Genomic DNA, 68,939 nt, shown 5'->3' with positions numbered 1-68,939 from the left:
AGAAAAGTGACAAAATATAATTTAATGAGGTTTTCTTTTCACATTAAGTCTAAAGACTTAAGAATTTAAGCATCATAAGAATTCATGTTTCAACCCCATGGCATAAAACCTGAGACAAGCAGTACTGAACAAGGGGAAATTGCCCTTATTGGTTGATAGCTGTACTTGATAGCTGTAATTTAAATTGTTGCTTTCAAATGAAACATTGAATTTGTAGTTGCCTCTCAATGCAGTGTACATGAATGGGCCAGAACACAGGCACAATTTTTAATGTGACAAGGTACATATAGGAAGGAGTTTCATAATTCAATATTTTCCCTGCTGTACTGGGCTACCTAGCTTAAAAAACTGAGACTCACTGGTTCAGAGGGTTGTGTGCTCTTGCCCTGTTTCATGACATGTGTTTAGATGGCATTATCAGGCAACACATGAAATGAATAAACTCTATTTGATCCAATGTGAAATAAATTTGTGATAGACATATTAAGCAAATTACTCAATAGGAAAAAGCTCATATCTATGAGTTGAAACACCAGAGGCAGTAAAAATAATCAAGGGCCAACCAGCCTGCTGATGGACAGATGATGGAAAGACAGCAGTGAGAGAAGATTAGGCAGGCACTGTTCATTTTGTATTGTTACAGCAGGTGCATTGTGAACATTTGCAATCTTGTCCTGAGGATTTGACACTGGACAGTTCCCCACCACTGAGATCATCCCAGCCCAACCCTTTTCTACTGTTGGTCAGACTAGAACTTGTAGATTTTTTAATCCTTTTGCACAGAGATAAGTAGGGCTCTCTCCTGGCTGGTTATTATCCAAAGAAGACTCCAACTGAAGCAAAGACCAATTTTGATTGTGAATAAAAGTCTGGATGCTGAAAAAGCCTCTATGAAGCCCTAGCATTATGTTCACTTTAAGTGCAGCCCTCTGGACCAAGGATGTCCTGCTCAGTGGTAGCTATGACTGACACACAGCCCATTTTATGATCCTACAAATAGCAATTTGTACTTACAAAAACCCAAACCACAAATTTGTGATCAACTCCCTTTTATAGCAAATATTCCTGTAGTTGAAATTCTGACCTTTAACTCTGTTGTAAATAGGAGCTAACTCTGACTCCAGTGTTATTATGTTTGCAGTCTCATTACTGGGAGAAATCAGGATGAAGGAAGATAGCTGGATGCCTGGAAATCTTGATAGATACCTCATAGCCTTATGGCTGTCTTGCTAAGCTGGGCACTATAAAAATCCTTTTTAATGGCAAATTCTTCACTGATAATGCAATAAAGGATGGGAGTTGCATTCTTATGTCATTAGTTCTATGGCAAATCTTTTTAATTCAAAAGGAGAAAAAGTGTCTAAAGCACTGATAAGATTAGGACAAAAGCTTCCATTGGCCCTTAGAATTACATGTCTGGATGAGATATCAAAGCTCCCACACAATGGGGCTGTGAGCAGAAATCCTTAATGAGTGGTGACACCATTTGCCTTTAAATATCATTTTCAGAAAATCTTGTCATATTTTCAGCACTGAACCAAAGAGACATTACAAAGGCATGCAGTCCCTAGAACTACTTTTTAAGCACTTGCAGCAAAACTGTGTGTATACTCTGTGTCCTTGATATTTATTTGGCATCTACTTTTCATAAGTCTAATATTTAGTTCATAGGACAGATTGTAAGTTTTGTAAGTTTGATACTGAGTTCTCATAGGTTTTTATTCCTCCCTAAAGTGTGTTGTCCTAATGCCAGATGAAGACAGTTCAATTCCAGAGGACTGAGGTCTCTGGTCAGCTCTTTGTGTCATATCATCCAACCATCCTGGAGAATGTTTATCTTTGGGAGAGCAGTTCCAAAGAGCAGTCTGACTTGCCCATTGCACTCATGCTCCTCTCACACAAAGCACAAGCAGCTTTTGCACTTAATATTCAGGCCTGATCTTGTCTGTGTCTCACATGGGTGTTCCATACAGCCTGGCTCATGAGAGATTCCTGTTGTGCAGTACATCTTCAGCAACTAGAGTCACAGCTTTCTCTCCACTTCTGTGCCCTGGAACCCCATTATTCTGATGGATTAGGTGCTTGAAGCTGGGGAGATTCCACCCCCTGCCTTTTTGCACAGCTGGGCTTCCTGTGCCTTCTTTGCCTCACCTCTCTTATGGGGCTGATTTGTGTCTGATAAACCCCACAGCAAAGCTCAAATGGGGTAGGAGTCTCTTCTTGTCTGTGTTTCATATCAGAGAGAGTTTTCTTAATATGAGTAGTGGAAAAATCATATTCTTTCTTTAGCACTGAAAATGTGGAAATTACACAGTCTCTCTCCAATCCTTCTACAAAATTGTAACAACATACGTTTTCTTATGTTTGTGGTGTTGATGTTTTTGCAGTGAAGTGATGCTCAGGCATCAGCAAGAGAGGAGTTCTGAGCTCATGTCCTGAAAAATGAAGGCCTCCTAGGTACTTCAAAAGGACACAAGGAATGGAGCAGAGATCATGGACACCTGGCACATTCTCCTTCGCCTTGGGAACTGGTACCAATCCTGTTCCATATGCCTGTTCTAGTGCATACTATCTATCTCTGGAAAATTTAGCATCATCAGAAGCAAAACCACATAGTCTGGGGAAGCTTGTCAGGCCTATTTTTCCATTGCATACTTGCCTAAGTGAGAAGTTGTGCTGGAAAGGATTCTGTATTTTATTCAGTTGCTCCTGCCCCTTCTGACAATTACTGGCAGGCCTGACAGGATATCCTAGGTTTCTGTCCTTTGCTCCCCATCTCCAAAATACTAAAGAAATCACCTGACTTACCTCAGAGGTAGAGAATTACTTGCTTGGATACCTGATCAGCACTCTGATTCATAATAACCAAGCACCTTTTTGCTGCAGCAAGACCACTTTCACTCTGTGAACTTGATCTTCATGTTAATTTAAAATATATATTCAGGGCAGTGTAGCTTTCTGCTACAGATTCTTTGTGGCTTTCAGTCATGCAGTTACATTACCACAAAAACTAATAGCAACCCCAATCTAGTTTTGTGGGATGCTTACTATGCTGTTTCTCAGTGCTCTGATGGCTGATTTACATGCCACACTTTCAAACTTTTAAAAAACACCTTTGAAAATGGAGTTTACACTGCTTAGAAACTCTACTGCCTACACAGGCACACACATAAACCTGCAGGCCTAGGTGGTACCTCTTAGTATGCTTATAATTTCTCAAATACTCAATGAAACATGGATGTGGCTGTGCAGAAGCTTCTTTTAACTAACAGTCAAACTAGTGATGGTATCAGTGGGAAATCTTACCTGTGCCTGTGTTCTTCATATGTACTTCTAACAAGAGAGTGGCTGTGAGGCAGCATGCCAGGGGGACAGGGAATGTCAAAGCCTCCAAAATGAGACTGTAACAGGTTTGTCTCTTCCTCTTACTGTATCTAGTCATCTATGTGATCATTCTTCTGGTTGCAAGAAGAGAGCTTGAGGATGCAAAATGAACAAAACAAAGAGGTTTTTATCCAGTGCAGACATATTATGGCTTTGGTGAAAATTCCCAATACTGGTTGCAACTTCACGTGGCTCAGTGATACAGGACAAAATAAAGTGGAAATTAACCTATCCACAGCATCTGCTTGATTCCAAAGGATAGTTTGATTTATTTATGTCCCAGAAGCAAGAACAACCATAGAATTTCTCTGTAGAAAAAGCATCCTTACAATCTCTTCCTTCTGGAGGAGCACATTCACTGGCAGATTTGAGGCCTCCCAGACAGTGAAGGAAATACTAAATACTAACAAAATGAAGGTTTTCCTACTTTGGACCCATGTAATTCCAGCACTGAAACTGTGCAGTGCTCTTTCTCATCTATGGCTAGAAGGGGCCAGCTAGAAGTAGTTGCCACTTGTCATGGTGTTGACAAAAGAACAAGGAGGCAAAAAGAAGAAAGAAAGGCTGGTGCATGACTTTCTGCTCCAGCCATTGGCTCTCCTGGTTTTGACCCATTTTCTGAGAAAAGTGTCTCTGTGTGGAATACCTCTGTAAACTGGAACCCAAGGATCCCAGTGCCACAGAATGCCAGGACAGCTAATGACCCACACAGTGCAGGTAAAGAAAGACCTGTTTTTTCCCAGCTCTTCAACCCTGTCATCTTTCTGGGACACAGTCTTCTCTTTCAGGGGAATGTGGCCTACAAGAAAACAGACTTTACAGGCAAATTTCTAAAGCAAGCTTGTTGTACTTCACAGCATAGGGCACATGGACTAAATGGGAACACTCATGCGTTACTCTTCCTCAGTTTCCTTGCTGCTCTTCAGCAGTGTTTGGGATTTGGTTTGATGGTCATGGTTATAAGTTTCTTTTTGAGATACTTCTATGGGACTTTTCCTCTGAATCCTGGAGGCTCATGACAAATCTAGAAATCTTAAATCCCCCCTAATTTGAGAAATGCAATGAGTCTTGCTCTCTGTCCTGTTATTCACCTAGGGCTGTGTCACTCTCACTCCATTTCCCTTCCTGAAATGGCAGGCCTAGCCCTTTATTTTTATTTTGCTCTTACTTAAAGGCTTAGAATTGGCTTGAATTTGAATTTATACAGACACCTTCCTGTGTTTAGCAATCTTTCTGTTTCAAAATCACACAATTGCTTTTGCCAAGACTCCTAGAGTCTGGGTCTACACTCACATACCTGTGTATAAAATCTTATAGCAATGCTGGACTGTACCTGTGCTTTCATTCTCTGGGTGCTCCTTGGGGAAGGAAGGAACATGCATGAGTGTCTTCTGTGGGAAGAAAGATTCAGTGAATAGTGCAGTGCATATATGAATTGTACACTTATGAAGTCTTGTCCCCTGATTAATTTTGGCCAGGCCTTAATGGGGACTCAGCACTAGCAGAAAGGCAAACGCTGCAAAATATTAACCACTAATCTAAGATATGTCACTGCTACAGGTTTTCAAATGAAAGATAATCCACACTTTCTGGTATGAGTAAAATGTTACTGAATTACTGATCTAAATGAAAAAGCAAAGGAAAAGAAAATAAAGTGTCAGGCTGAGCTAGTTATTTACCATTGATAATTCCAGCCCAAACTCATAATTTTGATAATATTATAAACTGTAGAAAACAGACTTTTATAATGCAAACTGTTGCACACTTGAGATCTGACTGTATCAGTCCTATCTACAAGCACCCACTCATGATTCTGCACAGGACATGCATAAAGCCTACTTGTGAAAAATACATGGTACAGTTTCACCAGACTAAAAGGCTTTTCCTCCCACTCATGTGTCAGGGTGTTCTTTTCTGGATTAAAGATTTTTAGCCTCTCCTTTTTATCTAATCCCTTTCCAAAGTGGCACATTTCACTTCGCAGACGGTTCTGAAGCCACTGCTCTGACTTCCATTAGTCATACTGCACAAAAGAAAAGGATCCTTGGATTAAGATGCCACACTCTTTGTAACATAACCTAAGTTCAGCCTTGCTCCAGATTTCAGACTTCCTGTTTTCTATTGAGCAGGTAATTGCATTTAGTTTTCTAACTATAACCCTATGCGTATTAGAAGTGCTGTTGTGTGAGTAAACATGCTGAAGATTAAGAGGTGCTGACTTGGCCAGGTATTGCTAACTTAGGGCTGATAGAATGGCAGCCTCTGGAGAGCTCACATGCTGAAAAAAAGGGGGTGGATTTTTCATAATCCTCTGATGGACAGATATACTGAGTAAAACATAAAGAACCTGTGGCCACAGATTTGCTGCCTTGCAAATAAGCATGTGTGGAAGGGGAAGACATGAAACTTACTGATCTCTGTTTTGGTAATGGAAAGTTAGAAGTAATGGCTTGTTTTCTCACAAGAAGCTCCACCTACCTCTTGCTCACTTTGTGCCATCAGTGTGAACATAACACACCAAGCAGATGATTGGAAAAATATAGCACAGAAAGTCATATGTTAAATGCACATTATTAAAGGTTTGCAAATGAAGCAGTTGGAAGAAGCAAATGAAGAAGTAACAGAAGGCCTAAACACTGCATAACATATATGCATTATTTTACAGTCAGTAATTAGTCACAATGGGGCAGTGTACACAGACCACAGGGAAAGACTCTGCAGAAAGGATTGAGGGACTTTGTTATTTTGCACATCTGTGGCTGGGCCTTTGCTGGAATAACCTACAGCTGAGGCAAACTGGGTCTGTAGGAGAAAAGCAGTGCAGAGAAAACAGCTTTGTTAGAAGTTCTGGTGATAGCTTAACAGGGTTGCTATTCACCTGCTTGGCACAGATACCATGCTGGAACTTGGAGTAGTGTCTTCTGCTGGTCTGAAGTGTGCTCACTTTCCTCCTCCAAGAGAGTTCAAAAATGGATTATCTGCAGATGGCTAAAGCTCCAGTCTGTCTGTGATCCTGCGGTGTTCAGGGTGTGATGCTGAGCCTCGCTGTTCTTGAGAGAAGTGAAACCTGTGGCTGGGTTTGTAGAAAGGAGCTGTTAAAAGAGATTCTCTTGCTTTCTCTTCTCTCCTGCTCTGGCTGGATACTCCCATCTGCAGTGGTGATATTCCTGCCTCAATCTCAGCCTGACTGGCACTATCAGAGAAGGACCAGTGCAACTTCTCTGGGGCACCTAGGAAATTCTGACCCAAAATGGTGAAGGCTCCTGGCTGTAGCAAGTTGCTTGGACTCAAAGTTGAATGAAATGTTCATTACAAGTACACATGTTAATGAGGTGTGTCCTGACAAGTGTGTGTAAATCCCAACTGATTCCAATCAGTTGAGTGCCTTCCACTGTGCTAGGTTTGTTTTCCTGTGGAAATGCACTCACCAGACCTTTCTACAACATGTTTCTTTTATTTCTGCCAAAAAGGGTGAGGTAAAGCCCTGGTCTGAAGAAGAAAGGAAAGCAAAAATCGAATTAAACTCACAGATTCTAGAGTTACATGGCAATTTCATTTGTCTTAAGTCTCAGGCAGTACTGTTCTTCAGAGCAACATTAGGAATGACTTTTACAGAGACTGTAATTCACCCAGGACTGCATTCACCAGCATAACGCCAAGTGCTACATTAGTACAATGTTTTGCTGCTACATGAGTTGACATACAGAAGATGCAAGCATCTGGGTGCATGTGGGGAGAGAAATGCTCTTCATCTCCAACCTTTTATCTGCTTCAAATGTGGATTGAAAATATGATTTCTCTTAAATTTGCATGTGAATACATTTCTTGATATGCCTCCAAATATTTTTTTATCAGCTTATTCATATCTTGGTGCATGGGACTGCATAGAGTTGTCAGTGCTCTTTCTGATGTGTTTATTACTTGTAAAACCAAGGCAACAGCTCTAAAATATGCTATCTATTCTTTAATCTCTATCTTATGTGTCAGGCAAGTAATAACACTTACCTTTTAGGGCAGATGGAGAGTTTTAACTGAGCCAAAACAGCACTTGATTCATTGTGGGGATTTTGTTGTGCATTTTTTTATTGTTGGTAGACTTCAGGAAAGACTCAAAGGTCTTTCCAAATGTTGAATCAGAATGTTTGATTCTAAGGTATATTTGGTTGAAGAAAATTGAGACATTCAGAAATTCAACATCTATCATAAATATATTCCCAGCTCTGCCTTTGGTTCAGGATTCTGTCTGGCTGAAGGCTTGCCTCTCACTGGCCCTTGTCCTACTGATCATCACCCCTTTGCCCCCTCCCCAGGACCAGCTGCTCAGGCAGTTGTACATCAATGTCACGGTGCACTTTTCTCACCCTTACTTTTCCAGCTGGTCTACAAGAAGTTTGTAGGAGACCATGCCAAATGTCTGTAGGTCAAGATACACAACATTCCTTGCTCTCCCTGCTGCACACAGCAGGTCCAGTCACTACCTTGGTTACATGGTCACTGCTGATGCCAGTGTTATCACTGGTGACAGTGCTGCAGTGACAGCATGAAACACCAAAACAGGCTCACAGAAGTCAACTCCATTAAATTTCTGCACAATTGCCCTCACTTAAAATGTGCTCCTTGTCTTCCCCAGAAAACATTTCTGTTCTTCTGGATGATGTCCAAATCTGTTATGCCTTGTTGAAGGCATGTGACTTGGTCTGCGTCTCACAGGGCAGAGGCCCCAAGCAGACAGTGGGATGTGCAGTCTGCTCCAAAAACAACCTTCTGTCCTCGACTTGACACGTCAGTAAAAACCACAGTTTGATGCACATTGCTCTGAGCAATTTCAGTTGTGAGATTTTCATAATAGGAATTTTTCCCTAATTTTACTTGGGGGGGGGATGGGAGGGACAGGAATTCCTTTCATGAGTGCCTGACAACAAAGAAAATATCAGTTTCCATCAGGCCAAAAAGTCACATGAAAGCAACTGGCATGTGTGGATATGTAGTTGAAAACCTCTAGATTTGGGGGTTCTTGTTTTCCTAACAAAACCAGAATATTTTTCTAAGCTGTTCCCTGCTACCTGTTCCCCGCTACCTGTTCCCCAAAAATCAAACCCCTCTAACATTCACTTCTTTTTCCCTATTTCTGTCTAAGAGTTGACCAAGAAAGGTCATTCTGATACTTTCTCTGCTCTGAGTTTGCTGTGTGACCTCGTGACAAGGAAATCTGAAGAGAAACCCTCTGCCTCTGGCCCTGTCCTTCTGGAAGACTCCCAGTTCTTGGAGAACACAGGTTAATATTATTATATTGTAGCTCCTGCAGTGAATCTCCTTGCTTTATTTTTCCATCCAGCTGCTCATTAGCACCCTGTTCCTGCTGCAAGTGTCCAACAGCAGTGGCTACAGCAAAGCTAAGAAGCAATTGGTGTGCATTGCCATGACCTCCAGCTCTGACAGCTCCTTGCTCCCAAAGAGATCAATCCACTGGGCCATGGATGCATAGCAAGGGGCATGACTCTTGCCAACAACTCTGAATTTGTTAGAACTTTTTTCTTTTAGTTGACATTAGGGGGTTTTGGTTTGATTGGGTTTTTCTGGTTTTTTGAGGAAGACAAGTTTACTACTGGTATATGTAAGAAGAAGAAAGAGAAGTACCACAAAAAAAAAGGCTTTTAAATTTTTCTCCTGTTGTGGTTTAACATTGGCCAGCAACTAAGCAACCCCTAGCATCCTGGTTAGTCACTACCTCCCTGGTGGGATGGAGCAGAGAACTTGAAGGGTAAAAATGAGAAAACTTGTGGGTTGAGATAAAGACAGTTTAATAGTAAAACACAGTTGCAGATGTAAAAAAGCAAACCAAGGAATTCATTCACTGCTCTCTATCAGCAGGCAGGTGTTCAGCCATCTCCAGGAAAGCAGGCATCCATCAGACATAACAGTGGCTTGGGAAGACAAATGCCCTAATGCCAAATGTCTCCCAGGGTGTCCTGCATGCTGATTAACAGCTGAACAGCAGTCATGGCTGTGAACTCAACCCAGCACATTCCAACCAAATTTGTCATCATCATGTACTGAACACACCAGCAAGAAGCCCAGTGTCCAGTGAGAGAGAGACACTGTTAGGTGCTCTGGTTGTTTCCCAGGAGCCTGTGCTGAAACTCTGAATCCAGAATGCTTTAGGCTGCTGTGTCCTGCCTCCTGCAGAAGGATTTGGGATGGCTTTGAGAGTAAATTGAATGAGGAGTAGGGGCAAGGCTGGTTCCAGAACCCTGTGGACTCTGATACATCAATCTGATCTGTTTTATCTCTGATGGAGGAAAGAAAGACCCTGACCCATTTGAGTGGAAACTGCCACAAAAATGGGAGATATTTTTCCTTCTGGCTGGAGACCTGACCAATCTGGAGAGAAGGTAAAGAAACAGAGTAAGTGGAGCTCACAAAGAACATGTCCTGAATACTGCAGACACCAGTGGCTGTGGCTAACCTAGGTCACATCTCTGCTGGTATCTCTGAAGCTGTGACTTGCCCTGAAGCCCATGAGGAGAGGGAAGGAAGATGATCCTCTCTGTGCAGTCCCTTTGTGTGTAACACACCGAGTGAGAGCCAAGCAGGGCTGCAGCTTTGCGGAAGATCTGACCCCAGAGTGAGACTGCGAGTGGGAAAGCTCTGAGCATGGAGGTTTGCAGGGCCAGGTGCTCAGAGCTGCTCAGCTGCTGCAGAGAGGAGATGGAGCTGAGCACAGCTTGCAGGCATGCAGCTGAGGTGAGCTGTGGAAACTCAGGTACCAGGACAGCTGCAAGTATCAGCTAAAGTTCATGTGGTTTTCTGCATGCTGGTCTTTGGGTACTTAGGCTAGCATAAAGAATTAGCAGTATTTTTATTTTTGGTACTTCAGAATTGTTTATTCTTCTAGCTCTTACCTCAGAGTGCATTCACACTGTGTGTCAACTCTGCAGAGTGCAGCCTTTGCTGTGACCAAATGGCTGATGTGACAACAGATGGACAGAATGGAGCTGGGTCTGTAAATGTGAAAGGAGCAGACCATGGGGCTGTGCCAGCAGAATCCCTGTCTGCATCCTGCTGCTGTCCTGCAGAAACCTCCCCAGGCAGGGACTTACACTGGTTTATTGGCTGCAGCAGGAAAGAGTGAGGGGCAGCAAGGCAGTGGTAGCAAAGCTGCCCAGGAGAGGGATTGCAGTGACATGGCATTTCCTCTGAGGTATAAAGCTGGATAACTACTGCATATGTTAGGGTGCTGAGACTGAAGAAGAATTTTTTAATTACTGATGTTTAGATGAGGGTTTTGGCCCTGACTCCTTCAGTAACTGATTCAGATGTGAAATGAGGCTCACAAAGAGTCAGACCTGTGTAACAGCAGTGAATGAACAACAAAGATCTAGGTCATGTTCCAGCTTGGACTTCTCTGGTCTCGACCTTCTCTTCCTCCCTGCACTTGTAATGCAAAGTCTCAGCCTTAGAAAGGTATTCTACCATGGTTCAGAGCCTTAGCAATGGCAGTAGGTCATCAAAAGAATAATTAAAATCAAGGGTTCCCTTGTGATAGGACCACTAACATGAGTTTTAAAAAATTAACATTAGAGAGCTGTGTTCTGTGGGCTGCAGTTCTCTGGATTATGCAAAGAGATAAATTAGTGTGAGCCTTAGATCTCAGGATTCTAATAATTTCTGTGCTTCATGTAGCAATGACTGCTCAAGCTCAAAAATTTTCACTCCTTTTTTTTGCTTTTGTAGCTGTTGGTGAAACATTTCAAAATTCTTACAGCAAAAATGAGAGTTGCTCAAATTTCTCTTCAATCCTGTGTGATCATTCTGGGAAGATTCCTGCTCATTAATACACATGAACATTTTTTCTTCATTTATTTTATCCTAGAAGACATACTACTTAAATACTAAGATACAATGTATTTGAAATAGAATGACATTGTTTTATACAGCATGAATTAATTTCCAATTTCATATATGTTAGATTTGGCCTTATAAAAAAAGATCAATACTTGTATGCATGGTAAGAGCACCTGTAGTTGCACTAGAGAGAGGATGGAAGATAGAGCTGACAGGGTTGGGGAGGATCCAGCTTGCATGCTGCATTCCTGCACAGTTGCACTGGCTGCACTGTTGGCTTCCTTCTTCTGAAAGCTCTGGTGCTGCTGGGTTCTTGCTGCAGGCCACATCACTGACACACAGCAGGACTTCCTTTCATCTCTGCTCAAGCCACTTCTGCAGGTGGAAGCTGCCTTGGTTTGTACCAGTTTCATATTCTTCTAGCAAACAAGGCACCAACACTGTAAGTGTGAGGACGAGGCTGTTGTGGGAATGCAATTTTGCTTTCCAGGAGTGTAAAACCAGAATTCCTCACTTTTACTTGGTGGAGAAACACAATACCATAAGGCTTTATGTTTGTAATCTTGCAAGAGCATGACCAGTGATGGCCAAAGTCCAGCCAGCACCCAAAGGAGAGCTGCCAAGAGCCCTGGCACAGTGTGGAGCTCAAGTGGGACTCAAATACTGTAGTAATTAGTTCTGCCTCTGTGGTGTTTGCAGAGGAAATCTGGACAGCAATTGTACCTTGTGGTCAGACAGAGTAATCGGCCAAGCTGCCAGAAATCCCCAGCAGTTACAACCACAGCAGACCTGTTCTGCTTTCATGCAATACTTCCTGCCTTTCTACACCAACCTTGCCTTCCCTGGCTTTCTTTCGGTAGGACAAAATGCACCAAAAGGTCTGGCTCTGAGCTCAGGCAGGTATTTTGCTCCTTCTTTAATCTTAATAGCCTGCCAATCTTTGTTCAGATCCCTCCATCAGGTGGGTGGCCATGTTGGTCTCCTTTGTCACACTACTGCTACTTGCTATGAACCTGCTGAGTACAGTCACTGTCCCGTTGTCATGCCCTTCTTCCTCTGCAGTGGAGCTGCTCTCTGGGACCCACGAGAGCTGAGCTGGAGGCTTCCCCACTGCTGCCTCACACACAGGGCTCCCCTGCTCATCACAGTACAGGCTCGGCCTCGGGGGGACTGCAAAGCACCAGCAAGGGGACATGCATGGAGTTAGTTTGGCACAGCTGGGCTGGGCTGTCCTTGTTCTCTACCCAAAATGAACCCAGTGCAAACAGGACAGTAAGGTTGGAGGTCCCACCCCATCCCACCCCATCTCACCCCATCTCACCCCATCTCACCCCATCTCACCCCATCTCACCCCATCCCATCCCATCCCATCCCATCCCACCCCATCCCATCCCATCCCACCCCATCCCATCCCATCCCATCCCGTCCCATCCCACCCCATCCCATCCCATCCCATCCCACCCATCCCATCCCATCCCATCCCATCCCATCCCATCCCATCCCATCCCATCCCACCCCATCCCATCCCATCCCATTGCAGCAATGTGAGCCCAAAGCTCAAGAGACAAAGATCGTGTCTCTTTTTTCCTTTTGCACAACTCTCCCTGATTCAGGTGAGCCTTTCCAGAGCCATTCATAGTCTCTATGAGTACATGGGACACTGCTTCACACCTGTCATTTCTAACTAGTGGGAAAGGGAACAGCAGAAATGCAAAGACTTTTGCTAAAGATTCTGCCTCATCTCTGATAGTCAAAGTGATGGCTGGAAAATCATGTTGGTATTTCTTTAATTAACCTTTTGGGCTTCAATCTCTGGATTACAGTCTGGCCACAACACAGCAACTTACTGCATAACTGTGGAAGGTGGAAAAGTTGTTCATGGGTGATTTGGCAGGGGGAGGATTGATGGGAGTTTTTTGGTTTTGGAAGCCCAAACTCTCCGTCTGACACTAGAGCTGGAGCCAGACAGCATGGCAGCATTGTGTCAAGAGGACCACTGCTGTGCCTCAGGCAGTGGATCCATACAGCTGTGCTGCTGGACCTGGCTGCCCTCCATCCCCCTCCAGCACAGTCCTGGAGCTGGTTTGAAGTGTCTTTCACTGTTACCTTGTTTCCATCTCAGCTCAGAAGATTCTGTGTTCTGAGACCCTGTTTTAGCTGAATTCATAGGTCACTATCCCCGTGAGCGACTGCATGACATCCTGTTTTCTTTATGCTGTTTCTTGCTTGCTGCCTTACTATTTTTAGCCATTCTGCAAGAGCCTTATAAAGGGCTCTGGATGTACATCACACCTCTGGCAGACAGGCTTAGCCTCCCCCTTCTCCCCCCATTATGGACATATCAAATGCTGGTTTTAGCTTCCCTTCTGGACATTTCAGAGCAAGCTACTCAATTGTTATTAGTGGTTCAGCCCCTGGGAGAGCAGAGTTTTGCAATGATTGGCTTCATGCTGCTGCTGCTGTGGTGCAGTCCCTCTCTGAGGGTTTTTGTCAGGACCTAAACTATAACCTGTGCTTTCTTCTCCATCTTCTGCTCAAAGGAAGCAACAACACTCACCTTGAAAGGCTGTTTTCTTTTTTAAGTAAAAAACCCCAAAACATTTTACTTTCAGGGATGTTTATTGGGTTTTTATTCTAGTATTGATATGATAATTTTGGGTCAGGAGATAAAAACATCATCAAATTTAACATGGATATTGGAAAAACAATTTCAGTTCTGTAAAACCAGTGGAAACTACTCTTCAGCTGGCACTAACAGTGTTGGCTGCCACATGAACAAAAACACCTCTCTCTTTCATTTCTTTAACACAGAACCTTCAAAAAACCTTTCCCAATAATGTGTATAAGGAGTATTTTAATTTTTTTAAGTTTTTTTTGTTAATGCCTCAGAATATCCAGTCTTTGAGACATCTGTGGCCTTGAATTCCTTCTTGGGAATAGAGACACTTCTTCCTGCCCCTAGTTGAACAGTCTGCATTTTAGAGGAAAATGCAGAGCTTCTTAGTATATACAAATAATTTAGTTTATACAAAGTTTATACAAATAATTTAGCCCTTAAAACTCCATAACTTAGTAACTCTAGTTCCTAAACCACCTTCCAAGTGAAAAGAACATAAGATGTACTTTAAGGGCAAGCACATATCCAGACACAGTCAGTAGTGTTTTTAATGTCACAAACAAAGTAGGCAGGCTGGTGAGTTCGCTCTGTCCTTTCCAGCATGCTTCCTGCTGACAATATTTGGCCTTTCTCATGGTAGAAATGAAACCCAAGAGTTGAGCTGGTTTTGGTTCACAGGACCCGAACCAACTGTCCCAAATACACCTCACTACTCTCCCAGAGCTCCACCTCCAGCTGGTCTCACAGCTACTCTTCTCTGACAGATATCTGAAATGAATGATGGTTTGACCTGTCTCATGATGCTGGGATAGACAAGATCAGACCAGACAAGACAACTGGCGTTGCTACTTCCATCCAGCTCCATGCTCTTGTCTATTGTTTGGGATTTAGGTCAGTGTCAATGGTTATAGATCCCTCTTTCAGACTGCAGAGGAATGATTGTCAGAGTTTTTAATGTGGACTAAATTACTTTCGTAGTCATTCCCTAACATTTGAACTACATAAGCAGCAACTGAAAAGAGACATCTGCTGGCACAGACATGAACCATGGGCAATGTCAGTGTGAACGCCTGATGTTTGGCAATAACATGCATAATAGAAAGTAGAGTCTTTCAAGGGAGATACAAAGCAGGCTGAAATGTTGGTAATTTACCAGCTGTGTCTACAGTAACCTGCAGTTTTCCATCTCTGTATGGTCTGCCCTCAGAGAGCCTAGACTGCAGTTTGATCCAGGAAAAAGAAAAAACACTTTCCACTGAAAGTACAGTTCCGATCTCCAGGTTTTAGATGTAGTTTTACCTGATGCTCGTTTATCCCACCCTTTGCTGTAATTAGAAGTATTCAGAAGGTTCTACACCACCTTAATTTGCTCCTGACACCTCTGTAATCACATTGAGAGACTTAATTAGTGGCTGGGACCCTGGCGTGTGAGCTGGGCACCTCTGTTCTCATCATCACACCTGCAGACGAGTGTTAAATGGGCCGACTGGTTTCTCTGCTGCCTTCCCTCCTGTCTCTGGCCAGCTGTTCCGGGCGTGATGTGCTGGAGAACGTGTGCCAGGCGGGGTAACTATTTCAGGGTCATTTGAAGCAGGCAAATCTGCTGCCTCCAGCTGTGAGCTGCGTGGGACTCTCAGGCACACTGTGTGATTTGGGGATTGGGCTGTGCAGTGCCAGGGCTTGGACCTGATCATCCTTGTAGGTCCTTTCCAACTCAGCCTATTCCGTGACTCTCTAACCAGCCGGGGCTGGGGATCGCTGTTGCTCTCGGGGGCTGATGGGGACAGCGGGCGCACAGCCCAGGCACAGGCACCCGGGGCACCGCTCCGCTCTCTCACTCTCCGTTCTCTCACTCTCCGTTCTCTCGTCCCGCCCCGCTGTCCCGCCCCGCTGTCCCGCCCCCCGCCTTCCGGGGGCGGCCGGTCCCGCCTGCAGCCGCCGGGATGCTGCTGCCCCGGGCGGGCGGTGCTGCGGGCCGGGCCGTGCCGCCGCTGGCCGCCCTGTCGCGGGTGCTGCGGCTGGAGCGGAGCCGCCGCACCGGGATCGTGTTCCCGCTGCAGAAGCTGGAGCGCTACCTGGCGCCCGGCACCGACACGGCGCGGTTCCGCCTCTTCCAGCCCGGGCTGGCCGCCCTGCAGCGCGCCGAGGCACTCTTCAGCTCCGACCGCGGGCACCGCATCGACTACGTGAGCTCCGCCGTGCGCATGGACCATGCTCCGCCAGCGGCCCTGCCCGAGGTCAGGCCAGCCGGGACCGTGCCGGGCTGGGCTGAGCCGCGCTGCGCTGGTAAAGGGGTGGTGGAGTGGTTGTGTGGCTCTGGGGCGGCAGTGTCAGAGCGCTGTGCAGCGTGTGCGGCACTTACTGCTGGCTTATAAAGAATGGTTAATTTGTTGTTGCTCCCCGTTGTACAACTCGGCAGCCTGGCACGGCCGGGGCACAGGACACCGCTGCCCCCGGGCACCGGCAGCAAGGGCTGGGAAGCGACAAGGAGTGGCTTCAGCACAGGCAGGCAGCTGTAGATGTGCCCTGTCTGCCTCTCCCCCTGCAGGTGTGCTTCATCGGCCGAAGCAACGTGGGGAAGTCATCTTTAATACGGGCTTTGTTCTCACTGGCTCCAGAAGTGGAAGTTAGAGTGTCAAAAACTCCGGTGAGTGATGTTTTTAACTTTTGTCCCTTTGGGTCAGAAGCTGGTAGCAGTCCAGAGGATAGGGCTGAGAAAGGTGGGAAGGAACAAGCTCTTGAGTAGCCTGAAATGACAGAAGGTGGCAGCTCTGGTGGCCATCAGCTCATGGCTGGCACCAGCTGTGCTCTAGCCCAGGAAGAGGCTGGAAGGAAGGAGCCCAGCTTAGCTCTTCAGCCAGACAAAGGAGCTGCACAACCTGAGCAGGTGTGCTGTAAAGCCCTTTAAGAAGAATCAAGCTCAGAGACCCATTAAGGTATTTGTAGTCTGTTTTATAGAAAGAGCCATTTGGGATTGCTACAAGGGCAGGAGACAGGATAGTTTAAAGCATTCGGGGGGGCAGGGGCTTTGTATAGAGATGTGTTGCAGAGCATCTCCTAATACACTGCTTAAAGCAGCTGTTTGAAAAACCAACCCCTTGCTTCATCTTGCCTAAATCCTCTCTTCAGGGCCACACCAAGAAGATGAATTTCTTCAAAGTGGGGAAGTACTTCACTCTGGTGGATATGCCAGGATATGGCTACCGCGCCCCACAGGACTTCGTGGAGATGGTAGAGGTCTATCTGCAGGAACGGCGCAAGTAAGGGACCTACCTGTGCCCCACAGCACAGGGAAAGCCCCCACAGTGTCATGCAGTTAGGGGAGAAAATGCAGAGGGATAGCTGCTTCCATTCATTAGTTCTGACACTATTTCCCTGGAAGCTCCTGCAGTGTCACTCATTCACGCTCAGACAGATCAAAACAGCAGGAAAGATTGAGGTGCTCTTCCATGCTGACCCTCACTTTCCATGTGTGGCTTTTCTTGGCTCTTCCTGTCCCCAGATCCCATGTTACTTGTTTTTGCCTATGAATTTGGAAGTAGCAGAGCAGGCATGAAATAATGGTGGCAATTAATGTTGCTTGTATTTCTGGCAGCTTGAAGAGGACTTTCCTATTAGTTGATGGTGTGGTTGGACTCCAGAAAACAGATCACATTGCAGTAGACATGCTGGAGGAGTTTGGGATTCCTTATGTGGTAGGTAATGCTTCATTCTTGGGTTGGTTATAAGGTAGAGGTAATCTATAATGGTGTGTACCCTCTACCTGAGCTTATGCAAGCTGACCTTCCTAAGCAGTAATCCCTCCCCCTTTATTGTTAATATAATAGGTCTAAAATGTTTGAGGGAGACAAGTTGGATTTATGAGGGTTTTTGCATGGTTTATTAAATAGTTTGTTTATCAGTGCTCAGCTTGAGAAGCTTGAAAAGGCACACTCCTTTATGCAGGTCATAGAAGTGTTATGGTGAACTCTATTTGATTCCTTTTCCCCCTAGATATGACCCAGGGTTTTCAGTCTGCCTTGTAAGATGGTCCATGACTCTTACAGATGTTCCAGGTTAACAGCAAAATAATCTTACTTTCCTCTTTTAATCCTCCCTTTCTGTATCCATGCAGATGGTGTTAACAAAAATTGACCGAGCTTCCAGGGGAGTGTTGTTGAAGAATGTACTGGAGATCCAGGAGTTTGTAAAGGAGAACACTCAGGGATGCTTTCCTCAGCTTTTCCTGGTCAGGTAAAGCTCCTCTCCACTGCTGCTGTTTCCTTTCTCTTGTAAGTTCAGTAGGGTAAGATACCTGAAACAGGTCTGTCTCCTCTAGAGGCAGCACCTCTCTGTGCCCCAAGGATGGAGGGTGGGCAGCTGATGGGGAAATGTCCCTTTCTTTCTTCCCCCTTCTCTGCAAATGAGTGGAGTTTTGTTTTCAAGGGTGCTTCTTCCTTTGGCCTTTCTCCAAGGGGGACAGCAGTCCCTGTGCTGCATGCTAGCAGGCTTTGCCATTTTATTTGAAGTTCTGCTAACAGCAGCAGCTGTAATTGTTGGATTACATAGCCAAAGTGCATGCTCTTCCCAAGGTGTTCTGTGGGACATGTAACTGAACACAGCCAGTGCCTGTTTGCCTGTATCACTCCAAGACACAGCAGTATCTGGCACTGAATGTCCATGTCTCTGTTTCCACAGCTCTGTGGAGTTCTCAGGGGTTCACTTGCTCAGGTGTTTTGTAGCCCATGTTACTGGAAACCTGCCTACTGTAGAGGCCAGCTGAAAAGACCAACTGCTGATCTGCTTGGCTCATCTGGAACAAAAGGTACAAAACCAGAGGTCTGGGGTTTTTGTTTCAAATAATCCAAGTTACTAGAGCTAGTTACTAATAGAACGTATTTTTTAATATATATAACTAGTAACCCTAGTTACTAACAGAACGTATTTTTGAATAAATTAATATTTATGAAACAAAAGTTCATCAATTCAGGACTGTTTCATAAAACCTACATGATTGTGCTAGGGAGAAAAAAAGCAGAGAACTGCCAAAGATAAGGGAAATTTTAATACATTTTCTCTTCCTTCATTGAAATGTTCAAAAAGCTACCACTACATGCCTAGGCTCTGCTGTATTTAGCATATTAGAGATAGTCTAGTAATGTGATTACTAAAGAGGCATTTCATTTAGGAAAGAAAAACTATAGCCCTAACATATTTGCAAACTGTATTTGCCCAGTAGAACTGAATGATACAGAGGTTTGCTTCTCTCAGCTGGCGTTAAGGTTAGGATACTGAGGGCCAAAAACCACCACCTGTGCAACCTACCTGCTCTAAGGCCATATAGAATGGAAATAGCCAACATGTCTGTGAGGGTGTGTGACTTCCTGTGTATTTCACTTTTGTGACTCTCCTGTGTCGTGTGTTCAGTAGGTGCAGCAGGATAGCACGCCTTGCTTGCAGACATCGAGTTGTCCCTGTTCCACAAGGATGAAGGAAAGGATGGCATCTACTTTTCCATCACTGTTGGCTTGAAAGAGAGTGGAATAAAAGACTGACATCTAGAGGAGCCCTCTGCTGCACGCTGTCATCAGTCAGTGCTGCACCTCTGTTGGAGATCCAGCATGAAGTTCTGCAGCTGCACTTGGATGAATTGACAGATTTCAGGCACACCATCTATGATTGGTATCGGCTCTACCCTGGCAGCTGAAGCACAACACTGATGGGTCCCATACTCTTTAGGAGAACTGTATCCCACAGCAGCTGTGTCTGGCTAAGAGCACCTGAAAATGTCCAGTTACAAGGCATGGAATTGGACAAAAGGACATCAATAGCAGCAGGTGTACAGGAGAACTTGGACTGAAGCTGTGAAGTGCCTGTGTCAAACTCTGGCACTCAGTCTTGTCATGTCTTAAAATAGCCAGATGTGGTTATGGAGTTGTCAAAGTTACTTACATTAAGCGTTTAAACCTCAAGAAAGGGCAGTTCTTTTCTAAACCACTCTTGAGTATGCAAAAGGACTAGAAACACCACTTACTTTCATTATGCAATTTCTTGTAATGCACTAGATGTGAGACAAGATCTGTTTTCAGCTTATATATAAGAATTGGAGAATGTGAGGAGTGCAGTAGATTTGGCTCTCTAGCTTCTGCACTTTAGCAGTGATCAAACCTGTAATTTTGTTGATATTTTATCTCTAATCCCAAAATGCTACAGCACAAAGCAGGGCAGGGGAAAGCATGATCCTAGAAGTGCAGTAGTAGCTGTACAGATGGAACATCTGAAAGTGAACACTTCAGGAAGGATCTTTTCTTAGTATCTTAAAACTAGGATCTTCCAAAAGCATCAATCTTGTCAAGGCTGTAATTTTCAAGGCCTCAGCCTTGACTGAAAAGCCTCTGAAAATAACCCTGAATATGTAAAAATGTGCAGTTCTGGTTTTAGTCCCTATTTAGAACAAAAACCCTAAATTACATTACATTACAACCCCCTACAGTGCAAGGACACCTTTAACTGACCACTTAAATACATTAAATATGTCCAGTTAATCCATTTGTATAAACAGACTGGGTGTGTGTGCATGGAACATTAAGGTACCATCTTCTCCAGCAGCTTTGCCTCTGGACATGTCTTGGTTTTCTGCTGTGTTGGTCAAAAGATTTTTATTCATGAGTCCTTCAAATACTGGAATGACTCCTGCATTTTGCTCAACCATTTGCAGGAGAGAATATCATAGTTTGAATATTAAATGTGACAGTGCCCTGTGCTAAGACAGTAAATTAAATCAAGTCCTCTCCTTAAACAGAAAAGCTCTTAACATTTAAGTGCCTTCATGGGAACATGCTTTGGGTAAGCAGGTGTTTTGACATGCTGCTGGACTTTTTTTGCCAAGTTCATGAGGCATGTGCTGAGTTGCAGAGTGAGGAGCTGCCCTTTCTCAGGCCTCCCTTTCTGTCCCCCTTATTGAGGAGTGATGGCCAGGCTTGGCAGAATACTGTAAACTCATTTCAGTTTTAAATTCAAATGTCTTCAGTTGTTTGCAGTGTATAAGCTTCACTTCACCCAGCAGTACCTTGTAAAGCTTTGCCTCTTCAGCACCTGTTACTTACAGAAATTATGTTGATTACTAGCCTCTGTGGAAAAGGATTTCACCTTGTGCATCCTCCCGGGTATTTCAGCAGTACTCTATTTTCTTCCTCTACTGTGTCTGGTCTGGTCTCATCTGTCACCATAACCTTGGCACTACACAAGCAGTCTTTTTGTAAGTGTGCAAAATTAGAACATTGCATTCTGGACAGGTACATTACTAGATCAGTAAAAACTGAATAATTGGGCTCAGAGTCAGTGGGTTATACTCCAGTTGCAGGGCAGTTACGAGTGGAACAGTGCAAGGATCCATTCTGGAATGTGTCCAGTTTAACACCTTTATGAGTAATCTGGAGGAGGTGCACTGTTATCAAGTGTGTCTGGGCACCAAACTGGGGGAAACAGTTGACATGCTCAAGGGCAAGGCTGCCATTTAGGGGGACTTGGGAGAGCTGGAGGAAAGGGCTGACAGAAACTATGAAATTCAGCAGGACTGGAGCATGTTCCCCGTGAAGACAGGCTTCTGGGGCTGTCCAGTAGGTAGAAACTTTATAGGAGCCTTCTGGTATCTGAAAGGGCCTGCAGGGAAGCCAGAGGAGGTGAGGAACTGTAGTAATAAGACGAGGGAGAATGGGTACAGGTAGAAAGGAGGGGGACTTGCCTTGGGCAGCCTGGTCTAGTGGGAAGTGTCCGTGTCCATGGCAGGGCGGGTTGGGATCAGATGGTCCATTCAAGCCCTTACCTTGCTGTGATTCTATGATTCTGTGAACATGGGCAAGCGTGTCTTGCTGAAGGGAAGGAAAAGCCCCTGTCAACCACAAAGACGGGCTGTGAAAAGACCACCTTCCGCACCTCGTGGCTGACCCTCTTTCGAGCAGGGGGACGGACCAGACACCTCCCGGCTTCACTTTCGAACCACGCTATGCCGGTGTGACAATCCAATAACGAGTGCCATACGCAGATTCGGGGAGGCTTACCCTGTCTCTACCACAGCAATTCCCCGGTGCCCCGAGCACAGGCACTCCCGGCAACACAGACACTCCCGGCAGCACAGACACTCCCGGCAGTACAGACACAGACACTGACACTCCCGGCAGCACAGACACAGACACTGACACTCCCGGCAGCACAGACACAGACGCTCCCGGCAGCACAGACACAGACACTGACACTCCCGGCAGCACAGACACAGACACTGACACTCCCGGCAGCACAGACACAGACACTGACACTCCCGGCAGCACAGACACAGCCGCTCCCGGCAGCACAGACACAGACACTGACACTCCCGGCAACACAGACACTCCCGGCAGCACAGACACAGCCGCTCCCGGCAGCACAGACACAGACACTGACACTCCCGGCAGCACAGACACTCACACTCCCGGCAGCACCGCCCCTCCCGGCCGGCGAAGCTGTTCCGGGCCGCGGCAGCGGTTCCGGGCAGCCATGGCGGACGAGGAGGAGGACGTGCCGGTGAGTGGCGGAGAGCTGCCCTTGCCGGGGATCCGCAGCCCAGCCGCGGGCGGGGGGCGCGGCGGGAAGGGGCCGAGGCCAGCCGGGCGCTGACCGCGGGCTCTCCTGCGCTGTGCCCGTGCAGTTCGAAGAGGACGCGGAGGACGCCGGCGGGGGCCTGGACGGCGGGCAGGGCAGGAGGAAGAGGCTGTTCTCCAAAGAGCGTGAGTCGGGCCGGGCCACAGAGCCCTGCCGGGCTACAGAGCCCTGCCCAACGGGGACGGGTCACTCAGCTGAAAGGCCGAGCTGACAGCTATGGGGTCCCAACATTCGCTTCTCTTGAGCGAAACAGCGGCTTTCATTCCGTGCCTTGGCTGCAAGCGCAGAAAGCTGCCGTGTAGAGCCCGCCAAAAATACTGCTAGTGCATCCTCTGAACCTAGCTGTGCCCAAAGTCAGCTGCACCGTCAGGGTGCAGTGCTTTGCAGGCTAAATGAATATTCAAAGAGCCTTTCATCAGATATGCTTTTGTGTATGTACAGCACTTGGGTGTTGTTGGTTTCTCCTTATTTCCTGTATGTTTGCTCAGGAATTGTCCTGCATAACAGACAAGAGTGCCATCCTGGCACAAGAATGTGCAGGCTCATGAGCTCTAAAAGGTGTGTGCAGCATGGAATGGGTGAAAGCCTCACACTGTTTCTTTGTGCAGTAAGGTGCATGATGTATGGATTTGGGGACGACCAGAACCCTTACACAGAATCAGTGGACATTCTTGAGGACCTGGTAATAGAGTTTATCACAGAAATGGTAAGTCAGCTCTAGACAGCATGGTCAAAAGATCCTCACCAGAACTTTAGCTTTCTGAAGTTTAATACCTCTGACTGAAATACTGCATTATCTCAGGCCCCAAACTCATGGCTTTAGCAGAAAGCTAAACTTGTTTTTCCAAGATTAAAGCAAAATCCATGCATCTTGCTCCATGTGGATTTAGAACACTAAAGTCCTTAAATTGCACTTATATTATTATTGTAGGAGGGGAAATACCCATCTGGCTTTGGGGTTCACTGTGGCATCACTGTATGTGCAGCTGACAGATGATAAGGCTTAGTTTTGAAAGTCTGTCACCTTTTTGTGTTTGCCCAGTGTCTGTACATGGATGGGAACTTAGTTCTGCACTACACAAAAAATGCATCTGGGGCCTGAGGCCATTACTCGTCCAGATTTGGATACTGTTTCAAAGTATCCAAACATTCCCATTTCTTTTGAAAAGCTGGTCTTGCCAGTCCCTATTGAAATACCCGACACTGTCTTCTGACAGCACCTAGGCTGATGATGCCCAGATTTGGCAGCTGCTTACTTTTTTATTATTAAGTGACAGGAAATAAAGTGGAATTGAGAGCTTAAAAAAAATCATGGCAAAAGAATGCTGCTGACTTTTTTTCCCCTTTTAACAGACACACAAGGCCATGTCCATCGGGCGGCAGGGTCGGGTACAGGTTGAGGACATTGTCTTTCTCATACGGAAGGACCCCCGGAAGTTTGCCAGAGTTAAAGACCTCCTAACAATGAATGAAGAACTGAAACGAGCCAGAAAGGCCTTTGATGAAGCAAACTACGGGTCTTGATTCTGGGCACAAGCTGCACTGGGGCATTATTTGGGCACCTGCTGCTCAGTAAGAAGGAAGATCGTGTGTTGTTTGGAAGGGTTATCCAGGATGGAGGTCACTGCTGGGAATTGTCTGCCCTCACTCCCAGCCTTTTTTTGAGACATGGTCAAGCAGCTGAAATGTTACCTGATTGTATGTGGTATACTTAACATATTTTCATACCGTTTGATCAAATGAGAAAAAGAGCTCTAAAAATTCCTGCAATGGCAGGAGTCTGTTTGAAGTAGGCCTGTATTGAATCAGATGGCTTGAGGGCTGATGATTCATGATTCTCTAAAAATATTTCAGTTGTCACTGGGTATTTCTGTGACAGGAAACTCAGAAAACGGACCTTGGTTATCTGTACAAAGACCTTAAGCCCAAACTACTATCAAAGTTCTGCTCTTTGCTCTCTATATGCTTTTTGAATAAAAGTTATGTTTGTGCCCATGTTTCATAACTAAATGTACATTGATCAGTTCACACAAGGTGGGTAATACAGGGGCTTTAGCACTTCATGGGCCATAAGGATTATTTTTGTTTCTGTCTCAGTGAGCACAGCTCTTTTATTTCTACCACTGTTAAGCCTAAGAAATTGAACTTAGCCCACTCATGATTTACCTGCATTTATAGCCTTTCCTTACCACTGTCATGCAGGTGCTCTGTACTAAAACAGATTCCTCTTCTTAATTTTAATTTTTTTTCCTGATTATTTCCTGGTGATCCTGATTGTGGGAATTAGTTACAAGCAAGAGCCTGGCAGACACCACTAATAATAAACATATTCATCAGTTTACTGGTGCAGGCCACAGCTGTGCTTTTCCCTACTTCTGGAACAGCTCAGGGGAGGTAGGTTCAGTTAATTCCTCATGTCAGAACATGGATAACAAATGCTGAAAAAGCAATAATACTGCAGATGAAGGCTGTTCCCTGTACAAGCAGCACAGAAGGATGTAAGAAGGAAGGATGTAAGGCTTGGAAAGGTGTTGGCAAGTCTTTGTCCAAAGCAGCAGTAAGTGATCAGTTGCAGCCTTTTGCCGTGGATGGTAACTATCTGCACTGTGGATTTGACAACGGCATGTAACGTGGTTGAGCAATAGAGAAGGACACTGAGTAAGAGTAACAAAGTCACTTTTCGTGGACAAGGCTAGGTAAAAGGATGGAGACTATTCAGCTGTTGGGAACAACCTTAAAAATATAAAAACCAGCCATTTAAAAAAAAGCTTTTTTACAAAAACATGATAAAGTGGTTGCTATCTTCTTAACAGAATTCAGGATGTGAGTTACTGAGACACCATTAGGGTTCAGAGGGGTTTACTTAAAAAAAAAACCCAACAACAAAAACTAAAATGACGTGACCCCTTTCCTCCTTCAAGTCCAGGGTCAGACACCTATTGCTGCAAAAATAGAATCAATATCTGTGTTCTCAGCAGCTTCTTTCCACACAGGGCCAGGGCTTCCTTCCAGCAGCAGCTGCTTAGGGGTTCCTGTTGTGCTTAGTCTGACATGGCCTGTATCAATGTTGGAATGTTCTTCCTGGCTCGGAGACCCATCGTGGTAAGCTGGGAGGATGAATGATGAAATGTTCTCACAGACCCCAAAAAGCTGAGGAGGCTTTTTCCCACCAGTCTTTAGAGCTGTCTTCAAGTGTGCAGATGATCTGATCCTCCTTCGGCAGAACCCTGCCCCGAGGTGCCGCTTTGGCCAGCGCATGTGTTGCACCCCAAACAGGAGGTATTTACGGACAGATGTCTTGACACAGCGCAGCTTTTTTGTCAAGCTTAAGGGGAGGAAGGTGCACAAAACAGAATTTTATCAGCTATTGAATCATTTGGAGATTGGAGAGATTTAGTTACGAGCCCTCTCTATTATTTTCCTTATCACACCAAGGAAATAGAACAGCACCTTGTACAGTAGTAGCCAGGGCAGTCTGAAGGAAGACAGCCCTTGCCTCATACACTTGTTACCATTAAACATGCAGATAATTTAGGTTGCATTTTGATCCTCCCTCTCAAGTATTTGTGCATTCATTAGCCTTTTAAATCCTTTCATAAGTGACTAAAGCTAAACAGAATGCTCATGTCAGAGCACCCAGTAACCTGAACCTGTGATCCTGTCTGACTTTTAAAAGAACGGCTTAGACCACTATGTTCCACTATACTGTAGCAAAACACTTAATATTAAAATATAAAGTGTTAGACTCAGAAATTCCACACCCATACAAAACTACCTGCATCCTTGAGCCTCCACGTGGTGCAGCCTGTTGCTCTTCAACAACTTGTTACGCAGAAAATAAGCTTCTGATTTGAATTTGTTGTTTTTGCACCACAAAATAGCTTTTCTGAGTGCTTCTGACAGCTCCCCAAATGATGCAGCAGTTTGGACCATCTGTACAAGAGATCCAGTATGATGTGATTTTGCTATCCGAGAGGAAGGTCGTGCTGACTTTGCTTTACAAGGTGTTGATGCAATGCTTAGACCCTGAAACAAACAGTAACAGAAACAGCTGAGTCTTTTAAAAAAGATGATGTGCGTGATCCTTCTTACTCGAAGGGAGCAGAACACTGGGGTTTTGTGAGAACATTCCTTGTTTCCTAAGGGAAAAGGGAAGAGCAGTCTTGTTTTGTGGAATACAAAAAGAAGAAGCAGATAATTAGAATTTGTATTCCTGTCTACTACTGACTTGCTCTCTGGTCATTTCACTTGACAAACCAACAAAAACTCAAATTCCTAAGCAGATATAAGTACTGATTTTCTGTGCAAAGCTTCATACTAAGTTGGGTTGGTAGACAAGCAAAAATAAGGAAGAGAAGGGGGACATTTTCCGTCAGGGATTTTTAGTGTTTCAAGTGTTAGGGTCTTAAATATTAAAAAAAAGCCTAATGCATTAAAAAAAGACCAAAACAGCCTAATGTGTAAAACAATACCATACAAACCTCTTGTGCTGGATGTCTGGATGGCCTAAGCAAGCTCTTCACGTCAAACCCTGGGTGCTTCCCTACAGAGAGAGAGGAGAATTCCCATTACAAAGCTGAGAAAGTTTTACATCTTTGCAGAGATGCCACAGAGCTCTCAGCAGGCTCACACCTGTACTCAACACTTCCAGGCAAACTCAAGGGGACTACACTCACTGTGCATTGCAGCTGGCAAGGAATGAAGAGGATGCAGAGATTTACAGATGGCTGCAAAGGAGAACTTAATGGGTAAAAGCTTCACACAAACAACTGGATGGCTGCAGTCACTGACCATAGCCCTGACTGCAGAGGAAGATTTGGGCACAGCTCAGAACCAGCAGGCACAGGATACTTCCATCCTGTACCTACAGCCTTACCTAATCTTGTATGGACTGCAGACATGGCCCTTAGCTTCTCACTATCCTTATCTGTGCAGAAACAGGAAAGTACAAATAACTATTTTCAGGACCTGTATACTGCATTTATTACCTGCTTCTCTCCAGGCTGTATCCTGCTTAAAAGAAACCCCCTAAAAATCATGATACTGACATTATCCACAGCTTTATAAAGGCAAGGGCAGATGCAGCATTCTCTTCTTCCAAGAACAGGAAGGGAGTTTGTACTAGAAACACACTGTGGGTAGTAGAAGTGCTTGGCCCTGTTGGACAGAAGTTGCAGTCAGTCTCTGAAATGTCAGAAACCATTACACTGTGGCACAAGGCTTTACCTCTTCTGGCTGTGGGCACCAGAACTCTCTCTCCAATGTCCACGGGGCATGGGATGCTATGATATTTCATGGCATTTGTACAGGTCGTAGGTTTTCTCTTTTTCCCAACCTTTGAGACTGCCTCTGGCATGGCTGGGAAGAGTTTCTTCATCCAGCTGGTAGATTTCTTTGTTGTAAGCATTTTAGCCTTTTGCTTCTTTGCCTCATAAGACACATTAACTCCAAGGAAGTCGTTGATATCAGAAGGGAATGTAAACCCCTTGATATAAGGTGTCTGTTGGGTCTCAGATACCAGATGAAGCGTTGTCCACAAGGCATCATACAAGGACGTGAGTGTCTCCAATACACACCTGTACTGAATCCTGAAGAGAGAAGACATAAGGGTATGGAGTCTCCTCCAGCACTGTGCTATGCTCACTGAACAACCACCTTCAGCTCGGGTAAGAGATTCCAAGCTGCCTTTTCCCTATTTCCACTCAGTACTGACATACCTTTTTTCACTCCATCACCCCACTTTCCTTAAACCTGAGCTTTAAGGAACTGTTCAGGATCATATTGTAAGAGTAATTTAACTCATAAATTCCTGATCAAGAGCCCCTCTGCTTCCATAGAGTTCTGCTGAATGCCACACTTGGGACTCATCAGGTTCTTGGGTCACAACCAAATCAGTTGCCATGAGGTCTTTCCCCAAAAGCACCCTGTACCAACTCAGGCCTCATGCCACACAATTGCCTGCTCTACGTTTCCTGGAGACACAAGATTTCTTGTTCCAAAGAACTTTTACACAATGCTGTTACTCCTTCAGCTACAGACAGCAGTTATTTTCCCATACTGAGAGAGACCAGAACACCAATTTCCCTGGAAAACTCAGTGGTATTAGAGAACATGTTTATCCCAGCCTTTCCATACCAGCATGAAGCAGGACTTACTGCTTGCTGCACAGAGTACCAGGTGTCAGTGTCTGGGGCAGGCTGGCACTAGCACTGTTGATTTCATTACAGCTGCATAGTTTGGTGAGATTCATGAACACAGCCTTCCATAAGAGTGTGTAAGAAGTCTCTCTCTGCTGGTACAAATCTTTAGGTGCTAGAATCAAGTCCAAAAGCTTGGAGGAACCCTCCCTTCTCCTGCTCCCAACTGAATAAAGCTCCCTTAGCAGCAAGGCCTAATTACAAGCCCTTCTCCCTGACAGGCACATCAAGCAGACAGACACAAACAAGAGAGACTTTTGAACACACAAACCAGAGCCGGCTCAGGAGCCCCAAAGCCACAGTGTTCAGGAGTATGAATTCCTCCGAGCAGAGATGTTTAATGGACAAGCTGAAGATTAAAGCAGTTAAGGTTAAAAAAAATAAACAGCATGTAATGAGATTTGCTGAGCACACTAACTGGAGGCAATTTGCAAGGCGATATCCTGGAATAATTTGGGAGATGAGTATCCAAACCTTGGATTGCTCAAGGCCAGAACAGCTGCCAGCCAACAGCCTGAGGTTCCTACATAATAACTTGAAAATAGCATGTTTGGCTTTCAAAGAAATTTCAAGTTGCATGTATGAATTGCACAGTTGAGCCCATCAGCAATACAGGGTCTGCAGAAGACCTAGTTTTGATCTCATGAGGTGCTACTGGTGAACCCCAAGAATGTTTTTATGGTGAAAAAAAGGATACAGAAAAGTTTTACAGCAACAGTCCAGTAGACGTAGCAGGAGCTTGCAGCCTCCCAATACCTTCAAAGCCACTGTTTCCAGTATAGGCTGGCTGGGAACCAAGCACTCTGCGTGGGCTTCAGATGGATTTCTCCTGTGTTGATACAGGGATGAGGAGTTGGTTATGATCTAGCATCCTCTTCCTCTAGCTCCAAGTTAATGGATGGTATAAGATAGAGGCTCACAACACTTACTTGGGAATCAGTTCTAGCAGAGTTTCCAGGCAGCCCAACAGATTCATTTTCCATAGGCGCTTCAAACATTGTTCTACCTGGGAAAAAAAGAAAACTCCTTTGACTGGTATTTTGAGAGACTGAGTGCCCTGGTCTAAGAACTGTCACTATTAAATGACACCTTATCCTTATCAGTTTAACAGCCCAAACAGCAGGTTTGGGTGATGGCATGTTCTGGGATGTTTCTATATCTGCACTATGGGATGATGAAAAGGGATGATGAAAAACATCCCTTCGTCACTCTACTGAAAATACAGAATTAAGTCAAGGACTAGAGTAGGCCATATTTAAATGGTGCTGCATGATTTCCCCTGCTGTATACAATGGCCTTTAGTATTGGCTGTCAAGAAGGAAAACACATAAACAAATCAAGAACATAAGCACCATTCCTGCTCTATTTGAAAACAATTATTTGAAGATGCTGACAATCCCTTTCCTGGAAAACTGGCAAGGTGTTCACTTTTCATCTTAAAACAGAAAGTACCTAACAAAGTAACCTTTATAGAATTGCCTTTAGGATTATTCTTCCCCCCTCCCATTATTACAATTAGTTGAGAATGAAGTCCCTGTATTACTCAGGTATTCAAAAGCATGGAATTGACCTACTTCAGGTCTCAGCATGAGGGTTAGAGACCAGGGCTGGAAAACAGAAGTTGCACTGGCTGCACAGAGCCAAGAAACCCAGTGGGCTGAACCCGGAGGGGACAAATGTGCATCTGCTCCGGAACACTTCGTGCACGATGCTCCGGGCGCCAAGTGCCGCTCCGAAGCCTTTTCAGGGAGTGGTGAGTGAGGGCCGAGAGTACCCAGCTGCCCAGCCGAGGTTGGTGCTCACCTGCTGCAGGGCCAGGTAGGGCCGGTGCCGGAGCAGCCTGCTGTGGTACGCGTAGAGCACGGCGCGCACGACGCGTCCCTCGGCGGCCAGGCCCGGCCCCGACAGCCTCTTCCCGGCCGTGTCGCACCGCCGCCGCAGCACCGACAGACACCTCACTGCGGGCGGAACACGGGTACCGCCTGAGCGCAGGGCACAAGCGCCAGGCACTAGCACCAGGCACCGCCTCAGCGCCGGGCCCCAGCGCCGGGCCCGGTCTCAGCGCAGGGCACCAGCACTGGGCACTGCCTCAGCGCCCGCCGCCGCCCCGGCCGCGCCTCCGGCTCCCACCGACCGACCACCCGCCGCAGACGCCCGAGAGCGGCTTCAAACACCCCCATCCCCTCTCGGCGCCGCGCCGGGACCTGCAGGGTGTTGGGCCGGCAGCGGCACGGTGGCGCTGCCCGCGGGCCAGGGCACATCCAGCCGGTTCCAGGGCGCGACCCGCCCGTCCCACGCCGCCCTGGGCGCCGCCATCTTCCCGCTGCGCACGGCGAGCCCCGGCGCGGGCGGGACCATCCGGCCGGGCTGGCGGGGAGAGGCGCGGACCGGACCAAGTCGCCCGCGGGGGCGCGTCGTGGCTCGAGACCTGGCGCTGATGCTCTGCATTCCCAAGTGCCACAAGCGAGAAGGGAAATAAGTACAAATTATGAGTGTTGCTCACACTTTCCAAGCCTTGCAGTTCTCCAGCGTGTGCCTCAGGAGCTGTGGCCGTTGGGAGCTGCTCCGTGAGGCGGAGCAGGGATGCTCTCGGGAGTGAGCCCCGTTCTCATCCCTGCAGCTGTGCTCTCCCGTGTCACACACACCCCTTAAAGTGCTGAAAAAGCTGCTTGATTGGCTTCACACCGGGAGCCATTCATATCCGAACTAGAGAACGTAGCCTTAACATGCACCAGGGAAGGTTTAGGCTGGACATGGGGAGGAATTTCTTCACAGAAAGGGTGATTAGCCAGTGGAATGGGCTGCCCAGGGAGGTGGTGGAGTCACTGTCCCCGGAGGTGTTTCAGGACAGACTGGATGTGGTACTCAGTGCCCTGGTGTAGCTGACACCGGTGTTTGTTTCCCACCCTGCTGTTCCTATGATTCTGTGATATCAGCATCTGAGAAGGAAGGGCCTTGTTCCCCACACCCCAGGTACCTGCCTGGCTGTCCTGATCCCACCATGCTCCCAGCCCCTGCTGTTGGAGCAAAGGGCCAAGGCCAGGCCTGCGGTGGATGCAGGTGCCCCATGGAGTTGATTGCTGCAGTTTATGACTGTTGTTGGAATACTTTCCTATCAAAATGATTTTTCTGGTGTTCTGAGTTCACCTCCCCCAAGTACAAGACATTTCCTGGCTCCTTCCCTCCCTCCCTTGAAGACACTCTTTTCCCACTTGCAAACACTGCTATCCCATTTAATATATTTTTTAGAAACAAATTGAGCACGATTTTTTGCAGTCTTATCTCTTCTTGATTCCATTTTGTTGCACATTTGCTGTATTCTTTTAAGAAATCTCACATAAATGCAGATAAAGTCATGTCCCTTTAAAACGATGGAGCAAAAATTGGCATTGATGGTTGCACCTGTAGGGAGGAGAGATAAGAGCAAACCAAGAGGCAGAATGGATAAAAGGCTGCTGTGAGCACTTGCCTGTCCTGGAAAAGGGAGTGTTAAGCTCCCTAAGCTAAGAGTGGAGGTTAGAAGTGAAAGGAAAAATGGAGCCTCCAGCGTGTGAGCAGAGGATCACAAAGGTCTCTCTAGCTGAGCTTCTGAGGTGTTTTGAACATCCTGTAAGCGAGGAGCAAGCCTGGGCTATTTGCTTTCAGTGTTGCAGAAAAATAGAGCAGTTGGCTCAAGAGCTGTGCCCACCGCTCCATTTTGTGTTCATAAATGGTTCTGGGAGCATCTTTATCCATGCTGATGGTTCTGCTTCCTTCAAATTCTACCACAAATATGGTAAGGGCATAGGTACCTGCTGATGCTAAGGGCTGTTCCTGTAACAGTCTGAAATGTAGCAACAAAGTAGGGGAAATTTCTCTTCTGTCTTTCTTTTCCCCTCTCTTTTCTCTGTATGCTGTCATGAAGCTGCCTATTCTCCTGCCTATACCTCACTTCATAGGACTGTAGATGAGTGGTAACACAGATGTATGACCTGCTAATTTCTCTAGTAGTGCTCTATTAGTCATTTGCTTCTAGGGCATGGCTGTGATGAAAGCCTTCTATCACTTATGCTATTTGAAATAAATAGTGTGAGGCTTTGTTATATGTACTGCTCTGTTCATCTTCCAGTGCATGGTTCCTTTGTTATGGTAACCCTCACAGCAGATTTATGATTGGCACTTTCCCTTTCTTTTGTCACTATGTGTATCCAGCAAGTGGCAACAAGTCTGTGGCTTGGTTGTGCTGCTGCAGAGGTCAGTGCTAAGCTAACTCTTCAGGGACTAGAGTGGGTAATAAAGAAGAAAGATCCTGTGCCTTCTCTGTGGCTGGATATCAATTAGCAAACAACAAAATGCAGCAGCTGTTACTTTGGGCTAATGCTCACAATAACATAAGTCTCCTGTGATGCTTTCCAGGAGCTCCCCAAATACAGCCTACTTTGCACAGGTGGGACTGACTTTAATCAGAGGAGTTAGTTACCTTATTAAGAAGAATATTTCCTGTTCCCCCCTCTTGAAAAGGCTTCTAAAAACAGTTTATCATTGCCTATACAGCTGTTTTTCTCCCCTGACCCTCCTTTTTCCCTTTCAGGTGTTGGCAGCATTCAGCAGTCAGAGGACAAGGTAAGCCTGTGTCTTTACCTTCATGATGTGTGCAGATGTAATCCTGTTGTAGTAGAAGGCTGGCTCAGGAGATGCAGATGTCAATTTGCTGTGCCCTGTGGGAGTGACTCTTTCCCCTGCAACCTGGAAAAGGAAACAAAATGTTTTGACTGAACTTGAGTAAGACAATGGGACTGGGAAACAATGTACACAGATGCCATCTACTGTGGAATAGGCCAATCTTGCTGTCTTAATAACAGGTATCTTAGGGGTGCCAGCTGAGGCCATTTAAAAACCTTAAACCAGCTTAAATGGGGAGTAGCTCTCATCCTGAGAGATGTGCTCAGTCCTCAGGAGCAGAGGAGGGTACATGCATGGCTGGAAAGTGAGAGCTGTGACATTCTGCACAACTCTTTGTGCTGCATTGCTTCCTTGGTCTCTGTCTGTAGCTGTTGGAGTACTTGGGATTGGTGATCTATGAAGCCCTGAACTGGGGAATCAACAGCCAGATGGAGCGAGAACTGAGCGATCCTTTGGAGAAGCTGCTGTGCCTCATGTTGAAACTGGGTGATGAGGCAATGAAGCCAACAGTCACACTGCAGGATGTTATCCAGGTCTCCTTCTTCCCATTTACTAAATATAGCAGCTTTAGAGGAGTTGATGGAACAGTGCTGTTAACCAAGAGGCAAGACCATGTCTGGGAAAAAGCTGGGTGGGTTGTTGGAGGACATTGGCTTTCCCATCAGAGGGTAAAGGCAAAACCATTTTAAGTGTTTGTAAGTGCCCATGGAAAAGAATTAAGAAGGGAGACTGAGCATGGCTCTCACACAGCTGTGTCTACAAAGTCCTTCTGTACACAGTCTTCAAATTCCATCCCTAGAACACTGTGGATATTGAAAAAAGTCACTTTCCATAGTACTCAGCTTCTGCAAAGGCTGGGATTTGAATGTCTCAATTCAAACAGATATTTTTGCCTCAGCCATAATTTAGAGGTATGAGAAACTTCCCATCCCTCTGATCAGGGCAGGGAAAAAGAACAGGGCAAGTGACTCCACCTGCTGTGGGCTGTTGTGCTTCATCTGAACTGGAGGCTTCCCCTTTCAGGTGTTTGTTTCAAAGCACACCTTATGGAAAATAAATATACAAATTACACAGCTATTTACTTTATTGAACATAAAAGATTGGACATCTTCCTACTTTGTTCCTCTGTATCTGCAATAGAAAAAGAAATATAAAGGGGTGATGGAGAAGATGATTTTTAATCATGGACTGAGGAAACTGGATCTTGCTTTATTGCAGTCTACCATGGTTTTTTTAACATCAAGATCTTTTTTAAGTAGCTGCACTTCTTTCAGGCCTGTGAGGAGCACTTGTCCAGGCCTTCTGAGGCTGCCAGCCATTATGAAATGACCTGCAGGAGTCTGTTTACTGAATATATGGAATTTCAGGAGCTTGTGACCTTCATCCAGGCCTCCAAAGAGGTAGTACATTTAGGATTACCCATTAGCTGCTATTCCCTCTACCTTCACCATGTTCTAAAGTAATGTCCTCATTGCACTAGAAATGGAGCACCTAAATGAAGGTCTATTTTCACAATGTGAATAGCTACTGTCTCTGCACCATTTATATTTAATTGAAAGTTTAGGTGTTTGGAGCTTCTGGGCTTTTCAGATAAATTTTAGTAATTTATGCTGGAGAGACAGGAAATCACTGAAGAATGTAAGGTAATGAGCTCATGTGCTTACTTTTCAGAGACTGAGACAAATGGATGTGGAAGATTGTGTGGCAAATCCCGTTCAAAAGAAGAAAAGCCATGTCGTAAGAGATTTATTTTCTTCATTATGGGGGACTGGGTTTTTTTGGTCAGCCTTGGCTCGCTGAGGCTTTCCACTGATTCTTCAGTGAAAAGTAGAGCTTGAACACAAATTGAACTGCTTAGGTTGTTCAGGAGCTTGAGTAGTTAAAGACTTGCCTGCAAAACAAGTTGGGGAGTGAACTCAAAGTTAAACTATTTCATATGTCAACCTCACGTGGACTTCTGTTTTGCCCAAAGATTGTCTTTGTGGTCCAACTTAAACCACTTCTAAAAATGAAGTTGCAGGCAGACTTTGGAGTAAGTGTCCACAAGCAGTCACTCAGGCTGTTTCTTCCCGCAAATGAGCCCCAAATTCCAGCTCTTGGCAGGAACTGACACCTGCCAAAAGCAATCTGTTCCTTTCTCATAGCTGCACTGAAAACTTCCAGAAAACTGTTCTGTTGTTGGTAGTCTTGGGATGGACTCGTTCACTCTTATTTTGTGGGATCTATGTTGGTTGGGACTGGCAGGGACTGAAGGCCAGTAGCATTGTCCACCTTTGAGGTTGTGCAGCTCCAGCAGCTCAAACAAAGGGGTGAAGGAGGGTGAGGATGGAGATGTCACTCCTACCTTTTGTGCACTGCCTTTCTTGTCTTTGCCTTCTGTCCTTCCATAGGTCTTGGACTGTGTTTTTGGGGCACAGAAAGCAACTTACTGTGCTCTTTTCAAGGCCCTACACAGTCAGGGCTCAATCAGAAACAAATAGCTCTTCAGGCTGGAGCTCTGCCCAGCATAAACAAATGCTCTGTAGTCTGGAGTCTGTAGAGACAAACAGCAAGCCCCGAGAGACTTGTGGACTTGCTCCCTTTGTCTAAATAGCACTTGCTTTGAAGCGTGCTCAAACTATTCGTATGAAAATGTTTGTGAAATGTGTGTTTGGGCATATTCTCAATTTTGTGATCTATTAAAATAAACTGGCAAGCTATCTCAAACCACAAACTCATCAACTGCTGTAGCTCTTTTCTGCAGGGAATACATGAATAAATACATGGGCTTTGCCGTGTGGCCTGAAGGCCAGTGTATTTGGCCTCTGTTCCTTCAGGAGACATGAATTCCAAAAGCTGGATGTCTGTTGCAAATCTTCTGCCTCTAGTTTCTTAGGCCCTAAGCACCAGTTGATTGCATTGCTCTGACAAACTCTTGAGTTTAAAATAACCAGGATGCCAGCTTCTCTAGGATCCCACAGAGTAGAGCTGGTATTTTGAGCAGTGCTAAGCAGGTAATGTGCTCTATGGTCCACACTTTTTCATGTTGACTGACACAAAACAGATCTTCTAAAATGCAGCCTGATAGCTTGCGGGGTTGTACTGTTTCAGCAGAGCTTAGCTGAACATGTCCCAAGTCAGTATTCACCTTGAAGTCTAAGCAGTGAGGCCTGTTAGAAACACAGTCATCTCACCACTCATCTGTTGAACCCAAGGCAGTGGTTTAGAGTGTTGTAGCATTTTGTGTTGAACTGCATAGGTTGTGGAAGGTTTAGGTGGCTTTTGACAATACATGGGATGGCATGAGTAGAATAATTGCAGTAAGCCAGTCAGCAGGGAAATAAAAGCATGAGTGATGATGTCACCAACAACTGAAAAATGTTTTGGGTGTGCAAGTTGCTCTGAAACGGCCAGCTGAAGGCAATTCATGTCCCCAAACTAATGTGGCAGTATTACAGTACAGAAGCCTCTCTTCAGGTCATTTCTCTCAGTCAAGTTTCCTCACCATGTGAAATACAACTCCACAAAGTGCAAATGTTTTGGGGTAAGCTATTTCAAAAGTCTCTAGTACTGATGAGTTTGCCCAGAGACTTTTGTGTGTTCTCCCACAGAGTATTAGATACAGCCTGGGAGAGATGGCTAGTGTTTGCTCCTTCTTTCAGAGTTCTAGTTCTCTGGAGGTGAGGTATACCAAAGCCAGGCTAAAACAATCCAACAAAAATACCTGTCTCTTTGAAGGCAGCCAACAGTCAGAGCTTACATAAGACTCTTCTGGTATTATACCAAGATATCTGAAGGAATAGGTTAAGAGAAGATACTTCATGCTGTAAGCAGAGAAAGGAGAGAAGCCTAAGTCAGATACTTTGTTCTGAGGCAGTTTTCTAAGATGTTTTGCTTCCCTTTCACTGTTTTATAATACAATGACTTGTTCTTACTCAGTTTGCCACTGGGATCAAGATAAGCTGTTGATTTACCACTTCCATTACAATGTTGTCTAAACATGCTATTGAGTTGATTTTTTTTTTTTTTTCCTGTCTTTAACTTTTGCTGGGTTATACTGCATGCCAGAACATCCTCAGCTCCTACTACTGGAACAGGATGAGCAGATGTCAGGGGTCTTTTAGCTTGTGCCTCTGGGCTGAGACTGCTAACCTATGTTGCTGTTGAGTATGAGATCCCTTCCCACTTGTCTTCCTCTTTTGTTTCTGGGCACTTCAACCCTTGGTTTCTGAAAATTTTGAGGATTTTAATAGTATGACTTGGGATTTCATTCCCAGTGTTTCCTAGGATCCAGTAATATGGAGACACCTGGAGCACTTGCAGAAGAAAATGATTCTATTTATTTACCTGGCAGCAAAAGTTGTATTTTGCTGAAGTACATCCATAAAGTTAATGACAAAATTTCAGAATGAGCCTGGTGAGCCAGCTACCAGTTTCCTTGTTGTAAATTAACTTCTGCAAAGAAAAGCAGTTCTCTGCTTTGGTGCTGCACCCTGATCTGGAAGTGAGTAGAAGGGCATGTTAAGGACACAATTCTGTGTTTCTTAATGACTTCAGCTGCCAAATGTTACATGGAGGGAGGGGATACTGCTCTGTGAGTTGTAGCCAGCTACTGACTTGGCCCTTGCTGGTTTCTCCAAGCCATCACCATGGCCTGATATCATCTGTGAGCTGCAGACTGGTGTGAAGCTGCGCAAGACCGCAGAGCGACCACGGCGTTGTGCACCTCTGAGGGAACAGATTCGCTCTCCCTATGAGTTACTTCTGGATGACATTCAGCACAGGAGGTACACTCTTCGGAAGGTGAGTGACTGGAGGCAACAGGCAACTTTGGAAACATCTGCTCTACTTCATTTCTAAGCACTATATGTTGAGACCTCTTCTCCAAAGGTTTGTCTTTCTCAAAGGTACATCCAAGTCCAGAAGTGTCTGGGGCTCCCTTTCAGCTGCAACTCAACATTAGATCATCCTGTTTGTCCATCCAAGTGGATGCTTCATCTCCAGTAACTTCTTAAGTTAGGAGTAGCCACAGTTTCATGAAGCTGGATAGTAAACCTCTTCTTCCTCCAGGGTCAGACACTCCCTTTCCTGTGGCAGTTATTCTGCCCTGCACACAACAGTTTCATGGAACAGACTCTTGCTTGTTTGTGCTTTCCACCTTGGACACTTTTGTCCTTCCAGGCTCCTTGAGCTGAGCTGTGCCTGGCATCATTTATGTGTTGCCTTGCCTTCCCAGATGCTGTGGTGTGTATACAAGTGTGAAAGCACTTTTGAGACGGTTCTTTGCTCAGCCTCAGGCAGAGACCTCTAGGCAGTGCACTCAGCTACTGCAGGAGTTTAGTCAGGGTAAAAAATGTTGAGGCCCTCTCAGAGAGGGGCAGAGACTTCCGACTTCACCACTTGGTGAAGATGGCCAGATACAAAAACGTCTGGGGTGTCTCTAAAGGCTTGTGATGCTCTTTGCTTGCTGCAGCTTGAGCTGGGAATGATGAGCAGATCTAAAACATTGGCATAAGGCCTTGTGGCATTGGCGTGCTTTGCAAACAGACATCTTGGCAGAGGATGAGACACAACTCTTGTAATAGAGAGCAGTATTACAAAAAGTGAAAACTTTGCATACTGCACTAGACATAAGCTTTTTTTCCTCTTTTTTTCATGCTGCTAGAGTGCAGCAGGTTTAAAAACTTCAGCTAAACCATGCACCTCTATGAAATCCCAGCTCTTGCTTGTCTTGACTGTGGCTCCAGCCTTCAGGTAAGGCTATGTCATATGTTTGGAGATGATATCTTGATGGATGTGTAAATTAATAGTATTGGAAAGGGGGCAGTGCATCATAACTAACTTGTATTCCTTGCACTGTACTCTGTATAAATGATGTACTATGCAGTACAGAACCATAACTCAAGGTGGCAGAATGATCTGGGTCTTGATTTTCTTTTTGTTTCCATTCCTATTTTTTTTTTTCTTTTTGGTAACTTTTTTCTTTGGTTCATGAGAAGCACAAACATATTTGAAGAGCAGTAGTCGGAAATGCTGAAAGAAAGCAGGGTGCTACTGCTCAGGTCTTTGTGAAGGCTCTTAAACTAGGATTTCCCCATCTGCAAAGCTATTTTAAAGCTTCTCTAGCAAACAGTGGTCTAATTTGCAAATGAATGAAAGCACAGCTAGTGTGGGAAGCTGTAGTGTTGTTCTACCTGCACTCCCACGTGTTCTGAAGTTGTACACATAAGTGAAAATAAATGGCATAGCCTCAAAATAAGAATAAGTAGACAAGGCAGCTAAAGACATGCGTGTGCAATTGACTTTTTTGTCAGTTGTCCTCTATGCAGCAAGCACAGGGCTTGATGCCTCACATGAATATCTCCCTGCAATTCTATCTTGCTATTGTTCCTAGTTTATGTAGGGCTGTAAGCCAGTCTCTGGGACTCAGGCTTATGCATGCAGCTGCCTGCTGCTACAGTTCTGGTTACAGTCTTGTTAAACCATTCAATTGCTCTCCTCCCTGCAGCTAAGTTTTTACTGATGAATATGATGTGACCATGGTGCTTGTCAGGATCACTCCTGACATGACTATCTGAGCACAGCGTTTTCTAGCAGCTTCTCAGAGCAGTTCATGAGCTGCTGGGGCTAGAAGGCTTTGTGCTCCCTGTGCAAGCCTCTAAGGGCTGTGCAGTGCTTCTGATTGCCTCTGGTTTGCTACAGGCAAATCTTACCCTACCAGAAACCCATGTAAGGAAACTTCATTATTCTACACTTCCCAACTCCTTGTTTTGTTTTGTGGGGGTTGTTTGTTTGTTTTGTGGGGTTTTTGTGTTTGCGGGTTTTGTTTTGTTTTGGGGTGGAGTCTTTTGTTTGGTTTTGTGCTTTGTCTTTTGTTTTTTAATGCCTTCCCCACCTCCCCAAACCCCAAATCCTGATTTGCATCATTCACTGTGCCGCTGAATGGCAAGGTGTACAAGGAGTAGAGAAAGAACTATTTCTTAAGCATCACTCTGCTGTTTCAGGTGACCATCAAGCAAAAACACCCAAGGGCCCCCAAAGTTGATGTAGCTGCTCCTGAGCCTCATCTCAAGCCGGTAGGTGACCTGGTGCTCATCTGATAATAGCAAAACTAGGTAATTCTGGAGCTGACAGGGCAATTTCAAGGAATATAAAGCTAATACCTTATCTACTGGTTTGGACTTGGGAGAGGGTTGTATGAACCATACTTAACTTTTGAATAGCCCCTCCTGCCAAACATGGTGCTAGGAAAATGGGAGTTGACATCTTTGTAGAAGAAAGATGATCAATCTTCCTACTTCCTCCACTGCTTCTTTCATTTAGAACATTCTGTGGTCTTGAAAGATCTCTTGGAGTTCTCAATTTCAAATTTGAGAGTCTCTAAAGTATTCTACCATGCATACTCCTGAAGGGTGTCTCATGTGCAGGGCCCAGTGCCCTCCTGAGTCACAAGCACTTGTAAAACAGCACCATTGCTAATGCAGTTGTTCTGTCACCACTGGTCTCCTTGCTCTGCCCAATGACTCTTTGTGGGGCTATGCTTTGCCTGCAGGTGTTGAAGGTGAAGATGAAACAGTGTGTGCCACAGGAGCCCAGCTGGCATGAACAGCTCATGGCAGAAATAAAACAGCCACCAAAACTTCAGGCAGCAGCAGCAGTACAGCAAAAAGGGAGCAGGCCCAAAGGTACTTGCTATACTGCTACAGAGTGACCCAGCAAGCAAGGGAAATCAGCACTGGCTGAAAATAACAGCCTTGGAAATGAAAGCCCACTTATCTTTTCAATAATATTTGTAATGGTGGGGGGGGAATACAAATTGTGTGGTAGAGGTAGTATGGCATAAGAATAGTTATTTCTAGAAAATCTGTTTGTGGCTTATTAAGACTTAAAAGATATTTCAACTTGCCCATTTTTTTAAGGATGCTCAAAATTGTGTGTCCACTAAGTGAAAATACAGGATTTTGATTGTCACCTAGGACTAAAAGATTATGTAACTACCAGGACAAAGCCTGGCTTAATCTGAAAATCCAATGTGTGGGTATCAAATTGGTCATTTTCTTGTCCCAGCTCAGTATCCCATTTAGTCTGTGAGTATGGGGTTTTTTTGTTCTCCCTCTCCCCTGCAGAAATGCTTGTGGCATTAAATACTGCCTTGAACCCTCCAAGTGACAGTGTCTTACCTCTCCAAGATGCCAGTACTGAGTTTAAAATTGCCAACAGTAAAACCCAGCAGCTGGGACCAGGAGCTCAGGTAAGGCTTTAGGTGAAAGCACTGTGGAGAGGTCTACACACTTCAGGAATTAGCTCTGCAAACATATACATATCCTGGAATGTCAGGAATAAATCCTAGGGAGCCTTGTCTCAAAACTGAACAGATGTGGTACTGCTGGGTTCACTGAAGTCCCTTCCTCTACAGAAGCTCATATCATATTTAAATGCTTCTGTTTGTGGCATAACTGCAGCCTATAGGTGCTCATCTCTTCTCTCTGACCAGTGACAGTGTTGCCTGATGATCCAAGGGAATAGCCTGAAGCTGAGTCAGAGGAGGTTTAAGTTAGTTATTAGGAAAAGGTTTTTCACCTGCAGGGTGGTTGGGCACTGCAACAGGCTTCCCAGCAAAGTGGTCACAGCACCAAGCCTGACAGAGCTCAAGAGGCATTTGGACAAAGCTCTCAGGCACATGGTGTGACTTTTGGGGTGGTCTTGTGCAGGGGCAGGAGCTGGACTCTGTGGTCCTTGTGTGCCCCTCCCAGTTCAGGGTATTCTATGATTTTACAGAACTGAGGTCTGCTCTGGTCTCTTTGAACTAGATCCTGTCGAAATTTTAATAGCATGGAGGTCTGGCCAATATGGGCCAGAATATTCCCACTTTTACCTCACAGTGAGACATTTGATTCTAACTGTATTGAAGTATTTTGATTTCACATGATATATGAGTTCATGGAAGGAAAACTTAATGATTTATTTTCAGGAAGCAAATTGATGGGTGAATTCCCACTCATCTGTTCTGTGGAGTTATTTTGGGAGCACCATTCTTCAGTAAACCATGATACCCTGGCTTTGAATTCTTTAACTCCTGGCTCTGAAAAGCTTGACTGCTTGATTCTGGGATTCAGTCTGAGCATATTCCAAAATTCTGTGGAACAGAACTTAAGCCCCAACATACCATGTCTAGCACAGATGCTCTGGCATACAAATGGGAATCTGTTTTCTGTAAATATTTCTGTTTGAAATGCAGTTGCTTAACTGAGGAAAACTGATATGAATTAATAAAAGCAGAAAATCTTAGCTATATTTGCCCCAGTCTGTGCTACTTGTAGAAATGTTCAGCTTTTGAGAACCCTGTGGTTGATGTATTATTGCTAAACTAGAGGGACTTTCATATGGAGACTAATATAATCAAATTTGTTCTCTGCTTTTCTAGACAAGGTAAAAACAATGCTATTGAGATAAAGCACTGGGTTTGAGTTGGATAAGTCACAGTCTGCTGATCTGTTCTCCAGTGCTGCTACATGTGAGCTGGAGTCAAGAAAATGGCTCCAATGTATTCCATGGGTTGTGTGGGGAGGATGTTGCAAAGTTGGTTCCTCAACAGATGAAGCTTTGGTACTAGTATCCACACTGGATAGGGGCAAGAGAGAGAACAGACGAATTGGAAACTTCACTAATGTGGCTGGAGCTCCCTGATTGTGGAGTGCAGGGGGAATTAACTGTATATCCCAAGAGGTAATAGAAAATTCCTAAATGTTCTCAGTTGATTTTTCTCTCTGCTCCACTTTTGGCTGAGTCTTGAACATTTCTGGTCAGTCATGGGTATCCTGGGTTTTGTTAGGCAGCAGTGCTTCTGATGAAGTGGCCTTGGTGTCTCTTACATGCAGCTTATGACCATCCTGTCTTCTGGTGTATGGGAAGCCCATCCCAAGCTGCCTGCCAGTACCTGCCTTCCCTCCACCAGGCCATCAGGAGTGTCCTGCATCAGCACAGGTCAGTGCACTTCCAGCTGCACATCTAAACCAGGTGACAAAGTACAGCCAATGGCCTGATGGGCTCCCAAAACCTTGGGCTGGGCTCAATGGACACTTCTCTGATCACCTGAAGATACTTTGTAGGATAAGTTCCAACACTAAACAATGAGCCTGGAGAGGTGCCCTTAGAAAATAATTTCTCTGCAGTTGAGTGAAGCTTGTGTAGCTCCTGCAGCTTCAAAACAATGATTGCATGTCCCCAAAGGCCTGACTGGAATTTGCAGTAAAAGCTAAATGAGTGTTGTGAATATTCAAGTGGAAAGTGCACCACTTCATTTTATTAAACTAAATGGTGCTAATGAAGCCTCATCAATGCCCACTGACAAGCACAGTTACTGGAACCTCTGCTTTTTGTGATCTGAGCAGATGGGGTGGAGGGGGAGAGATGTAAGCCTTGCTGCTTTCAGAAGGCAGTGTAATGCTCTTGAGTGTCCAGCTTTTGGGCTAAATATTTAGAAACTGATAGTTGGTTTTCTGCAGCCTAAAACTCTCTCTTCCTATTCAGGTCTTGCTGCAAATTGGACATGTCCTCCCATGAGTGCACCCACACCAGGAGACATTAAACCTAAGTGTTTCCTGAGCACTGGCCAACAGCAGCTGCCTCCTTACAGAGGAAGAAGAAAGTCCAGATCTTTAGAGAGAGGCCTTCAAAGCAAGAAACTTGTAAGTCCAACATGTCAGCAAGCAACTCTGGTCTGATACAGCTGACACTGCACCTTGATCCTCATGAGAGCAGTAACCACAGTAACCTCTGTGGTTTTTTGTCTTGGGACATATTGTATTCCCATCTGAAGTTGGTCTATTTTTCTCTCCTTGGAGGCAGCTTAAGAGAAGACTGGATACTATACTGTCCTTGTGGTGGCTTCCCACTTTGAATAATATGAAATAAGTTGTTTCTCATACAAGAAGAGAAAAATACCATGGCATTACTTGAAAGTATCCATCAAGGTTTCCTCAAACGGACTGTAACTGACAGTGGGACTGTCATGCTTTCTCCATGTCCCCTCATTCTCTCTGGATTCTGATATGCTCAAAGTGTCTTTTAAGCTGCAGTAGAGGGGAATAAGTAGTTAACAAAATGTGGATAGCACAGCATCAGTGGCTTTTAAATGTATAATGTATGTAGAACTGAAGTTACTGGGCTCTGAATGATGGTTGTAGGAGAAATGCTGGGCTTTGTGTGCTTCTGTCCAACCTTCTGAATTAATGGCCTCACCCTGTTCTGCCCTGACAAGGTGTGCTGTGCCCTAGCCTCCTTCTTTCCTTCTGCATTCCTCTTTGCTCCACCTAGGCAAGTCTTTATCTGACCTCTCTGACCCCTCTTTGTTCAGCAATGTGGGGGGGGGATGCAGGTGTGCTGGGGATAAAAGCAGGGTTGTCCCTCCTGGCTGACCAGACCACAGCTTCCATTGGTGTGGGGTCAGTAGGTCTTGGGAAAGAGAAGGCAGAAGGAGAGTTTTGTGCTGTGGAAAGGAATTTTGTAGCCAGGAAGGGCCAGGGTGGCATCTGTTCTGTGGCCTGTTCCAAAGGTCAAAATGTCTCAAAGGAATGTACTTGAAAACTGTAGCAACCACTCACCTCTCTGTAGCAGTTTCTCTTCTAGTATTGCCAAAGAGTCACCTGATGCTCCCCATTACAGGCAAAATGGAATTTTGGAGAAAAATGCTCCTGATCCTTTGGGACCTGGTTTTGTGATGACCTCCCCAAAGAGCTGCTTTCTTCAACTTTATCTGATGTTTAACATCTGTCTTTCAACAGGACTGTTCCTTTCCTGCCGAGCAGCCATCACCAACCATTGCTGAGCTGATTGGCACCAGATATGCAATGATGGTGCTGGAAGAGCAAGGCCTTTCCCAAGGAGGCAGTGATGGTGCCTTTGCAAGAGCAAAGGTATGTTTCTTCTCCTCTTTGTGCTGCCCTTGCTTTTTCAAAGGCTGGCTGGTTTCATGGCCCTCAGTGCTGAACTGCTGAGGTGCCCTCGGCCTCAGCTCATCCTGTTCATAACAGCTGATTGGAGTTTGGCCCTAGGCTGGAAAAATTTTTTAGTATTTGTGCAGTGATGGCTTCTAATCCATCTTAAGCTGTGTAAATTGCCTAGAAAGTAGCCTGGCCTTTGCTTGTTGCTTCTTGTCTGACTTCCATGTGGGGAGAGCTGACTGCCATGACCATTGGTCAGCTCTGAAATCCCAAAGTAAATAACTGGGATTTGATACTGCTAAACAGTGAAACAAGGGCTCATGACTCAGGCTGCAACACCCCAGTTGTGCTGACACAAACCACCTTACAGAGTGGACATGAAGGCTGGGGAGATGAGGGAGGCAGGGAAGGAGCTGTAGCTCAGGACTGTTGGCTGTTCGTGTTTGACTTCTGGCTTGTCCCCTGAGTCCCCTTTAGAGCGAGGGTGTTGCAGCCACCCCTCCAGAGCAGATGTCCTGAGTGAGGCCCTTTGCATCACAGATGTGAGGAAGTCTGTGCTTCTTGGCTTATGGGTCGTTTTCTTGCCCTCATTTATTTAGCAGTATGGACTGAGTCAAAGGTTCTACTAGCAGAGCTGTGCTACTTCCACAAGCTATCTGATGCTCCTGAGACTGAATCCCTGTTTTCTGCTCACCTTACCGACCCTGGTTTAACTTGCCTGCTCTATGACTATTCGAAAATGCCTTTTTTACCCGCTGCTGTTTTTTTAGCTTTCTCGAGTTCTACTTCTCAAGATAATATCACTTCTGACTGCCAGCTGTGTATGAATGTGCTCTTTTTTATAAAGTTCAAGCGACTCATCAGCTTCCTTATGACTCATCTTTTGCTTCAGGATTGAATTCAAATTTGCCCTGATTTAATCTCTTTGGGATTGCTGAAGTCTACCTCAAAGAATGTCTCTCTTCTTCCCTCTCTCTTAACTAGCTACTGTTACACTCTTGCACAATACAGCTATTGTTTGCTCAAGAGCCTTTTTTTAAACTCCTGTTGTCTGGCAGCTGCCCCAAACCTCTGCATCATAAAAACACTGGCCTACAAGTAAGGTTTTTGGGGGTTTTTTTTTGCCTTTTTAGCTTTTAATTCCTGTGTCTTTGCTATCCTTTATTGGACCTTTGTTATTGTATATAAATCTAAAGCCTTTAGAAGGTTTGTTTATGTGCTTGCTCTTTGGCAAGCAGTGGATACTGTTGGTACAAAGGTATTTCCCATTTGCATTCACAAATAGCTTTCCTTTCCACAGATCTGTTTCAGCTGCCATAAGCAGATGTTTCTTGAGTGGCCTCACAACTGTTACCTCTGCAGCAGGTGAGCTGGTACAAAAGGACTGAATGAGGAGGGAGAAAAGAGTGAAAGAACAGTGCTGAGAATGCAGTAGTACAACCCATGAATACTGAGTATACGAACAGGTTGCTGAGCCCTTCAGCTCTGCCTTACTGCACAAGCCAGGCTGATTTTCCACATCCTCTCCAGTCTACAGCTGGAGAGGATGTGGAAAATCTTGTCTTTGAAGTAGTATCTCAGTTTTAACTCTTAGTATTAAGCCAGCAATAGCCAATTTCCCTGTGCCAGTATTAAATTAGTTTCTCTGAGATCACTTTCTGCATTTTGCTCTAAAGGTTGGATCTAACTTCAGCCAAGGGCTTGAAAAGGTTCTGGGAGAGGGTCTACACCAGAATCTTCTGTTGAGGACTGAAAAAGAGACCTCCAAACCTTGTGGCTGGGAAAGGAGTTTAGCCTACTTGTATCCACTTATTTGTCAGAGAGTTTCTGTTTGTGGGAGAGTGAGAGAGGAACATCAGGCTCATTAAGGCTCACTTAAATCTATTTGAAGCAGTAGTGAAGCACTGAACTGATTACAAGCAGCAAGTAAACAACCACTGGAAATTGAGCAACTGTCTGGTGGCAGTGTGGGTGAAGTGTAATGAGCATTTGCAGATAAAGCCTTGAAGCTATGGATGCTGACACATTTCAGATGATTTAAAATACCAGAAATAGGAAGGCTGGCAAACTGAATAGTGGCCTTCTAAGATTGCTTACTTTGCCATCAAGTGATTCTGCCACTATCATAAATTCAGACTTACTTGGGAATGTCACCTGTAGCTGCAATATTGGTATCTGCTGAGCTTTACTCAAATGATAATGCTGGAAACTTTTCTCTTTCAGTATTGTCTGCGGTGACTGCTGCATCAAGGTAAGTCCAGTCTTTACAACAGCATATGGGATTTTTACATTTTCTGCTTTCCCTCTCCTCACCTAGTCACAGGAAGCTTTCCTTCATCCCACTGACACCTCAAATCTACCCTCTAGCTTGTTTCAAAGAAAATAGAAGAGGGAATAGTCTGAGGTGTAAAAGCAGCCAGGGTGACACCAATATCTCTTGTCATACTCAGCTAAAACAACTCTGGTTCCTCTTTATTTCATACTGTGTAAAGTGGTTGGGATTACACTGTGCTCTATTTATACAAGGGTCAGAAAGTTCACTGCCTTAATGTCTACCTTTTAAGTGCACCAATAAATCAATTGCATGCCATGCAAATTGTCCTGCTAAGAAGGAGGATTTGTTTCCCTGAGGACTCAGGTGACTTGTGTTGTGATTCTAGATGTCCATGCCCTTCCGAACATGTGTACATCTTCCACTTCAATTCCTAAAATTTTTGAGACTCTCCAGAGAGGAGGACCCAGCTACTCAAGAGCAGAAGAGCTCTGAATTGTTACATGAAATAGAGCACTGGCAGTATTTTGGGTAAGCTGGGACAGGGTTGTTCTATTTTTACCTTGAAAGATGTCACCAGTTATTTATGCAAAGCTACAGACATGCAGAGAGCAGTAGGTAGTATTGGGCTGATCAGCTGCATGTTCTGTTGAATGACTGGTTTAGCCACTGGTCTAACTAGTCTACAGTTCTCTGGAAGTATTGTGGATTTTAGATGACCAAAAGGGAGGAAGTGTAGGTGCTCTGAAATGCATTTTCCTTTTCAACTATCAGGTTTGTGACATGGATTTAGAAGTGTCTATATTAGCCCAGACATAGCAGGTTCCTTGCAATAGCTTCATATTATGAGAGCTTCCAGACCCCATCATATTCTATCCCCCACAGCTGGAAATCTGTCACTACAATCCAGGAGTAGCACCTTTATACTTAGACATGAAATACTCTAATTGTGTCTCAGGTATAACTGACTAAAGAGTGATGCCACAAATGGTTTCTTGGTCCCTCCACACACATACAGACACCCAGGAAATGAATTATTCCAAAAAGAGCTTTTGACAGTTCTGGGTGAAAAAGACAGGCCACATGAACATAAGTGCAATATCCAGGACTGAGAAACATACATTCTCTTCTTTGTTCTCTGCTTCCCAAAGCCATTACATTTTCTGCTGGAGAAATGGGTACCTTCTTTTTTTTCTTCTGAAACCATTCTTTGATGTAGCCAGAATAAAGTCACAGTAGTTTCTGGTTCTAAGGCTTGTACTTCAGTTGCCAAAAATCAGGAGTAGTGTTCATTATGGAAGTTAACTGCATTGGGCAGGCAGTGGTTTGGTCTGTGTTGTAATGCAAGTGCTGTAGAAGAGGCTTGAGACTCTGCATTACTGACATACTTCAGGATGGCAAAAAAAAAATCCTACTGCATGAGGATGCAGCCATAAGCTTGGACCAGACACAGACATCCATTAGCCCTTTGGCTGACACACTGTCAGTAGAGAGAAGGTGCCAGTAAATGAAGCTGTTCTGGTGCTTTTTAGCCTTCCTAAGTGGTGCTGATGGCTCTTCTGAACCTATGCATTTAGATAAATCACTCAGCAGCTTGGGAGAAGGGTGGAAGAGCACCATGCCCTCTGACAGAAACCTGGGTCATCTTTCCTGCTTTTGTTTTTCCTTCTCCCCTTCCAGTGTACCCGTGGTTTTGGAGCCCCGTTGGCTAGCACAGCCTCTGTGCTGTTACACAGGGACCATGGCAGGCTGGCTGGCTGCAGACATCTGTACACAGTGTGAGCAATATCTGTTGAGTGTGGCTTCCAGTCAAGAGCACAGCATCCCTCTCAGGAGAATGTCCTGGGCTTGTACCTGAAATAAATGAAACAGCTTTATGCACCTACTGACATAAAGGCCTGAATGAAAGACCTCCCTGCTGGTTAGTCTAAGCAGGAAGCACAGTTAGTATTTCTGTATTGTGAAGTATTCTAAAGCTTTGTGGGATTTCTTTGGGAAAATAAATGTTGAAGCATTATCAAGCCTCTAGCATTTCTTTCTTTGCACCTGCAGTTGTCATTGTTCTGTGGTTCTGTTTGCATTCATTGCTGAGCAGACTTCATCCAATCTACTGAGCAGAGGGAAACTTTTAACCAAAAACCCCTATTTCTGAGAGGCTTGGAAAGCAGAGCTCTCAGTTATGCCATCACATCACTATGCATTTTGCAAACACTCCTTCCTGATAGCTCACTGCTTTGATGCATGTAACACCATAGTGATGGCTGTTCTTTGTGCTTGCATTAGGAAGCAGCTTAATTTAGGAAGCGTGGTTTGGGTTTTTGACTGTGCACTATCGTGCTTTGGCACCAGAGCTTTCTCTACATCTCATAAAAGTACCTATTATATCTCAGTACTGTCATCACCTGAAGGGCAGAGGGTTGTTCTTGAGAGATTCTTGCTCCTGGCCTTAAGCCTTTGCCCTTGAATAAACTGTACTATTGCAACATGTCATAGATTTTTCTCTGTATTTAAAACAAAAAAAGAGATACTTGATAGTATATTTCTTTATCCCCAGGAACTGACTGTAGGGAAGGGATGTAGGGCCTGATGGAGTTGGCCTTGGTGAGTTTTGCAGGGCCTGGATAGACAGTGTTGAAAGAGATAATGGACTTGTAGCTGAAATGAGTCATGCTGAAGAAAATAATGGCTGGGAAGGGCCAGTTCTAGCTGGAGGAGAAGGGAAGAAAGACATGTTTGAGCTGAGCCCAAGGTCTGCATCCAAACTGCCAGGAGGGTCAATACCTCCAGCTGACTTGCAATGGCCTGACTCCCCTTCCTCCCAACTGCCTGTCTGCAAGCTGGTGCCTACTTACAGGTTTGGGCAAGCTCTGCAGGTAAATGAATGTGGGGAAGCTGGAGCTTGTGCTTCCTTTTGGAGCAAATTCAAGTGTTGCTCTTCCTTCAGTCAATTAGGAGGGTGCAGCCTGCCTGCCCAGTGCTCTCCTGTGTGTGCCGAGGGCTGGTGCTGCTGGGAGGCACAGCCTTATCAGGCAGGTGGGCTCCTTGCAGGCTGCAGGGAATGGCAGCCAAGCCACAGCTGCGCTTGCTGGCACGATGGGCACAGCGTGGGGCCAGGGGCATGAGGTGCTCTGGGCTGCCTGCTGAGTGAGGTAGTTTAGAGAGAGCCAGAAATGAGCTGAGATCAGTGAGTAATGTGTAAGCCCAGAATGCTGCCCAGAGAGAAGGTGTCTGTATGGCACCGAGGCAGGCTTCAGTTCACCTGGGAGTTCTTGGTTCCGTCTCTTGCACATCTCTTGTGGGGTCACAAGGGCTTGTTTCACTGCCTTTCCCTATCTTGTGACCGTGACAGGTGACGAAATGGCCTCACTTGCAGAACAGACAGGCACAGGGGGGGTGCGCTAGGAGGCAGCCTGACCGTGCCTGTCTATCCCTGATCTAGCACGTTGATGGGATAACCCATGTTCCCATCATTGCTCTCACCGAAGCTGGTGGCAGTGGCCACGGGACAGTGGCAGTAAAGCCTGTGTCCCCTGTGCCCGAGGGACATCTCCTCTCGCGGCTGAGCTGCGACAAGCCCTGTCCGCCAGGGGGCAGCCGCGGGCCGCGCCGCCCGGAGCCGCGGCGGCAGGACAGGGACACCTCAAAAATAACATTTCCCTCCAAAACAGAAGAGATTTCACCGTCTGCATTTATTTTTATTTAATCCTGTCCGTCCTTCCCAAGCCGGGGAAGGTCCCACGGGCAGACAGGGCATGGGTGATGGCAGTGGGGAGGGGAAGGTGAGGGTGTGTGGGTCAAAGCCAGCTGGGACAGAGACACAGCAACACAAAAAGGAGGTTTTAGGTGGAGGGGAGAGGCAGGAGTGAAGTTGTAAGGGGGTCCGGCGGGGTCCGGCCGCCTGGCCCCAACGAGCTTCCGGGGCTTCGGGAGACCTCGGGGGCCTCACCTGGCCCAAGCTCTCAGCCCTCCCGGCTGTTCGGCTCTGTCCAGAGGCGGCTGCAGTCAGCCTCGGTGTTCCCAGGGTCGCTCCTTTGGAGCGGCAGGGACAACGCGGCGGAGGCGGGGGCCTGCCGGGCAGGAACGCCGTGGAGTCGCTGGTCGCTTCCCGTGATAAAGAGAGTGCTACGAGTTGAGAGTCAGCAGTGTGCAGTTTATTCAGGAGAAGCGGCGCGGGGAGGCACACTGGGGGCTCTCGGGTGGGGCGGTCCACGCAGCTGCTGGGCGCAGAACCCGGCGGGGCTGGGGTCGCGGCCACACCACACCGAGAGAACAAAGGGAGGGGGTTTTTAGGGGGAAATACGGGGTTTCCCGGGGAGGAACAGCAGGGGCGGAGCCAACGGGGCTCCGGGACAACATGAGGGACAAGCGGGGGAGCAAATGAAATATAAGTAGGGAGGGGATTACAAGCAACTCATGGGGGAAGCCCGGCAGCAGAACATTCTAGTGAGGGCAAGCAGCGGGGGCGGTGATAGGGGCGGGGAAGCAAACCTTCAACCAATAAGCTTAGGAAAACTTTCCAGGGGAGGGAGAGAGCGGTTTACGGCCCGGCCTCCTCCGAGTCCCAGGCGATGGCATCCTCGGCAGCGTCCCCGTGGATTACGCCGACCGCCGGCCTCGGGGACTCGGGATCCGCAGCATCGGGCCGCCGCACCCCCACACCTCCCCCTTCTTTACTAAATAAGGAGCGAATATGTTTAACTAAATATTTCTTAATCAATGCAAATGAAGCAGCAATTAAAGCAATAGCAAATAAAACAATAATGCAGTCTTTTAAAAGCGTGGCTCCCCATTCGGGCAGTCCCAGTCCTTTCAGTGCTTTGTGGGCCCATCCTCCGACGGTGGAAAGTGTGGAGTTCACAGCATGACGGACGCCATCCACGGTGCTTTCAAACCAGAGACTGCTCTCGAAGGTGATGTTTCTTATCAAGGCGTCCATATCCTGCAGCCTCTGGTGGATGCTACGGCTCCTGGAGGATAGGTTGAAGCAGCAGAGCCCCTCAAACTGTTGACAGCCATGTCCATGCGCAAGGAGCAAAAAATCAACGGATACACATTTGCTCCTTGTTCATGGCACGGGCTGAAGTCACCCAGACGTTGGAGCTAGGCTGCCTCACAACCCACGGTTGGACTGGGACGATGGTCAAGAGAAGGAGGAAAAGGTGCGCGAGGGTGACGGTGCGCATCTTGGCCACTGAATGTGGAGATAAACAAAACAGCATTAACATAAGAAACACGTGTTGGGGTAGGAGGAGGAGGGAGGACGGAAAGGCCATAGGGAAGAGGGGGAAGTGGGAGGCTGGCTCAGGGAACTGCGGGATGGACTCTTGGTGACTCAGACGCTCTGCTTGCGAGTGTGGGGTCGGAGGCGGCGAGGTGAGGAAGGTGGAGTCTCCGCCTTCTTCTTGCGGCGCCAGTGGGCCGATGTCACGTCCTTTGGCTCCGGTCTCGGGGAGAGTGGCCCTGCTTTGAGGAAAGGCTTGACAAATTTAGCTGGGACCCATCGTGGCCCTTCAGAGGTGGAGACGCAGCAATAGCCACGCCCCCAGATGATAAGTGGGAAGGGACCAACGATCTTTAGGGAGTCCGGTTCCTTGATCAGGACAAGGGGGCGCTCCTTCAGCTTGGCTCGCGTGTGGTTGGCAAAGTGGCGAACCACCGGGGGGTCTGGCTCCTTATCGGAGCAATTGAGAAAATTTAGAGTAAAAAGAGCCCTGGCGAGCCGATTTGCCGGGGTCTCTGTTTCTGGTCCCCCCTTTTGCTGCTGAAGCACCCTCTTGAGGGACCGATGGGCCCTTTCCACCAGGGCCTGACCCGTGGCTGAGTGGGGAATCCCGGTGGTGTGGGAAATGCCCCACTGGAGGAAAAATTTTCTCACTGGTCCAGAGGTGTAACACGGACCGTTGTCCGTCTTAACCTCTTTAGGAATGCCCAGGACGGCGAAGGCCTGCAGGAAGTGCGAAATCGCATCCTTCGCCTTTTCCCCCGAATGTGCGGTGGCAAAGATCGCGCCTGAAAAGGTGTCTACGCTCACGTGTACATATTTTAGTCGGCCAAATTCAGGCACGTGCGTGACATCTGACTGCCAAAGCTCCCCACTATTAAGCCCTCTGGGGTTGATTCCAGACCCCATGGATGTAATCTGGAGGGGTTGACAATGGGGACAGGCCGCCACAATGGCCTTGGCTTGGTCCACTGTTAACTCAAACATTCGCCTCAAGGCCGGGACATTTTGGTGAAAGAGTGCATGGCTCAGCGATGCCTGCTGGAATCGATCAGGCACGTTGGCAACATGCACGGGCGCAGCGAGCGCGTCTGCCACCCTATTCCCTTCCGTGATTGGACCCGGAAGGTCAGTGTGTGAACGCACATGCATCACGTCGAATGGAACGTGGATGTATGCGAACTCACGTCCTGCTAGGGTGGACAGGCGGGACCTCGCTCGTCTAACAAGCTGCGCCGCCTTGTCCAGTGGCGAAACTAAAACTTTGGGGGACGAGATAGGCAGGAAGACCCACTCAATAATGAGCAGTCGGTTCTCCATGTCTTTCAGGTCCCATTGAAAGATGAGCCCGTGCAGGTGGGGCATTTTACCGAGGATGGCCAAATTGAAGGGCAATTTGGGGTCGCATCGGTGAACGCGACATGTTTTCAGGGCGTTCTGTACCTTTCTGATGGATTCCCGCGCTTCCGGGGTCAATGTCCTTGGGGAGGTCAGGTCACGATCTCCACACAGGAGGGAAAACAGCGGGACCAGGTCTTCCGAGGAGATGCCGATCAGGGGCCGAATCCAGTTGATGGCACCACAGAGCTGGTGCATTTCCTGCAGGTTAGATGGATTGTCAATAATTTTGATCGGCAAAGGTGTTATTGTTTGCTCCTCAATTTTTGCTCCCAGGTATCTCCACGGCGCCGTCACCTGGACCTTGGAGGGTTGGATCTCAAACCCTTCGCTCTCTAGGGCCCCCACGACTCTAGAGAGTGCTGTCCGCAAGATGGCTTCGGTTGGCGAACAGACCAATACATCATCCATATAATGGACGATGATTGACTCACCCGTGACCTCTCGCACTGGTGCGAGAATGCTGTCCACATACCACTGGCAAATGGTGGGGGAGTTCTTCATCCCTTGCGGGAGCACTCGCCAGTGATAGCGGCGCATTGGGCGTTCCCTGTTGGTGGAGGGAACTGAAAAGGCGAACCTGGGCGCATCGTCTGGGTGCAGGGGGATCTGGAAGAAGCAGTCCTTTATGTCCACCACTGCAATCTTCCAGTCCCGCGGGAGCATTGAAGGCGATGGCACCCCGGGCTGGAGAGGCCCCATGTCCTCAATGACTTCGTTTATTTTTCTGAGGTCATGGAGGAGCCTCCATTTGGTCCCTCCCGCCTTCTTGATAACGAAGACGGGCGAGTTCCATGGACTGGTCGAGGGCACGATGTGCCCCTTCTCCAGTTGCTCCTCAATGAGCTCTTCGAGCGCTCTTAATTTGTGTATAGGCAAAGGCCACTGGTCGACCCAGACAGGTTTATTAGTGAGCCAATTCAATGGCTGGGTCGGGCGCTCACCAGTGACCCCAATCAAAAAATCCCGAGCCGGAGCCAATTCGACTCGGGCACCCCATTGGGACATAGTGTCTCTCCCCCACAGGTTGAATCCCGAGTTGATGATGAATGGCCGCACGGTGGCAATGCGACCCTCGGGGCCTTCAATTAGAACGGGGATGGAACTCCGCTCTGCAGGAGAATATCCTCCCACACCTTTCAACGACTGAGCCACAGGCTCCTTGGCCCATGCCGACGGCCAACTCGCCGAGGAGATGACCGTGACATCCGCACCAGTGTCAATCATGCCAGTAAGGGAGATGTTGCTTCCCTTCTGGGAAAGGCCACAAGTAAGCATTGGCCTGTCTTTACTAACTGCTTCGGACCAGGTAACTAGCGGTCGTTCCGTGAGGATAGCGTGGAACGGGATGACCTTGATCCTGGCCACGACCTGATTCCTAGAGAGGATAAGAGGGGGGTCGGCAACTTCAACCTGGAGTGGAAAGAACCCCTCTGCATCCTCTCTGATCAAGGAAGGGATGATGGCAATCCCTTTGGGTCCGGCGTCCGCATCTGAAATGGCAAGGACAAGAGCGTCAGGAAAGTCACATTTGAGTCTAACAAGAAAAGAGTCACATCCGGGTATGATACAGTCATCATCGACCCACGCCTGCTGGAAATCCGTGGGGTCGAGGCCGGCCGGTGGCTGTTGGCAGCGTGAGGCCGGCATCTCACGCTGCGCTCTCAGTTTCCCTGGCCAGCAGGGAAGGGAGGTGGAAACGAGGAAGGGTCAGTTAGGGACATGGGGGAAGGATGCTGGGCGCAGGCAGGGGCAGGAGAACGGGAAAACTTGGAGATTTCTTCGACCGGCGTGGGGCAGTCTGCGGCGAAGTGTCCTCTTTTGCTACACCGGTTACAGGTGGCATAGGTGTTTCGGATGGCCAGTGCCTGAGAGGTGTTAGCATTCAGCGCCTTGACAGCAGCCAGGCGCCGACAGGCACTGACCATCTGGGCGATGGTCGGCCGTGGGTCATGTGGCAGGGACAATATGATTTCTTTGCAGATGGTGTTGGATCTGGTGATTGCCCCGTCCACAAGCAGCTGCTCCCTGATGGTGTGGTCGGGGACCTGACGATCGATGGCCTGTTTTAATTTATCAACAAAACTGGGGAAGGCCTCGTCAGGCCCTTGGAATATCTCCAAGTAGGGGATGGTAGGGGCATCCACTGGAGGGATACCAAGCAGTACCCTCTCCGCTGCACCAGCGAGAGACACTAGAACGTCTATGGGTATCTCTCGGGCTTGCGTCTGGGGTTTAGAATAATCCCCCTCACCCAACAACAACTCGAAGGTGGGGCCGTTTGGAGTGCCGTGCCCAGGAAGCAGTCGCTCTAGCCCCCTGATCTGCCTTTTCCACTCGTCCTCCCACTCTTGGTATTCAATGGGGGACAGTAGACAAGACATCACTAATTTGATGTCGGAGGGAACTAGAGGGACGCCGGTGAGAGTGGCGTGAAGGACTGCTCTGAAATAGTTCGAGTCCCGGCCAAACTCCTTTTGCGTTTTGGCCAGGTCTTTGAGCGCGGCCCTGTCAAAGGGCTCCCACCGTGGGTGATCGCGTTGCCCCGAAACGCGGACTGGTGCGGCGAAGGGGGCCTGGAGGCTCCCCGGTTCCGGATCTAGGTGACAACCTTTCCCAGCCAAGCCGGAGGACCCATCCAAGATGGCCTCCTTCCGGTCAGGGACCGTTGGAGGACCAACAAAGATGGCCTCCTTCCGGTCATCGTGGGAAAGGGGATCCAAGATGGCGTCCTTCCGGCGGACGCCGGAAGGGTAGCCGTGGGAACCGGGAAGACCCGCCTCCGGGGAGGGGTTCGGAAGGGGCGGATCATAGGGAGGGGCGACTGACGGAGGTCCCGGGGAGGAGTCGAGGAAGAGGTGGGGTTTCGGTGGGAAAGGGGAGGTAGGCGGGGTAGGGATAAAGGGGTTGGGCGCAGGGGCGGAGGGTCCGAGGGAGGGGGTGTGCCCGCACGGTGATGGATAGGCCGCCCAGGGGGAGGGATCAGGGAAGGGGCTCGGCGGGAAAGCCGAAGAAGCAGCGGGAACGGGAGAATTATAGGGAGAAGGGGTGGGGGATGGGAAAGCCACGCGGCAGGCGCCATCCCGGTGCCAGCCGCCGCTCCTTCGTGGCTCTCCGGGGAGACAAAAGGATACACAGCGGGGATTGCGGGGGACTACCAGGGACGAATCAACTCGGGAAGAGGGGTTAGGAGAGACAAAACCGGGGGTGCCCGAGAGGGTCGCGCGTTCTCCCTCCCAGGCAGGGGACGAAGTGACCGCGGGGGCGCCGGAGACTAGATGAGAACTCCGTGTCCGCGGACGTTCTGAGCCGCCGCGGTCGCCTCGAGAAGGACAGGGGCTGGGGTTAGTTGAGGAACGGGCAGATAGGGAAGGGTTAGCAGGGACTCCCGCGCTCCGAAGGGAGGGACGGAAAGCGTGGAAAATCTGTGTTAAAATGCCGAAAAACTGGTCCACTCGCTTGTCCCCCCGGGACAAAAGCTGGTTCATGCGCGAGCGGACCCCACGCCAAAAATCGATGGAGTTAGCATCTTGGGGAGAAACATCGGGAAATTCGGCAAAAATAAATTTAACAAAACGTTTTAGGAGCGGGGAGGGAAAAGAAAATTTCGCTACTCGGAGGGAGGTTTTAACGGAAACATAAAATTCTCGTTGCTTTTTGGTTAGGTTAACTCCCATCTTTTCCACCCGAGATAGAGGTTAGCCGAACCAAACTCTCACCCGACCGATCCGAACGAAAAATTAAATGAAAAGAGGGCAAGCTAGGGAACCCCTTTCCCTACCAACTCACCCGAACACAAAGCGGCGCGGTCGGTTCACGGGGCTCACAGGGCTGGCGGTGCCGGCGAGGAGCACCTCTCGATGTAGTCCAGGGAGGGTGCTGCAACTCGCCGGGTGGCGGAACAACAGATCTCCACTCTTCCCTTCCAAGGAGCGAAGGCAGGTTCGGAGGGTCACGTTGACGGCGCCACTTGAAGTTGTAAAGGTCCGGCGGGGTCCGGCCGCCTGGCCCCAACGAGCTCCGGGGCTTCGGGAGACCTCGGGGGCCTCACCTGGCCCAAGCTCTCAGCCCTCCCGGCTGTTCGGCTCTGTCCAGAGGCGGCTGCGGTCAGCCTCGGTGTTCCCAGGGTCGCTCCTTTGGAGCGGCAGGGACCACGCGGCGGAGGCGGGGGCCTGCCGGGCAGGAACGCCGTGGAGTCGCTGGTCGCTTCCCGTGATAAAGAGAGTGCTACGAGTTGAGAGTCGCCAGTGTGCAGTTTATTCAAGGAGAAGCGGCGCGGGGGAGGCACACTGGGGGCTCTCGGGTGGGGCGGTCCACGCAGCTGCCGGGCGCAGAACCCGGCGGGGCTGGGGTCGCGGCCACACCACACCGAGAGAACAAAGGGAGGGGGTTTTTAGGGGGAAATACGGGGTTTCCCGGGGAGGAACAGCAGGGGCGGAGCCAACGGGGCTCCGGGACAACATGAGGGACAAGCGGGGGAGCAAATGAAATATAAGTAGGGAGTGGATTACAAGCAACTCATGGGGAAAGCCCGGCAGCAGAACATTCTAGTGTGGGCAAGCAGCGGGGGCGGTGATAGGGGCGGGGAAGCAAACCTTAAACCAATAAGCTTAGGAAAACTTTCCAGGGGAGGGAGAGAGCGGTTTACGGCCCGGCCTCCTCCGAGTTCCAGGCGATGGCATCCTCGGCAGCGTCCCCGTGGATTACGCCGACCGCCGGCCTCGGGGACTCGGGATCCGCAGCATCGGGCCGCCGCACCCCCACACAGGAGAGGTCAGACTGCAGTAACATCGTGTGGCTGGCAGAGTTTGGTGTTTGCTGCTTGAAACCAGCTGGGGAAGCATGCTCTGGCAGAATCACAGAAGGGCTTGGGTTGGAAAGAACCTTAAAGAACACCTCTGCCATGGGCAAGAACACCTTCCGCTAGACCAGGCTGCTCCAAGCCCCATCCAGTCTGGCCCTTGAATACTTCCAAAGGAGGCACATGAGGATGGTGAAGGGTCTGGAGAGGAAACCTTGTGAGGAGGAGCTGAGGTCACTTGGTACAAACCTACTTGAATGGTCTCACCCAAGGCACTGCAGCCAGCACCTTCTTGCCCAGGTTAAAGCTGGTTTTGAGTGGGGTTTCACCCTTCATCCGATTCAGTTTGGCTTAATGTGTTGTTTCATTTTGTTATAAAGGATAAACATAGGGACTTTATATTTTACACTTGAAATAAGACCACAGATGTAGTGTTGGGTGGGATTAAACTTGAAAACTATATGGACAAATTGGGGAAATGGTCTGGAAGAAACAGGAGGCAGTTGAATAAGGAGAAGTGGAAGGTCGTACACTTGAGCAACAATATGAACTCCCAGAGTACAGAGGAGGGAGTGATGGGTTAAGTAGCAATTCTTCAGAAAAAGGATCAAAAGCTGAATGCAAGTCAGCTATGTCACAGTGTTGAGGTGATGGAAAATAAGTTAAGGGGAGATGTGGCGTAATTGGATCCAGCCCAGCAGAGAGCAGGGAGAACAAGCGGAAATGGAGAAACCATTACCTACCAGGGAAGCTTGAAAGAACTGAAATTCTCTAACCCAAAGAAGGACAGAACTGAAGTCTTTAAGCACATAAAAAGGCATAATCATTGCTCCTTGTCTGTGATGGAGGAGAGGAAAAAGAAAAAAAAAAGAAAAAAGAAGGCTTAAGTCACAGCAGGAAAGGCTCAATTTAGATGTTAGGAAAAACTTTCTAATGACAGGGATAATAAAGAATAGACTGCCTAGGGAGTGGAGAGCTTTAAGATCAAGTTAAGCAACATCTGTCAGGGATGTCCGAGGTTTAGGTGATCCTGCCTGGGTTAGTGGAATGGACTGGTCTGACCTTTCAAGGTCCCTTTCAGCCCTAATTTTTCAGTGGTTCTGCGGGCTGACATTAATCTTCTTAATGGTATTTAAACAGTCAGCAGCTTCTCTTAAGTAACTGCTAGCAAGTCTCTTCTCTTGCCTGCGGTTTAAAATTAACTTAATTTCCATGCATCACTTTCGCCCTCCAGCTCCCAAGTCCTGCACAGCGAACCAGCAGCTGAATTCCTTGACTGCCTGTCAGTACCTTCCCTGTGGCCCTGTAGCTATCCACGATAAAACTGATAGAAATGCTGCATCTTGGTAGCTATGCCACCAGTGCGAGGGTGCCCTCCTTTTCTGCATTTATATGCAGGAGATATGGTCCCCCTTCTTGAGACTGCCAGGTCTCACACGTGGTTATTTCATTTTGTTCACTCCAGGGACCTGCCTTTCCATGTTGTCTGCAGCCTTTTGAGGGAGCTTGCCCTGCCTCTGGCCAAGGCTGGCCTGTTTCTGAAAGGAATCATCTCAAACCTTTGCTGTCGGTTTGTCATGGGGATCTCAAGCACAATTCTTGTGAGGAGCAGCTGAGGGAGCTGGGGGTGTTTAGCCTGGAGAAGAGGAGGCTTGGGGGGACCTTATCACTCTACAGCTACCTGAAAGGAGGGTGTAGACAGGTGGGGGTCAGTCTCTTCTCCCAAGGAACAAGGAACAGGAGAAGAGGAAATAATCAGGAGAGGTTTAAATTGCACATGAGGAAAACTCTCTTCACTGAAAGGGTTGTCTAGCCCTGGAATGGTGTGCCCAGGGAAGGGGCAGAGTCACCATCCCCAGAAGTGTTAAAAAACCCTGTGGATGTGGCACCTGGGGACATGGTTTAGTGATGAACGTGGTGGTGCTGGGTTAATGGTTGGACACCATGATCTTAGAGGTGTTTTCCAGCCTTAACAATTCTATGGTTCTATGACAAGGTCTGAGTGTCCAAGCCCAGACACTGCCCAAGGTGTGTGGCACTTCTGTGTAACAATGTGTACAACAACAGGCATGTGTACAACAGGCCATAATTAATACACTGTCCACAAGTGATCTCTCTTCAAATGGCTTAGACTCCAGAAAGAAGTCTAAAGCTGGCCCTGGGGCTGGGGGCCCCTGAAGTCACTAATGAAGGTGAATTGCGTTTTTCGTCTTCCAGCAGCACAGTAAGAGGGAGAAAAAAAGCCAGGCCATGATGAGCAGTATCTGGTCCTTGTCTAGGGCAGTTGGAAAACAGGAGAGCTGGTGAGTCTGTCCTGAAGACGGGGTGTCTGCACTTTTTCTGCTTAAAACAGAAAAGATGGCATTTCCATAGCTGGGAAAAAAACTGTCTCAATGGAGCGAGGGAACCACTGCCTGGAAGTCCTCACCTTTGGAAAATAACTCCCTACCAGGCTCTGAGCTGCACCTATGGATTGTGAGGGAGTGCCACTGCTCAGTGTGGCCATGAACACTGGGTGAATATGGCACCAAGAGGATCACTGACACCGTGTCAGAGCTAGGAGGTCAGAGATAGAGAAGATTGCCATAAACCAAAACAGGTTGTCTGAAGTCAGGAAAATATGAGGCTTCCAAACCTTCATTGCATACTTCTTAGTTATTTACCTAAACCAAAAAACGTGACATTTCTATAGCTGAGAAATATCATCCCTAATGAGAGAGGGAAACACAAATATCTGCCCACAGAGAAGCAGTCACAATTTCTCCCACTAATCTTATCCAGAGGTTTTAACCAGCCAGGATAATTGTGGGCCCCATATTTGGGGCTTCCCATTTGCTTTTGTTAAAGAGCAAGATCTGTCTTATCTCTGCATGACAAGCATTAAGAACACTATTTCATGTGTGTGAATAATGTCTACAGAAATGGAGTGGCCACCACGGGAGCAGGTTGGAACACAGAGCCTTTCACTCTCAGCTCTGAGCTCCTTCTTGCATCCTGCCATCCCCCAGATGTGGCTGGGCTGTTATTTATATGTGTAATAAAATGCCACCTGAATGCAGCTGGAGTCCTACCTTCGAGCAACATTAGCACGCCAGGGATTTTATTTACAGCTATTTCACTTTGCCTCTCTTGATGCTGGGAATGAGAGTTTCAGGTGTGCTCCCCTTTAAAAAAAACACTGTGAAATACGCATATGTTGAAGTGGGTTGTGCTTTTGTGGAGCTTAAATGCCAAACTGTATAGTAGCTGCTTTGTGCACAAATTTTACAATTCCATTCCAGTGAAAATGTATTTATCAGAACCACAACAGTATGAATCTGACTCATTAAATAAGACCTCACTTTTTAAAGTGGAATGTTAGGAGTGATACAAAAACAGCAAGCTTATAAGGCCCTTGCAAGGTAAGGGTGAAACAGGCTTACTTTTTAACTGCTGCAATTTGGTGGTTTTGGAAGTTCCATAAAAATAATAGTTTTCTTGAGGTATTCTGAACACTGTTGTTTCAAACAGGATTTGGGGAAAAGATGAGATTAGCCACCTAAATGTAAGTTTATTTGAACAAAGCAATTTGTGTGAAATGCAGCAGGAGTTTTCAAGATAAGGGAAAATCAGGACCTTTTCCATTTTTTGCCCAGACACCTGGGGAACTCAGGGCCAGCTACACTTGATCACCCTGCATTTCAGGCATTGCAAACTCAAAAGTTTCCCAAGTGAGGGGTGCTGCCAGCTGCAGTGAGCTTGATCTGTGCTTAGCTCTGGAGCTGGAGCCAGATGGAATGCTGACGCAGTATGGCTGCAGGCCTTTCTGCTGTTTTTACTCTGTGGAGTTTTTATGAGACCATATCTGTCAAACGTATGTGTGAAGATAAATCAAACAAGCACAGCCACGGCTGTTAAATAAATGTGAAATCTGAGTGGCTTCCACCAGCCCCTCAGTCCCTCCCCCTCTGCTGCCGTGTGCACTGAGTGTTTTATAGACACAGCACGGTGAAGCATGGCTGGTTATGAGAAAGGGAAAGCAGTGGGGAGGCAGCTCCAAAGAAGGGGTTGATCTTGCTGGGAGAAGCAAAGAGCTACAAGATGAGTTTGGGGCTCATGCTGCTGAAATATTTGGGTCTGCACAGAGCCTGGTTTGAATCTTGATGGCTTTTGAAGAACGAGAGAACTCAACAAATTCCATCAGGGATGTGATGTGACTGCTGTGATGGCATCCAAAATGCAATGAAGATGGGGATTGAGCAGAGCAGACAAGAAGGCACTCCATGCAGAAGTGAAATGAGATAGACCACGTTTGGAGCTAATGCTGTATGAGCACCACGAGGTTCCTGCACCTTGAATACCAAAGCATGAGAAGGACATCAAGCTTCTGCATGCCTCACAACCTGTCTTCTCCTGGAAAATAAAATAATCTTGACCTGATCACCACTCACATTTTCCCTCTATTCCCCAAACTGTTCTTCCCCCAGGAGAAGGGTGGTCCTTCCAAGGTCAGGTTGAGGTTACTGACAGGTCAGCGGGGGCAAGGTCAGGCTTGAGGCTGACTGTCTGTACCAAAGCTGCCCCACATAGCAAGAAGGCCTTGCAGTTTCCAAAGTCATCAATCTCCTCCCCACTTTCACCAGCTATTCACCTCTCCCAGTTTTAAGTGGAAGAAAATACAGCCAACCTCTTCAAGTCCTTGGGTCGCGCCTCTGTGAGTCGCATTCCTGCTCTCGAGTGCTCAGTCACCGAAACAGAATAGCCAATATATCACTCCATTGTTTTATTTGGGGGTTGAAGTTGGTATGTATCTGAAGGCTACTGTAACCAGGAAATTATTCTTCTGATTTCTGACAATGGGGCTGCTTCTGCCACCAAGGAACAATTTGTCAGTTCTCCCTGGCTGCACTGGGGTTTGGCTGAAGGCGCTCATTTGCCCTGGCACACAGGGAGAGCACCCTTGCTGAGGTGTTGAGGTCTCAACAGGAGTCAAAGCTCACAAACTATGTGGGAGCAAAGTGTAGAGTGTTGGTGCCAAGGGTGAAGCAGGAGGGGCTATGCCATGTACTCTGGACATGGCCTGGAAGGCAGGAATGTGGGAAAAAGGTTATTTGATGAGGCTCCCACATCTGTGATAACGTTGTGGCCCTGTCTATTTTTAATGCTGATTGACACTGGGAGAGAACTTGACCCATTAGGATATGGTGTGCTGCACATAGCAGCTCTTATGGCAGCTCTTGGTCCTTCTGTGGATATCACCAATGTTCAGCTGAATGAAAATAAATACTCAGAGATGGGTTTTGCCAGTAAAGACACACAAGGAAAGAGAAGGCTAATGTACTAGCAGGTGCATTTCTGATGAATTGCTAATACAATGCAAAATGATTATTAGCAACAGTTAGCAAGCACACAAAACTGACATTGAATAAATAACCTGTGAACACTCAGAAGGCCAGGAAAACACTTATAACAAATCTTTCTTTGAAAGTAAATAATTCAGATTGGATTTTGTGAGCTTATAAGGCCAGGTTGCTTTGTTGATGTGCTGGCACTGTTACTTTCAATAAAATCTAAATGTTGATCTGGATGGGCACCTCCTGATCCTCAGTCATGCAGCAGCAGCTGGAGAAGTGCAGGAAGATCAGTGACACCTGCTGCAGATGAGGGACTGCAAAGGGAGTGAGTGGAAACAAGCCCTGTGCAGAGGGAAAAAGAAGTTTTGGGGGGCAGACTGAGGAAGGAGGAAGGAGAAACATCCTTGTATTCCTCCCTTCCTGTCCTAGTGAATGATCCTAACAAAGCCTTCCATGTACAGTGGACTCTTCCCACCCTTCTCCCTCAGTCAAGCTCCACCAGAAGACGTGCAGACTAAACCCAAATCTCTGCTCCCTCTCCAGATCCCCCGAGGCAGGACACTGCTGTCGTTCCTGACAGCTACCCAACATGTTCTTGAAGCTCTGCCCGTAGGGAGGCTTCATGCCTGGACACTTTATACATTGCCTCCATCTATTTGCCCTAAAATTTTTGTAACATCAAGTTTGAATATTTCTTGCTGCAGTTTAAGCCTGCTATTATTTCTGAGTATCTCTGTTTTGGGCAGGTAGAAGCAATTGGTATCTTTCTCCCCTTGTTGCAATCTTTCAGGAACTTAAAGACTTGCTGTGCTTATTGTTGTTCTTTTTCCTTAAGGGTAAGCTTTACCAAGACTTTCAGATTTTCCTCCCAAATTATGTTCTCTAGACTCTTATGATTCTTCTTGGTTGTGTCTGGATTGTATTTAAGTAGCCCATTTTTTTTTTCTTTTTTTTCTTTTCTTTTTCCAAGAGTATGGCACTGATGACAAATACTTCGGGTTTTAATCTGCACTAAACCTCAACTCCAGCAGTTCCATGTCCATATTTGTGCAGTCAGTTATTCCTCAGTTTGGACTCTCACATGGATTCCTTCTACATCCTTTCATTTTTTTCCCCCTGATGGTTTCTTGAATTTGTCAGGCAGTTGTTTGCTTTTTTAAAAAATTCTAACCCTGTCTTTGATGTCCCTCGCATATCCTTCCAGCTTTGGGCATTCTGCAAATTTAATCATCTTTCTTCTAGTCCACAGTCCAAGTCACCAACAGACTGGAGCTGGAGACAGAGAGAAACCTGAACGTCCCTGTTCCATGGGTTCCTGTCTGTGGAGAGTGAAGTCCTGCTCACAGCCTCCTGAGTACAAGTGCTGTGTCTGCTCTACAGTAGATAGACCACACATTCCTTCCTGGTTTATGAGAATTTCATGCAAGACAGTGTCAAAGGACCTACTCGAGTCAAGATACTGACATCTGCTTCTCCTTACTGGTCTGTGAGGTCCGTCTGCTTGTTTTAAAAGGAAATTAGATGGGTTTGTCAAGACCAGACTATGAAGCTAATATTGGTTGTTACTCATTCCATTACATTCCAGTTTCTTACAAATAGCTTTTTTCATTACTAATTCCAGAATTTTTCCTGTAATTGAAGTGGAATTAATTAGCCTATAATTCTACTATTTTTTTTCCAAGGACTTCTTGATTTTAACTTCCCTGGCTTTTGCTATGTTTTTATATTAATTCTTAGTAAATCAGCCTAGATTTCACTCTCTACACATCTTCTTTTTTGCTCAAGATCAACAGCAGCATTCTAGTCAATTTGTTCTTTTCTTGTACTTATATTCCTTTCTCTGCACTGGTTTAGAGCTTGCTTGGGCACACCCTGTCTTGCTGCCTTCCTAGCTCAGCATCTAGCTGAGGGCAGAAAGTCCCCTATTACCACCAAAGCCTGGGCTGGGCTTGAAGTCTGCATGTTTTTTTCCTGGCTTGGTGGTTTGCAGGACACTTGACATGAAGATGAGGTCCACACCTGATGATCTGTAGGCCACCCTATGCTGTTGATGCTCTTGTTTTCTCCCTGAGCTGTATTAGCTACAGAATTCCAACCTGGCAGAAGTTCTCGGCCACAAACCTCAGCACTGGGGCCACCTTCTTTCTTTTTTTTTTAGGTCTTGTCAGAAATTATTGGCATGAATGAGATGGCCACATCTCCTGCCATGCCCTGCATTATCCATTCCAGCTACTCTGTAGGAGAGGGAAGGAATATTGAGCACCACTGGCAAACTAAAGCCTCCTCACTCAGTTATTTTTCTTAGCTTTCGAAGCCAAAGTTAGATCTGCATTACCATACTGGCAATGAAGTCCTAGTTGAAGCCAGCTTTGGATAATGTTTGCTCAGGTGTAGTATCTTGGAAGTGAAATCATTGCTGCTCCTTTCCCAGAAAATATAGTCATTGTTTGCCACATTTAATTAAGTTTCCCCCTCTGTTCACACAGCCTCCCCCACACAGATCTGAAGTTAGTTTTACAGTTTCCTCTCAGCCTTCTCCTTTGATCCTAAAGTAGCTGTCACCTCAGTACCTACAGCCCTTCCTTTCTCACCTTGGCCAGCATAAAATGTGTTTGTGTGTTAATGGCTTTCTCCTCGGGGCGGCTGACTCTCTTTACCAGTCAGCTGGATGCTGGATGAAATCATTCTCTCTTGCTGCTTGAAGTATGTCACACATATATATTTCCCCGCCTGGGTTTTATGTTCCATCCCGACTTCATTCATAGGAAATGGTTCTGTTTGAGTTCATTTTGTTTTGGAAAGTGAATCTGTTGCCAGGGGAATGTGAGAGATTTCCAGAGACTAGGTCCAGGTTTAGTGCAGGAAGGTGATACACAGACTTTGCCACCCACAGCCTGATGCTGCTGTGCTGCAAGAAGCTGTTTCCTCCTTAGAGCCTCCTCAGCACAAGCCATACTCAGACCAACGTGTCTTGAGTGGTGTAGAGTCTCTGCTCCGGTCAGCTGTCTGTGACCTGCTGTCTCCACCTTATCTGGCTTCTGTCAGCCAACTTGTCCTGGACCTGAACTATAACTAAACCTCAAGTCTGCACACCAGGGGAAAACCTGCTTCAGTAAACAGAGCTGTATTACAGCAACTAAAGCAGGGCAGGAGCAAGCCTTCAGCTTACAGTGAAGTGAGTTTAAAATAGCAGAACAACAAAAAAAACCCCAAAAACAACCCACTTGACATAAATAAATGACAAAATAACCCCATACTCGAGATCTAAGTGCAATTATGAGTAGTACCATTTTTAGACTGTTGGGATAAAGTTCTGCAACAAAAGTTATTAATAAAACACTTCGCCACGAGTGTGGCTTCAATAGCGTGACTCAGAAACCTCAATCCAACGACAGTGTGTCTGCTGCAGAGCCTAATATGGATGCTGCATTTGGCTGTGCCACAGCAGGCCAGATTCAAAGTGCTGGATTAGTCTGATTAACCCAAAGTATAAAGCAAACTGCATTTTGTCTGGTGTGCTGTCAAGTCAGTGCTGTTCAGCTCTGGTACTGGAATGGGATGGATCAACAGGATCTGTCTCATGGGCATGATGTATGAAGGGGGCTAATGAAGGAGAGGGCTGATTTGAAGGGGTCTGGAAGAGCAAATGTAGAAAGGAGGAGTGAGAGTGTGTGGAGTGAAGTGCCAGAGCAGAGTTGTGTGCAGTTACAGGGACCCCAGTGTTCTTCCCCTCTGCTCCCCAGAGGTAAAACCTTAAGCCACTGTAATCAGTGGCAGATGCTGGCTGCTAAGCCAGAGCTCTGCTTCATCTCAAGAGAGGGAAGAGACAAGGCACAAAAGATGTGTGTTAGAGTGGTGCACAAAGAACTGTTACAGATTGCAGACTCTGAAATGAACAAATGTTGTTCTCTAGTGTTTGCTATAGATTAACTTTCGATAAAAAAAGAACCCATGTTTGGAGAGGAGAAGGTCTACAGAAAGTGTCTGCGATTTTTGCTTTTTTCTTGTTGGTGTATTACTATGTCAACAGGCTCATTAAATCTTACTTCTGTGGATCATTTTCAAATTCATGCTTATACTGTGACCCAAAAGAATGAAGGAAAAAAATACCTCCATCCAAAAAATGGTTGGCAGAGGATGAACAAAATGTCTGTTTTGGGATTGAGCACTGCCTCTCCCTCTCTCATACATATGCACACATACTCTTGCTGGGCAGATCACTACAAATCAGGATTACTAAGTAGAGTTAAGGCCAAATCTGAAACAAGGGAAAAGTTTGTCAGTAGAAACAGCTCAGCAGATGCACATTTATCACATTCATTGCAGCAGCACAGAAAACAAAACAAAACAATTTCTTGGTGCCTGTGTCTGATTTGCCTGCAATGACCTCTTTTTCCTTCAAGCCAAGTCCTTTCTTTCTGCATATCTCCATGTATGGTTGGCATTCCACAATTAGGGAAGCATCAATAAATCAGTGACAGACAAGCAAGGATTTCAGCCTTCCCTAGAGCTTGCAGTGCTAAAAGTTCATCTCCAAGTGCTCCTCTTCATTCCAAGCAGCAGCCAGGGTGCTTAAGGTTTGCAAATAGGAGCGGCATGGGCTCAGTGCTGGCCAGGCTCTGAAGCTGGAGTGGGAGGTGGTGGGGGTGCAGATAACATTGGGTTGAACTGA

The 68,939-nt window shown here is 46.7% G+C and overlaps 4 protein-coding genes and 1 long non-coding RNA gene across 6 annotated transcripts; 4 read left to right on the top strand and 1 right to left on the bottom strand.

The window, feature by feature from the left end:
• The first annotated feature begins 15,748 nt into the window (after positions 1-15,748).
• Positions 15,749-20,433, top strand: GTPBP8 (GTP binding protein 8). Of its 2 annotated transcripts, none has more exons than XM_085071331.1 (7): positions 15,749-16,083; positions 16,395-16,493; positions 16,976-17,106; positions 17,442-17,541; positions 17,961-18,079; positions 18,524-18,650; positions 19,256-20,433. In XM_085071331.1, exons 1-6 carry the CDS (start codon positions 15,790-15,792, stop codon positions 18,606-18,608), a joined length of 828 nt encoding a protein of 275 aa, XP_084927457.1. In that variant the 5' UTR covers positions 15,749-15,789; the 3' UTR covers positions 18,609-18,650; positions 19,256-20,433. The 2 variants fall into 2 exon arrangements, with proteins under 2 accessions (XP_084927457.1, XP_084927450.1); XM_085071324.1 differs by having other exon boundaries at positions 19,253-20,433.
• A 1,847-nt stretch (positions 20,434-22,280) lies between these two features.
• TAF13 (TATA-box binding protein associated factor 13) lies at positions 22,281-24,458 on the top strand. The gene is made up of 4 exons (XM_085071345.1): positions 22,281-22,384; positions 22,509-22,587; positions 23,071-23,168; positions 23,816-24,458. Exons 1-4 carry the CDS (start codon positions 22,358-22,360, stop codon positions 23,984-23,986), a joined length of 375 nt encoding a protein of 124 aa, XP_084927471.1. The 5' UTR covers positions 22,281-22,357; the 3' UTR covers positions 23,987-24,458.
• Positions 24,459-25,121: 663 nt separating this feature from the next.
• RMP64 (ribonuclease MRP subunit p64) lies at positions 25,122-31,032 on the bottom strand. The gene is made up of 9 exons (XM_085071303.1): positions 30,864-31,032; positions 30,463-30,617; positions 29,589-29,665; positions 29,357-29,488; positions 28,931-29,008; positions 27,689-28,050; positions 26,944-27,005; positions 26,238-26,488; positions 25,122-25,787 (listed from the first exon to the last, which is right to left on the bottom strand). The coding sequence occupies exons 1-9, from the start codon at positions 31,015-31,017 to the stop codon at positions 25,391-25,393; spliced, it is 1,668 nt and encodes a 555-aa protein (XP_084927429.1). The 5' UTR covers positions 31,018-31,032; the 3' UTR covers positions 25,122-25,390.
• LOC146445297 (uncharacterized) lies at positions 28,048-29,008 on the top strand. The gene is made up of 2 exons (XR_014854453.1): positions 28,048-28,128; positions 28,881-29,008. It is a non-coding gene; the product is annotated as an uncharacterized LOC146445297 (long non-coding RNA).
• Positions 31,033-32,073: 1,041 nt separating the features above from the next.
• Positions 32,074-49,531, top strand: LOC146445295 (protein spire homolog 1-like). Its single transcript, XM_085071292.1, has 16 exons — positions 32,074-32,434; positions 33,230-33,261; positions 33,690-33,854; positions 34,596-34,721; positions 34,993-35,058; positions 37,942-38,103; positions 40,305-40,376; positions 40,853-40,985; positions 41,427-41,551; positions 43,179-43,284; positions 43,831-43,988; positions 45,084-45,215; positions 46,543-46,607; positions 47,466-47,493; positions 47,903-48,045; positions 49,195-49,531. Exons 1-16 carry the CDS (start codon positions 32,194-32,196, stop codon positions 49,370-49,372), a joined length of 1,932 nt encoding a protein of 643 aa, XP_084927418.1. The 5' UTR covers positions 32,074-32,193; the 3' UTR covers positions 49,373-49,531.
• Positions 49,532-68,939: the final 19,408 nt, after the last annotated feature.

This window comes from Lichenostomus cassidix, chromosome 1, assembly GCF_008360975.1.
Source record: "Lichenostomus cassidix isolate B80296 chromosome 1, HeHo_3.0, whole genome shotgun sequence".
In the NCBI taxonomy this organism is placed as follows: Eukaryota; Metazoa; Chordata; class Aves; order Passeriformes; family Meliphagidae; genus Lichenostomus; species Lichenostomus cassidix.
The sequence above is the reverse complement of the archived record's forward strand: the minus strand, read 5'-3'. Positions and strand labels throughout refer to the sequence as shown.

What these genes read in the sequence shown, in the direction of transcription:
- GTPBP8 (XM_085071331.1), top strand. Translation starts at nt 15,790, where the DNA reads ATGCTGCTGCCCCGGGCGGGCGGTGCTGCGGGCCGGGCCGTGCCGCCG. An exon ending in TATCTGCAGGAACGGCGCAA is followed by an intron (nt 17,107 to 17,441) that starts GTAAGGGACCTA and finishes TATTTCTGGCAG; the next exon opens with CTTGAAGAGGACTTTCCTAT. An exon ending in AGTTTGGGATTCCTTATGTG is followed by an intron (nt 17,542 to 17,960) that starts GTAGGTAATGCT and finishes GTATCCATGCAG; the next exon opens with ATGGTGTTAACAAAAATTGA.
- TAF13 (XM_085071345.1), top strand. Translation starts at nt 22,358, where the DNA reads ATGGCGGACGAGGAGGAGGACGTGCCG. An exon ending in GAGGCTGTTCTCCAAAGAGC is followed by an intron (nt 22,588 to 23,070) that starts GTGAGTCGGGCC and finishes TTCTTTGTGCAG; the next exon opens with TAAGGTGCATGATGTATGGA. An exon ending in TAGAGTTTATCACAGAAATG is followed by an intron (nt 23,169 to 23,815) that starts GTAAGTCAGCTC and finishes CCCTTTTAACAG; the next exon opens with ACACACAAGGCCATGTCCAT.
- RMP64 (XM_085071303.1), bottom strand. Translation starts at nt 31,017, where the DNA reads ATGGTCCCGCCCGCGCCGGGGCTCGCCGTGCGCAGCGGGAAGATGGCG. An exon ending in CTGCTAGAACTGATTCCCAA is followed by an intron (nt 29,489 to 29,588) that starts GTAAGTGTTGTG and finishes GTATCAACACAG; the next exon opens with GAGAAATCCATCTGAAGCCC. An exon ending in TGTTGCTGTAAAACTTTTCT is followed by an intron (nt 29,009 to 29,356) that starts GTATCCTTTTTT and finishes TTTAATCTTCAG; the next exon opens with CTTGTCCATTAAACATCTCT.
- LOC146445295 (XM_085071292.1), top strand. Translation starts at nt 32,194, where the DNA reads ATGGAGCCTCCAGCGTGTGAGCAGAGGATCACAAAGGTCTCTCTAGCT. An exon ending in GCCTTCAAAGCAAGAAACTT is followed by an intron (nt 43,989 to 45,083) that starts GTAAGTCCAACA and finishes GTCTTTCAACAG; the next exon opens with GACTGTTCCTTTCCTGCCGA. An exon ending in GCGGTGACTGCTGCATCAAG is followed by an intron (nt 47,494 to 47,902) that starts GTAAGTCCAGTC and finishes TTGTGATTCTAG; the next exon opens with ATGTCCATGCCCTTCCGAAC.